The sequence below is a fragment of the Microtus oregoni genome, unplaced genomic scaffold (assembly GCF_018167655.1).
Source record: "Microtus oregoni isolate MIOR12 unplaced genomic scaffold, Mior012 000004F_ref0000308, whole genome shotgun sequence".
Lineage (NCBI taxonomy): Eukaryota > Metazoa > Chordata > Mammalia > Rodentia > Cricetidae > Microtus > Microtus oregoni.
Window position 1 is genome coordinate 49,002,796 of NW_024543063.1, and position 71,729 is coordinate 49,074,524.

The 71,729-nt window shown below is 48.1% G+C and overlaps 1 protein-coding gene across 1 annotated transcript; it reads right to left on the reverse strand.

The window, feature by feature from the left end:
- Positions 1 to 15,239: 15,239 nt before the first annotated feature.
- On the reverse strand, positions 15,240 to 53,376 carry Cdh5 (cadherin 5). The gene is made up of 12 exons (XM_041650828.1): positions 53,309 to 53,376; positions 42,506 to 42,728; positions 30,545 to 30,833; positions 29,692 to 29,808; positions 28,158 to 28,322; positions 26,713 to 26,900; positions 25,030 to 25,280; positions 23,297 to 23,439; positions 21,618 to 21,742; positions 21,191 to 21,299; positions 18,873 to 19,118; positions 15,240 to 17,285 (listed from the first exon to the last, which is right to left on the reverse strand). The coding sequence occupies exons 2-12, from the start codon at positions 42,707 to 42,709 to the stop codon at positions 16,768 to 16,770; spliced, it is 2,355 nt and encodes a 784-aa protein (XP_041506762.1). The 5' UTR covers positions 42,710 to 42,728; positions 53,309 to 53,376; the 3' UTR covers positions 15,240 to 16,767.
- Positions 53,377 to 71,729: the final 18,353 nt, after the last annotated feature.

A 71,729-nucleotide genomic window follows, 5' to 3' on the forward strand; every position in this document is an offset into this window, starting at 1 on the left:
AGGCGTGCGCCACCATCACCCGGCTTTGAATGTATGTTCTTAAAGGACTGTTATTTTATTGTTATTGTGAGTGTGTGTGCACTGTGTGTGCGCCCACACACGTGTGTGTGTGTGTGTGTGTGTTTATGTGTGTGTGTGTTTCCATTCCTTTGACTTTGCTCATCTGGGATTCTTTTTTCCCCTGTGTGTTCTTGGATGTAGTAAATGTAATAAGGTTGGAGTTCACCTTGTAATACCTTCTGTAGAGCTGCATTTGTAGATAGATACTACTTAAATTTGGTTTTAGCATTTAATATTTTATTTTCTTCATCTAAGGTAATTATAAATCTGGACTGGCATTTGCAGTCTCTTAGAGTCGATAGCACATCTGTCTAGGCCCCTCTGACTTCTCAAGTTTCCTTTAAGAAGTCAGATGTAATTCTAATAGGTCTGCCTTTATATGTTATTTGGATTTTTTTCCCTTGAACCTTTTAATATTCTTTCTTTGTTCCATATGTTTAGTGTTTTGATCAGTATGTACTGAGGGGACTTTCTTTTCTGCTCCAGTCTGTATTGGTGTTCTGTATGCTTTTTGTACTTTGATAGTCATCTCTTTCTTTAGATTAGAAAAATTTTCTTCTATGACTTTGCTGAAAATATTTTCTGTGCCTTTGACCTGGATTTCTTCTCTTTCTCTTTCTATTGTTTTTATATTTGGTCTCTTCATAGTGTTCCAGATTCCCTGAATGTTTTGTGCCAGGAGTATTTTAGATTTACCATTTTCTTTGACTGATGTATCCATTTCTTCTATTGTGTTTTAAATACCTGAGATTCTCCCTTCTGTCTTTTGTATTCTGTTGGTAAAGCTTGCCTCTGTGGTTTCTGCTTGAGTTCCTAAAATTTTCAGTTCTGGATTTCCTTTAGTTTGGATTTTCTTTATTGATCATATTTCCACTTTCAGGTCTTGAACAATTTTATTCATTTCCTTCCACTGTTTATGTTTTCATAGAGTTCTTTAAGGGATTTATTCATTTCCCCTTTAAGGACCTTTATCATATTTATAAAGGCTCTTTTAAGGTATTTTTCTCATGCTTCAGCTATGTTTGAATATCCCAGGCCTGCTGTGGTAGGGTTGCTGGGCTCTAGCGGAAATACGGTCCAGCTGTTAGTACGCTGATATCTAGGCATCTGGGGTTGGAAGGATTGTAATTCTAGATGCTGGTGTATTGTCTTTATCAGTTGGGTGTTTTGTTCCTTGCTTTCTGTTTCCTCTCTGGTTTTTAGGAGAGTGGGGTGGCTGTGGGTTGCCTGGCAGGAACATATTCTGGAGTCTTCTTAGATGTGAACACTGGGGTTTCAGGTAAATGTGTTTCTGGGTCCTGAGATTTAGGAATAAGCTAGGGGCAGTCGTGTCTCACATGTTACTTCACAAATTGAGTCACGTGATCAAGGTGGGCATTGGGGTGTCAGGGATATGTAATCTTGCTACAGAAAACAGAAGTGAGTGACTATTTGGACCAAAAACACAGCCTACCTTATGTTTGAGGGAGGCAGAGAGCTTACTACAGCTGGAATATGTGTCATGAGGGTAGACACAACAGTAGAGACAAAATGTTAAGGAGCAGTGGAGATATGTGAATCTTGGTTACTGGGCTGAGGGTTTGGGCTCCATTGATTGGTAGTATTTGTTGAGTTTTCAGAGAATGAGCCCAAGGTATCATTTTCACATTGGAAGATGCATCAGAGTAGCAGCATGACTTGGAAGGGGTAGTGCCCAGGGAGAGGGAAAGGATTGGGAAGTTTGGGGAATACCGTAGTTTGGATATGGTTTGAGTTTGTGTTCTAAATGTTCGTTTACTGGAAACTAGGTTCCCAGTATGGAACTTTCAATAGGTGGTGTGACTGGAAGATGATTAAGTCACTACAGGTAACCTTCAGGAATGATTAGTGGAGACTCCTGGTCAGGTCTTAGGAGGGTGGTTACTGGTAAAGCACCACCACCCCCATATACTCAGCCCCTTGGGCTCGCAGCTCCTTCCCATTCTGCTTCTTTGTTGCGTTGTGACACAGCAGCAGGTCCCCTACATGAGGCCAAGACATGGCTACTTAATTTTGAACTTACAGCCTTCTAAACTTTGGACCTAAAATAAAACATCAAAAATCGCATTACCCAGCCCTAGGTGTTTTGTTATAACAATAGATAATGGGGTAAAACACCACAGAAGAGATGAGGAAGAGGGCTGACCTAAAGCTGGGCCAGTAGGGAAGAAGAGGGAGCAGGATCAAAGGGATTGGCTAGCTTGTCATTCAACGGGTGTTTTAGAAAGAATAGACAAATAAGTCAGTATGCCCAAACCTTGTGCACCGCTGAAGTAACCAGGGTCACCTCGACAAGAAGACAGGTCCTGGACAAATCTCTTTCTGCTCTTAAAACGTTTGTTGATTTTTAAAGTGTGTTTTGTTACTGACATAGAATCTAGAAATCCTGATCTGATCCCTATAGCTCAGTGGTCCTCAACCTTCCTAAAGCTGCGACCCTTTAATACAGTTCCTCATGTTGTGGTGACCTCCAGCCACAAAATTATTCCATTGCTACAAAATTACAACTGTAGTTTTGCTATTGTTATGAGTCATAATGTAAATATCTAATATGCAAGATATCTGATACGCGACCCCTGTGGGGTCATAACCACCTTTGTCCTTTCAGAGTGTTGTAGAAACAGAATCAGGCAGGATGTGGGCTCCTGACCCTCTGTTCTTTCCTATAGCATAATGCATTGGAGATTCGCTTAAACTGTTATATCACTGTGTCTTCCTTTCTATTGTTTGACAGTGCTTCTTCCTATGGAGAGGCCGGATGTCATTCATTAGCTTGTTTTTTCCCTGTGGGCTCTATAATAAGATACTGCAGAGTGGATAGCGTATAAACAATAGGGTTTTGTTTCTCCCAGATCTGTCTGTAGGCTAGGAGGTCCAGGATCAGTGTGTCAGCAGATTTGGTGTCAGCTAAGATACTGCTTCCTGGCCCTTTTACTAAGCATGACAAGACATGCATAGAATCCCAGTGTTCAGGAGCTTGAGGCAGGAGGATCAGGAGAGTTCAAGGCTAGATGAGCTACCCAGACCCCGTCTAAACAGAGTGAAAGGGATTGCTAATCCACTCGAGTGCTTATTGGGATTCCCGGGTCTTAAGTATCTGTCTGCTTTATGAGAACTGCCAACTTGTTTTCTAAAATGACCGTCAGCAATGAGTCAGAGTTCCAGGGCTCTGTATCTTCAACAAGACTAGACATCATCACGTTCTTTTTCCTCCCCGTCTTAACAGGTACACAGTGGCGTCTTTAGTGTGCACTTCCGTGATGACTAACGGTCCTCAGTAACTTCCGGGGTCTCATTTGCCCCATCAAGCTCCTTCTGTGTCTGTTTAATTATTTCCTGCTGCTAAAGTGGCCTTTTCTTTTTCTTACTGTTGAGTTCAGGCGCTGCTCCATAGATTCTGGATATATTCGACAGATCCCCGTCAGTCAGTGGCTTGCTTCCTAGTCTTTTGTAAAACAAACTTCTATTTTTTTTTATTTTAATGAAGTTCCTCTTAATTCATTTTTTTTTCTTTAAGGATTGAGTCCTGTGGTTTCTGAGAACTCTGCCTCACCTTGATCATAAAGATTTCACCCACATTATCTTCTAAAAGTTTTTAAGGCTTTTTTATACTTCACATGTCGGGTTCCGATTCTCTTTTCTTTTGAATCAATTTCTGTATCAAATAGAGCACAGCAGCTAAAAGCGTTTCCTGTACAGGGGTGCCCAGTTGTTCCGGCAACCATTCACTGAAAGACTGTTCATTCTCTCTTATTTTCTTCACTTTTGCCAACATCCCATTGAGCAGGTTTGTGTGACTCTGTTATTTCTGAACTCTCTGTTATGTTACACACAGATACGTAGGAGTTGATGATTACAGCTTTTTAAAATTACATTTATTTATTTATTTATTGGTGTGTGTGTATGAGAATGTGCGTGCATGGCACACATATGGAGATCAGAAGATAACTTTGGGAGATAGTTCTCCCCTTCCACCCAGTAGTAGCCAGAGAGAAAAGTCAGGCCATCTGGCTTAGTGGTGAGTGCCTTGACCCATTGAGCCACCTGCCAACCCTGATGAGAACCAGATAATTCAAGTCCATCAACTTTTCTTTTCAAAGTCATTTGCCTTTCCCAGGTTCTTTACATTTCCAAATGTGAATGTTAGAATCAACCAAGAAGCCGGGCGGTGGTGGCGCACGCCTTTAATCCCAGCACTTGGGAGGCAGAGGCAGGAGGATCTCTGTGAGTTCGAGACCAGCCTGGTCTACAAGAGCTAGTTCCAGGACAGGCTCCAAAACCACAGAGAAACCCTGTCTCAAAAAAACCAAAAAAAAAAAAAAAAAAAAGAATCAACCTAGAAACATTAAAGATGTCTCTATTTCTTTTTTGTGCATATGTCTACTTGTATATAGGTTGTAGGTGCCCGTAGAGGCCAGAAGAGAGTGTCAGGTCCCCTGGGGCTGGAGTTACAGGCAGCTGTGAGCCACCTGGTGTGGGTGCTAGGAACCAAACTCTGGTCTTTTGGCAGAACAGCACCCATTCTTAATTCCTAAGCCATTTCTCCAGTCCCAGCCTGGCAATGTCAGAAGTCTGTTAGAATTCTGACAGGGATTTGATTGAATCTGTACATCAACTTGGAGTTAATTTGCATTTTAATTATTTTGGGCCTTCCTTATTTATGAACATGGTATACTATTGTTCATTTATTTGTGTCCTGTTTCATTCTTTCATTGTTACTTTATAATTTCGAGCAGATAGATTTTGCGTATATCTTCTGTTTGTAAATCTCTAGAATTCCACTTTATAAAATATGTCCTTTCATTCTTAACACACCATCTCTTCTGGCCCAGCACCTGTCTCTTTCTCTTGGGGAGTCTCACTCACTGCAGAGCACGTTCTTTAGAATGCTTACTGCAAAGGGAAATAGCAATGTTTGCACAGATGTAGGAGCTTGTGACATTGATGGCTGCTATTTGGGAGAATTACTTCAGTTTGCAGAGTCACAGGTGTAGGGCAGTTCGAAAGTCAGCAACAGAGATGAGAACCAGGGAGGTGGTTTCCCTGTAATCCCGGCAACTGGGAGGCCGAAGCAGGAAGACCATGAGTTTGAGATTAGATGGGGCTACACCGAGCATTCAGGTCAGTTTGGGATATAGAATGAGAGCTTGTTAAGAGACAGAGATGAGCTAAGGGAAGGGGAGGGAGGAAGAGAACAGTTACAGGAAAAAAAAAAACTATCTTAAATAAGATGGGGAAAATTTTTACTTAATTTTGTTTCCTGCCCTCCTCCCTTCTGGTCAATGCTGAGTGTCTTAGCTGTTGTTCTGCTGCTGTGAAGACGCACCATGATCAAGGTAACTTACAAAGAAAAGCAGTTAATTGAGGGCTTGCTTAGTTTTAGACAGCAAGTCCATACTGTCATGGTGGGAACATGGTGACAGGCAGGCAAGCATGTTACTAAAGCAGTAGCTGATACCCAAGCATGTGGCACACACACACACACACACACACACACACACACACAGAGAGAGAGAGAGAGAGAGAGAGAGAGAGAGAGAGAGAGAGAGAGAGAGAGACCTGGCCTGGTATGGGCTCTTGAAACCTCAAAGCCCACCCCTAGTGACAAGCCTACACCCCTAGTGACAAGCCTACACCCCTACCAACAAGGCCACACATCCTAACCTTTCCCAAACAGTTCAACTAACTGTGTACCGTGCATTTAAATATATGAGCCTATGGGAGCCTATGGGGTCCATTCCTGTTCAAACCACCACATTCCACTCCCTGGCCCTCAGAGGCTTGTAGCCATATCATGTGATAGGCGTCCATTCTAGCTTCAAAATCCTCATGAGTCTTTGATTCTCAAGACTGTAGAAGTCCAAAGTCTCTTCTGCCTCTCAAAGCAATCTCTTAATTGTACCCCCTCTGGAAGCAAAAGCCAATCACATGCCTCCAACCTCCGACGGTGCAGAACATACAGTATCACCCCCAAAAGGAGGAAAGGGGGCCTTAGGAGGGAAGACTGAACTTCAGCAGGTTCGCGGCCTGGATATCCAGGCCGATGTTAAGGACTGAGATGGCTCTTCAGATCCCACACTCCCTCCAGCTGTGTTGACTGGAACATGTTTCTCTCTTGGGCTGGTTCCATGCCCATTTGCTGCTCTCGTCAGCAGACATCATGGCTCTGTCACGTCCAACGCTGGCTGCCCTCCAACACAATCCAGGCTTCACTTACACAGCTCGAGGCGATGGCCTCTCTGGGCCTCCATGCAGGGACTCCCCTGCCATATTCCTGGCCTCAGCTGCTTTCCTTGGTTGGAAGGGTCCACAACTCAATCCATTTACAAAGGCAGAACGACGTGGGCAAAACCGCCAAGTTCTGCTGCCTGCTGGGGCTGGATGCCTTTTTTTTTTTTAAAAAAAAAATTGAAAATAGATTTTTTTTTTCATACAACATATTCTGGCTATAGTTTCCTCTTCCTTACTCCTCCCAGATTCTCTTACCCATCCAACTCTGTGACTTCTTTCTCTCTCTCTTTAGGAAAAAAAAAAAAAACCCTAAACCAAACCAAAACAAACACCAAGCAAGCCAGAATAGAACAAAACAGAGGAAAAACCTAAAGTAAAAACAAGGAAAAAGCATAAGAAGCCTGTGTGTGCACACACACATATACACATGCACACATACACACTCACACTCACACATATACACATGGACACACCCACTCACACATATACTCAGGCACACACTCACACATATACACATGCACACACACATATACACATGCACACACACATATACACACTCACACATATACACAGGCACACACTCACACATATACACAGGCACACACACCCTCACACGTACACACATATACACAGGCACACTCACACACATGCAACCCCAATAAAAACACAAAGTTGGAAACCATAATTTATAAGTGAAGGATTGTAAAGTAGAATATGCCCAGACAGAGCATTGGGATGTTGCGGGAGGTCCTCATTACTACATTGGGAGACAAAAAAAAATCTTCAAAAATACCACTGAGTTCATTTTGAGTTGGTCATCTACTGCCAGGCATGAGGCCTGCCCTTAAATGTCGTTTATATACCAAATGAGACTTCATTGGAGATAGCTTCTTGGTTAGGGATGGGGGCTCATGTCTACTCGCTCCCCGCACTGTGCTGGGACCCTGTCTGGCTTGGACCTGTGCATGCTGTCACAGTCTCTCTGAGTTCATATGTGCACCAGTCCTATCATGTCTAGAAGATCTTGTTTCTTGGTGTCCTACGTTCCTACTTGCTCTTCTAATCCTTTTGCCTCTACTTCCACAAAGTTCCTTGAGCCCTGGGGGAGAGGTTTGATGATGACATCCCATTTAGAACTGAGGACTCTCATTCTCTGCACATTGGCTGGTTGCGGGTTTCTGTATTTGTTCCCATACACTCCTGGTGGAAGATTCTCTGATGATGGCTGAAAAAAAAAAACTACTGATCTACTGGTATAGCAGAATGTCATTAGTAGTCATTATTGCCAGATCCCTTTAGCAGAACAATAGTGTTTGCTTTTTCCCTAGATCAATGACCTATCTAGCCCTAGGTTCTTGGCTACCCAAGAGTAATGTCAGAATGGGTTCATCTCGTGGAGTGAGTCTTAAATCCAATCAGATACTGATTGATTACTCCTAGAAATTTTGTGCTACCATTGCAACAGCAAATCATATAGGCAGGTCACCACAGAGACGGAAGGGTTTACAGCTGGGTTGGCATTTATGTTTCTCCTCCAGTAGATGCAGACTGCCTTCGGGTACCATAAACACTATTCAGTAAGAGTGCAGGCTCTAGTTGGGCACCAGATCAGCTTCTCTGCATTCAGTGGGATTTATAGGTCTTGTCTTCAGCAATGGGACATTACCATCAGCTTATGGAGGGCAACTTAAAGCCTTGGGAATAGCCTGAGTTGTTTGAGGGTTTCCATGGGGTCTTTTTGGCCAACAACTCAATGAGATGTAATGCCTTCCTGGCTCTGGAGGTTTTACTTGGTGGCAAGAGATACCGAGTTGGGGCTTAGTCTCCTCATTGTTTGGTGACTCCATTTATATTGTTTTCACTTATGAATACACACACTCACACGCACACACACACACACACAGCTACAACATACTCTCACACACTACACACACTCACACACACACTTGTTTTTCTGAGCTAGGGTTTCTCTGTCTAACAGTCCTGGCTGTCCTGGAACTCAATCTGTAGACCAGGCTGGCCTTGAACTCACAGAGATCCGCCTGCCTCTGCCTCCTTAGTTTTGGGATTAAAGGTGTGTGCCACCACCGCCCGACCCATTTATGAATATATTTTAAGAAGTGTCTACTGGAGAAGATTTCCATATGGCCCCTCAGATGACCCTTAGTCTTAGCTGCCCCTCCTCATATTCCCTCCCTCAGCTCCCCCTTTCCTCTCCTTCTCTGTTTAATCCTCCCAATCTAGTCTCCTCGATCCATCTCTCTATAACTATGTATTTTATTTCTCTTCCTCAGGAAATTATCCCCCCATTCCCTTACTTTATACCCAACTTCTGTAATTATATAGACTGTGGTATGCCTACCAAAGGCTTAACAGCCAACACCCACATATTAGTGAATATATAACATATTTCTTATCTCCTTGGGTCTGGGTTACTTCACTCAGGATATTTTTTTTTTCTAGCTTCAACCATTTACTTGCGAATTTCATTGTTTTTTTAAACAGCTGAGTAATACTCCATTGTGTGAATGTACCACATTCTCTTTATTCATTAATTCACTGACAGATTCTAGACTATTTCCAGTTTCTGACTACTGTGAACAGAGCAGCAATAAAAATGGATGAGCAAGTGTCTCTATAGTAGGGTGCAGCGTCTTTTGTGTATGTGTCCTTCACTTGCTTGGTTAGAGTCACCCCAAGATTTTCTGAAGCTGTTGTGAAAGGCATTGCTTCCCTGATTTCTTTCTCAGTCCACTTGTTATTTCTATGCAGAAAGGCTACTTTTGCGTGTGTAATCTTTGTATCCTAATGTTTTGCAGGAAGTATTTAACAGGCGTTGAAGTTTCTGGGGCGTATTTAGAGTCTCTTATGCATACTATCATATTATAGAAGATACTTTGACTTCTTCCTTTCCAATTTGTATGCCCTTGATCTCCTTGTGTTGTCTGATTGCTCTAGTTACGACTTCAAGCATAGGAATGGAGAGAGGGGACATCTTGGTCTTTTTCCTGATTTTAGTGGAAATACTTTGAATTTCTCTCTGTTTAGGTTGCTGTTGGCTGTGGACTTGCTGTAAGTCACCTTTGCTGTGTTGAGGTATGTCCCTTGTACCCCTAGTCTCTCCAGGACTTTTATCATGAAGGGGTGTTGGGTTTTTGTCAATGGCCTTTTTGTGTCTCATGAGATGATCATGTGATTTTGTCTTTCAGCCCGTTCATACGGTGGATCACATGTACTGATTTCCATGTTTGGAACAGCCCAGGATCTCTGGGATAAAGCCTCCTTGATCTTGGTCGATTATCTTTTTGGTGAGTTTTTGGATTCCATTTTGTTGAGATTTTTGCATCTATGTTCATAAGGCAATTTGTCTATATTTTTCTTTTTTTGTTGGGTCTTTATATGGTTTAGGCATCAGGGTAATTGTGGCATGGCCTTGTAAAAAGAATTGGTAACGTTTTTTTCTGTTTCTGTTTTGTGGGATAATTGGGGAAGTATTGGTATTAATATTGGTATTAATTCTTCTTTGAAGGTCTGGTAGAATTCCTCACTGAATCCATCTATCCCTGGGCTTGCTTTTTTTTTTTTGTTTTGGTTGAGAGACTTTTAATTAGTGCTTTTACTTCACTAGGGATTTTGGGTCTGTTTATGTCATTTATCTGGTCATTGAAACTGTATGAAAGTCCCCAACTAAATGTCTTTTTTATATAAAAAATAAATTTCTTAAAAATATTATATAACTGAAAACAATTTTTTTTTTTTTTTCAATAAGAGTTGTCTTGGTCGTGCCTTGCTCCTCATAGCAACAGGATGGTGACTAAGGAAGTTGCTTTCAGGGACTGGAGTATTGTTGTGACTGGCCCGCCCCTTCTGTTTGTTGGAGGAGTGGAGACTTTGGGACTTTGGACTACAAAAGCTGTTGGGCACTGTAAACAGGGATCAGTGGGCCATCCAAGTAGGTGCTTGGAAGACAGCAGGGAGGTGGTTTGAACTGTGGGGGCCTAGCTCGAGAGTTGAAAACTCAGCTACCTGGAAGAGACATAAAATCAGAATCTCAGGTGTTGAAGACAACGTGGAAGATATGGATACCTTGGTTGAGGAAAACGTTAAATCTAAAACATTCAGTCATAAAACATCCACAACATCTGGGGCATAATAGGGATCTCATTCCCAGATGAGGAAATTTGAGTGACTTAGAGGGATTGGAAGCACCTCTGCTGGAGAGGGATTCACTGAGTCACACTCAGAGCTTCTGACTTCTGACGCTCACCAGCTCACCTGGCCTGGGGCCAAGGCCTTTTCCAGACACAGGCTCCTGGAGCTAAAAAGAAAAAAAAAAAAAAGGCCCTGTCAAACCAGGAAGAGTTTGTCACCTCACTAAGCTGTATCCTGCTGGGCCACAGAATGGGCTCTGCTGGCCTAGCTAGATATGACCCGAGCTGTGGTGTGTGGTACCCTAGGCGGCACATTGCCTAATTACCGCCCGGAGCTATGTACCTATAGGTTAGATACACTGTTCAGAGGCCCTTCCTTCCTTAAGTTCTGCAGTTGTATCTGTTTTCTTTGTATAGACTCATATCCTGTGCAGTGCCTCACACGGAAACAAACCCCGTGTTCAGCACAGCTTCCAGGGTAATGTGTTAACCATCACCCCCCCACCCCCACATCTTGACTCATACACATTGTAAGTGAGCTGCACCAGAGTGCGGGTTACACATGAGCATTGCAAAAAAGGCTGGTGCACACACGGGTTTCCCAGACAACGCAGGTGTCTGAGGGAGACTCACCCCAATTGTTTCTTTTATATCCCTGGACAAAGGGGGAACATTAGGCATTTTATCCATCACAGAATTATTTGGGGTGAAGGGTATTGCCTCCTTGGAAAGCCAGCTTTTTCCTCCCATTGGCCCTGAAAATTGCTGGGAATTCAGGGGTAAAGAACTCCAGACAGGAAGAGATTGAAGCCCCACAGATAAAGTTCAAAGAAATTTTCGGAAGTGAACAAGAAGTTGACCCTCCAGAAACAGTTTGTCTGGGGTCCAAAGTATTGACTTCAAAAGCAGTTCAGTAGCAGAGAATAGGGGCTGGCCTGTGATACCAGCACTCAGGAGGGAGGTAGAGGCTGGAGGGTCTGAAATTTGTACCTGGGCTCCTTGGTGAGATCTTGTCTCAAAATAGAATCAAACAGGCAAGGAAAGTTCAGGCATATTCTTTGGGACCAAGATGTCTGTCCATCTGCAGGAAAGAGCCCACTTCTTTGCTGAATGCAAATGGTGTTGAATGGACTCTATCCTTCCAAAACAAAAACAAAGCCCACACAACTTAGTTTACTTTAAAAAATTCCGTTGCATCAGTAGCAAAGTCAGAAAAAATTGCTTTGAAACAAAGTCTTTCAATATTTAAAAACAATGGAGAAAAACTGATCAATTCACGGCTTTGCAGTTACTCGATGAACTAACATGAAAATGTTTCTCTGGTTCTAAGAATGCATGTTGATAATAGAAAACTCAGAAATTGCTTGGAATGCTTGAAATGTCCTAACCTGGGGGTGGATGCTCACCAGGAAAACCATGGGGCCTGAGTATACTTCATTTTGAATTCAATTTAAGTCCACCTCATTGTTTGTAACGGCTGCTGTTTTTCTGTTTTGTTAGATATATTAATTTTATCTTATGTGTATATATATATATATATGCAACATGGTATGTGCCTGATGCTCACGGAGATCAGAAGAAGATGTCAGATCTCCTGGAATTGGAGTGACAGACAGTGGTGAGCTGCCAGGTGGGACCCAAAGCCGGGTCCTCTGAAAGGGCGACGGGTACTTTGAAATGCTGAGCCGTCTCACCAACCTCTGCTCACATGGCTCTAGGCTCCTCTACAGCCTACCTAACCAACCTCTTAGCGCTGAACATCGACTCTGTTTCCAATTTTGCTTTGTAAATGGTGCTGCATGTAGTATCAATACAATATCGATACATTCGGTACATGTCTCTTGGGGCAATCCTCAGAAGGGACATTTGCTGGATGGCTTGGGACTTTGGTTTTGGGAGTCAGAGGCTCCATGAGCCACCTGGAGGACAGCAGGATTTGTAAGGAATTTTGATCTGCAAGGTCATAGAACAAGGACCTGCAAGAACTTGACTATTTCTGGGCCCAGTGAAATCCTCCAGACTCACTTGGAGCGTGTGTATGTGTGTGTGTGTGTGTGTGTGTGTGTGTGTGGCACACTGACACACATTCCCCAAGGGTGGGGGAGGGATGATAGGGTAGATTAGGGTGATGGGGTGCACTGAGAAACACATAAACTCAAGCACATTGGGTTGCTGGAAACTGCAGGAATCCTAACTCTAGGTAGAGCATGGAACCTTTCCAGATGAGAGCCTATCGAGGTTGTTCTGCTAGACCTGGAGTTCATTCTTTTAAATACATCTTCTCTGTCAAAGCAAGGAACTCCCAGGGCCTACCATCTGCACGAGGGTGGCTGAAGTTGGGAATCCTGGTTAGGACCCAGCATTTGTAAATGCAGCGCGCCCCCTAGTGGTAATTTCCTGATTTCCCAATGGCCAGAGCAGCGGTGCTTCCTGGCACAGCCTCCAGCTCCCCGGTAGGAAAGAAGCCAGGACGTAGGCTCTAGCCCCAACTTCTGGCCTCATCGCACTGCCCTTTGGGCCTCACCTTGGTCTTCTGTGAAATGAAGGTCGCGGGGCCATCATGATTTGGTCCCGGAGAGTAGCTAGGCTGAGATGTGGCTCCTCTATACTCAGACTGGAAGTCCAGGGTTGCCTGAGGAGGCAGTTAGCCGACTCCAGAGAGCACTGGGTTTGGATCCTACCATGGCATCCAACAAATCTCGGGCCTCATAGTGGGCCTTTGGCCTTCATAACGGTCACTTGTGACTCAGGGTGAATAGGAACCAAGCAGAGGAGTTGGCTGGAATGGCCAAGAGAGTCGGATCCTGGTGGAGGACTTCAGCCAGAGGAGACTGGGGACTAGGGTGACTTTAGGGAGAGTAGTTCTCCTCCTCCTCTTCATCTTACTCCTCCTCCTTCCTTCTCCTCCTTCTCCTCACTTCTTCCCCTTCTCCCCCCTCCTCCTTCTTTTTCTCTGGGTAACACAGAGATCTGCCTGCCTCTACCTCCCAAGCGCTGGGATTAAAGGTGTGTGCCACCACTGCCTGGCTGGGAGAACTTCTTGGAAAAGAAGGTAGGGACCGATCTCATGGAAGACTGGTTTGGAGCAAAGGCACTATCCTGACAAGTAGGAACACTGCGCCAGAAGAGGTGACATCCACGGGGGCAGCAGAACACAGAGCACCTCTCCTGCGGAAGGAATGAGGTCACCGGCAATCCTGGAAGTAAATGCCAACCTCATAGCAACCAGGAACTAGCTAGTCAAGAGGGACAGATAAAAAGGCTGAATTTTGCTAAGGACGGTGAGCGTTGTGGCGTTGTAACTTGGCTCCCTGAACCTCGGAGCACTGCTTCTGACAGCACCACCTCTGGGAGAATACTGGAAGCTACAGAGAGAACAGCATGGGGGCCATGCCTCTCCAAAGCCTGTTCCCTGGGGACTCACCGAGCTCTCGGGGGGGAGGGGGGGTTCTCTGGACAGTCTCTCTTTCAAAGCCTTGCTCATCTGACATGATTTGAAGAAACTCACGAACAGCTTTCTGCCCTTTGAGCTTGTTAGAGACAGTTCACACCAGCTGTAGCTGTTTAACATGAAAGGTGTCTTGGCCAAAGCCCGCATGGAGCTGACCAATCCTGCACAAGTTGAGGAGGAAATTTTTCTGTAGCAGGTTTTGACAAGCGCAGGCATATTCTTTGGAACTGAGATGCCCCATGTGCTCAGGGCTGTCCATCTGCCCAGGGAAGAGCCTGGTTCTTTGTGGAATGCAAATGGTGTTGAAGCCCCCTGCCCCTAGCCAAGCAGCAGCCCTGACTGCTGCAGACGGGAGGTATGGGGTAGGGCATGCACAGAGCATGGGGGTGGGGCGGGGCTGAGTGACAGAAAGCCAAACTGGATCTCCCTCACCTTCTGTCACAGTTAAATTTCTTTTTAAAAGAGCAGACTTACTTTAATTTTGTGTGCACAGGCACACACACACTTGAGGACAGGTGCTCTCCAAGACCAGAAGAGGGTATCAGGTGCCCTGGAGCTAGAGTAGTTGTGAGCTGCCCAGCATGGATGCTGGAAACAGAATTTGGGTCTTGTGCAAGAATAGTATACCCCTTTAACCAATAAGCCACTTATTTGGGCCCATAATTCACTTTCTTTATGACTCACAGGTCCCCTTGCCCTCTGAGGTCCTCTGATGAGTCTGGTAGCAGGTATATATGTGTATATATGTGTGTGCATGTGACCATGTATGTGTGCATGTGACCATGTGTGTGCATGTGACCATGTATGCGTGCATGTGACCATGTATGCGTGCATGTGACCATGTATGTGTGCATGTGACCATGTGTGTGTGCATGTGACCATGTGTATGCATGTGACCATGTATGTGTGCATGTGACCATGTGTGTGCATGTGACCATGTGTGTGTGCATGTGACCATGTATGTGTGCATGTGACCATGTGTGTGCGCATGTGACCATGTGTGTGCATGTGACCATGTGTGTGCGCATGTGACCATGTGTGTGCATGTGACCATGTATGTGTGCATGTGACCATGTGTGTGTGCATGTGACCATGTATGTGTGCATGTGACCATGTGTGTGTGCATGTGACCATGTATGTGTGCATGTGACCATGTGTGTGCATGTGACCATGTGTGTGTGCATGTGACCATGTGTGTGTGCATGTGACCATGTGTGTGTGCATGTGACCATGTATGTGTGCATGTGACCATGTATGTGTGCATGTGACCACGTGTGTGTGTGCATTTGCATGTATTTTATATGTGCTCGCTCGGCTCTAGACATGGAAGAGTTTCAAGATGTCTTTATTTAGTTATAAAAAGATACAGTACATCTCGTGCACCGGGGTGACTAGTACATACTCACTATCCCTCCTTACAGCAATGACTACAACAGGAAATACAAACTTACAGGAATTGTTTATCCAACTAAAAAAAAAAATACCTGAATTAAAATTGCTAACCTAAATAGCAACTTGCTTATTATGCAAAAACTTTAGTCTACATTTGTGAGAACTAGAAACTAGTAAGTATTATTAGTAAAAAAAAAAATTAAGAAAAACGAATTATTGGTTAAACAAACATTGTGCTATCTACAACCCCCTGCAGAGAGGCCTTGTTGGTGAAGGGATCCACAGTGGAGGATGAGCTGAAGGTACACTTCTCCCTTGCCTGGACCTCTTTGTGTCTGGACGCCCCCTCCTCCAGCTGTGACTTCAGTGGAAAGTTGCTCAAACCCCTCCAAGGGAGAGATGCAGAGATACCACTGGTCCTGGGCAAGCCAGGAGCCTTGCATTCTGCAGGGTGTGCTCGGGCGTCGTTCCCTGAGATGTGGCGACTCGAGGAAAAGGCAAATGGCATGGTGGCTTGTGACACGGTTGTGTTTGAGTCGGGGCACTAGCCAAGCTGTATCTTGGATGCCTTGGAGAGAAAAGCTGATAGCAAGAGAAAAGGGGGTGTAGGCAAGCTGGGCAGGGTTGACTCTCAGGCGGGTGCCTCAGCTTTTCCAGGATCCTTCTGGTGAGTGGGCTGGAGACTCTCCTTGCTCTATGACCTGCCACCCTTGGTCTCCACAGTCCTTCCTGGGTGAATTCACAGTTGCTTCAAATTAAACAAGCCGTTTCCCTGAAGTTGACCGAGTGTATCATTGCTCAGTAAAGCAGTTAATGGGGTTGCAAGCCTGCTGGAACACCTCAGTACCCAAGGTCAGGAGCTGCCAACAGTCTCCTTCCTCCCTGGACGGGCCTGAGAGGGACTGGGGGGGGTGTATTTAGGCACTAGGGAGGTGTCAGGGAGACACACAGTGCTAGGACTCCTGAGAACAGGCATGACGGGTGAGTCACAGCCTCCCTCAGGACCAGGTTTCAGAATTCTGTCCCATAGCTCATGCAATCCAGTCTTCTGCCTTGAGACAGACAGCCCAACCAAGGGCTCAGGGGCCCTTGGGGAAGACTCCTCAAAGGTCAGCATAGGCAGCTTTGCTTGGCGGTTTTGAAGGGACAGGAGAAATCTAGAATAGATTGGAAGTGTGTATTGGGGTTGGGAGGAGGGACAGGACAGAGTGGGAGCCCAGACAGAACCCTGGTCTCATTTTCCCAATATTTGGAGTGGCCATCAACAAAATAAATCTCTGTCGCTGGCTATTTATGGGACCTGGAATTTGCTACTCTGGGGATGGAAAGATCTTTTGTATCCAGCGGCAAGAGATGCTGGGCTGGAGAGTCTGTGCCACTCCTTGGAAATCAGGGAAGGTGATGGCAGGTGTGCCTGATCTAGGCTGCAGTGACTTTGGTCCCCTGGCCCAGAGACTGGCAACCTTAGATAATCATCTCATCGTGGGGATCGGAGCCATACAGCTCTGCCAGCATCTTGAACCTGGGTCCCCAGTCGTTGAGGAAGTCATAGTCGATGTCAGAATCAGAGGAGTTGGTGGTCAAGGAGCTGAGCGACTCTGCGATGGACTCGGAGCCCTCGTAGCCATAGATGTGCAACGTGTCGTAAGGGGGGCCACCGCCGTCATTGTCTGCTTCGTCTTTCTTCACCTCGATCATGGTGGCCATCTCTGAGGGCCCGCCGTGTACTGGGGGCACCATCCGCGGTGGTTTCTGCACCTGAGAGTACACTGCTGGCCGGGCATCCATTGTGGACCGCAGGGGCTTGGTGGCGCCACCGCGCACAGAGTTGAGCACGGACACATCGTAGCTGGTGGTGTCCATCTCACCGCCGCCCTCCTCGTCGTAGGTGACCAGCTGCTCATGAATCTCAAGCGCGCTCTTGCTATGTGCACGCGCCTGCTTCCGGAGCTGCCGCCTCAGGAAGATGAGTAGGGTGATCACTGCCAGTCAGGGAGCCAGAGCAACAGATGTGGGTCAGACAGCGTTCGCGGGTGGGGTGCCCCTTTCCCCCCTTCCCTACAAATTCCTGGGGCCAGCCCAGACTCCCAGGACCACCACCATGATAATCTGTTACATACATAAAGAGAGGATGGCCTGATGAAGTCCTTCCCCATGCCTCAGTTTCCCTGACTGCAAAGTGGATACAATGACTGCTCTGTGACACTAGTTTTAGGGGAAGATGATAATGGGATTCCCGGGGTGACGTCATTTTTTTTAAATTATATTTTTATTTATTTATTATGTATACAATATTCTGTCTGTGTGTATGCCTGCAGACCAGAAGAGGGCACCAGATCCCATTACAGATGGTTGTGAGCCACCATGTGGTTGCTGGGAATTGAACTCAGGACCTTTGGAAGAGCAGGCAATGCTCTTAACCTCTGAGCCATCTCTCCAGCCCCCGACGTCAATTCTTTTATCATCATCATTAATTCTTATGAAAGGGAAGTCTGTCTGTAATGTTTCTGGCACAGAGGGTCCAGGAAATAAATGGACACACACAGTGGGAAGCTCAGAGGCCTGGGACAGTTGCTGTCTGTGCCTCTCAGCATCCTAGTTCGCCAGTATACGCAAGGGCCGGTGCAGCCAGAGAAAGAACTTTCTGGCACGAGCCTTCACCCCTGAACTGAATGTGCTGGAGGAGCCCCACTCGAGGATGGAACTTCCTGGTGCCTCAGGGTGGTGAGGTTAGCTAACAAGGTCAAATCCTTTTCCTGTGCTTCATAAATCCTTGTCTGAGGTCTGGCTCCTGGTAATGCAAAATCTAGGTGAAGCCTACAGTGCCCTGAAAGTGGCAAGTCTCAAAAAACAAAGGGAAAATAAAAGCCAAAAAATCCAAAGCTAGAAGAAGTCTACAAAAACAATGAAATTTCTTGGTGAGATTCCAAGCTAGAAGTCTAAATTATTAAGGAGTTTTAGAAACAGTCAAAGCTGGGAGTGGTGGTACACACCTTTAATCCCAGCATCTGGAAGCAAATGTGAGTGAATTCCAGGCCAGCCTGCTCTCTGTAGAGAATTCCAGGCCAGTCAGGGCTATTCAGTGAGACCTTGTCTCAAAATAAATGAATAAAATAAATAAATAATAGTTTTAATGTAAATCAATGGCCCCAAATGATACCTGGAATATAGTATGCACTCAAAATACATGAATATAGGTAGTGAATAAATGAATGTCAAGTGTATGCTTCCTCCCTCCCTCCCTCCCTCCCTCCCTCCCTCCCTCCCTCTCTCCCTTCTTTGTTTGAAATGGTGGAGATGGAACCTCCTGCTTGACACATGCCCTACCACTGAGCTACACCCCTGTCCCCGGGTTATTTTGAAATGGAGTTAGCTTGATGAACGGTCTTGGGTCTCCTCTCTCCTACCCGCTTAAGCTTAAGCACCAGGTTGTTAGAGTTCTACATCTGTATCTCTGTATCCTTTACAAGGAAGCATAGGGTCCAGGGAGGACTGGCCTGGGACCCTGCCTCTTCTGTGAAGCCTTCTCAGAGTCTCCCCCCCCCCCCCCCGTCCCATGAGACACTGACCTGTGATGGTAAGGATGCAGAGAAAGATGGCTACCAGAGCCTGGATGCTGACGCCCGCCTGGGCAGCCATCTCCTCACAGAAGGTGAACTCGCCGTGTTCATTGCATTTGCACACAGCCACTGTTAGTGTGCTGGTTCCCGTCAGGCTGGGCACCCCGTTGTCTGAGATGAGCACAGGGAGGTAGTGGAACTTGGTGTGCTCCCGATCAAACTGCCCATACTTGACCGTGATATTGGCGGTGTTATCTGGAAACATCAAGACCACAAAGTGAGGTTCTGCCGGGAGCATCGGCCCTCTTGCACCATGGGGAGGGGAAGGGAAAATTGCCTCTTCCTGGGTGATTTCTCCGCCCTCTTGCTCCCAGCCTCATGTGTCAGTCCCTTGAGCATAGGCCTGTCTCTTTGCAGAGGATGCGGTGTGAGCAACTGGAAGAATGGCTTAGTCAGAATATAAAACCCCAAAGGTCTGTTTCTGTGGCCAATGGATGCACCTATCCCCTTCTCCAATCTCATCCTGGTAACGACCTTTTCTCCTGTGCTCAGCTCGTTACTGCATGATTTCAAGCTTCCACACACAATAGGGAGAAGAACGCTTTTTCTTTAGCACTGGGCTAACATCTTTATGCTACCTTGGAATCATTGGGAAGGAGGTTTATGACCATAAACACTAGCCTTGGTTCCCAGTGGCACTAAGTGGCACTGACACTTGCCATTGGGAGAGGGTGGCCCTGGGCATTCTGCAACCAAGAGCCCACTTCCGTGACAAAAGCCCCCAGCCCCAGCGCACAAGAACATCCTCTGGGGAGCTTTTTGAACTTCCTGACTTTCAGATCCCACCTTCCCCTTAAATGTCCATTCCTTGTGCACACACACGTCTGTGCACATGCATGCGTACATATATGCACACACACATGTACATGTGTGCACGCATGCATACACCGCTTCTGCTGTTCAGTGGCTGTGGGCAAAGGACAGACGGTCTGCCTTTTGTAGGTTTCTGGGAGGTTGTAACACCAGTGGACTTACTTAGCCATGCAGGGTGGGCACACACAAGACCAGCCAAAAGCCAAGAATTGAAAATGAAAGCCAATTTCATCTCATTATTCATAATTTACATTACATTTCAGTTTTAAGGCTATTATAACTGTGAGCAATTGACAGGCCACTGACATGTGATGGGATTGAAATGAGAAACTCTGATATGCAGGACATTTATATACAAATGACTCTGAGACCAAGAAGCTTGCCTTCTGTGGTAAATAGGATGTGTGTTTAGGGTGGCTTCTAAATTTTCTATTCTCTTGTAGGACCCCTGTTCTACTTAGTTCATTTGAGGTATATATATTTGGAATGGGGTAACAGGTATCTTTGAAGTGCTACTTTCTGAATGTTGGATTGTGTCCTTAAGTGTCAATGAGCGTCAGCATAGCATGGCTGCCTTCATCTTAGGTCGGCTGTGCTATTCACCTTGCTTGATCCCTTGTACCTGCCCCTTGCTCCCAGGGACCCTCTTCCCTAGTCTTCCCCAAAGATGACGATGGGCTGTTTTAGTTAGGGGCTCTCATGGTATCATCAGCCAAGGACAGGAAGATTTCCTCCCATGTTTGGGCGAACAGTTGGTATATTCACACCCAAGGGTGTCTATCTTTCTTAGGGTGTTGCAGAGGCTGTAGAAACTCAGGCCCTGTCAGATGGAATTAAATCATCTCAGGATCATCACTCTAATACATACATTTTCACCAGAGCTTGGACTGGGCACTACTGACCTCACAAGACTCTCTGGGCTTTGATTGGCTGAACAGATGTGCAATGATATGCTGTGATTGGTAAACCAGATCCAGTTCAGGGACTGCTTTATGGTAGCTACCCAGGCTGACTGAACTGCAACAAAACCCATTGCATTGTTGGGGTTCATGACTTCCAAAATTTCAGATTGGACTCTTTGGAATGAGATGGAAATTTGTAGTGTTGTTGTAGCTAAGATCCCAGAGTTAGAAGGGGCCTTTTGATACTTGGACTGGGCTGGCTGCCTGCATCCCTGGATCCATCTTGTGTTCCTTTACAGTGAAGCCTCTTCAGGATAATGTTAACCCTACAGACTCTGTTCCTATGAAGCCTGGCCAGCTGGCTTTGACCATAGCATTGACCAACTGTACAATACATATGGTAAGAGTCATATAAAATAACCCATAACTTGAAAGACCCTATGGAGACCTGTCACCCCATGTTGGTTGGTCTAGTCCTCGATCCTAGTGCTTCAACACTCTTAACTGACACTCCTGACCTTCTAAGAGCCAACTGATTGTTCCAATGCTCACCATGGTTGTTTATAAGAGTGAAGTTGCTGTCCTCGGTCTTCAGGGCGAACTTGAACTTGGTGTTTGGTGGCGTCACATCCTTGTCTGTTGCGGAGATCTGTACCACCAGCTGGATGTGAGAGATGGGCAATGACATGATCAGTGTGGTTTGGGGGTGGCTCAAGGATGGATTTAGACATGACCATGGCTGCCTGCCACCTGCAGCACCATCTTGAATGGTCTTCCCAAAGCCACTTTGTCTACTACCATCCTCTACCCACTTATCCCTGAGGCTTCCAGGGGTTTCATTTCTCTGCCTGTAAAATGTGAATAGCATTTTATTCAGGCTGTTGAGGGAACTCTAGGTGGGCAGGAAGGTTTGCTCCTCAGCCCTCTGACTAAAAAACGTACTTCCCTCCCCCGCCTCACCAACTTGAGGCTAACTCACCTTTCCCTGGGCAGCATTCTCACACACTTTAGGTTCATAGGGTTCGGCAAATTCCGGGGGGTTGTCATTCTCATCCAAAACTTCAATGTGGACCTGCACAATGGATTCTTTACCTATGGGGTTACCTGCAGGAGAGAGAGCTTGTCACCACAGTGGGCCCAGCTGATGCTGGCCGCTGGAGCTGGAAGATGTTTAGATGAATACCCCTGAGGCTCTGTGTGGGGGAGGCCACTATTTTTTGCAGAAGGAAAACCCAAGGATTGTATCACAGATGGAGGGGTGTAGAGGAGAACAAGGGGGTAGACCTTCATATGTGAACAAGTTTGCTTGTAAGAATTCAAGAGCTAAACACCCTCAGTGCACCTTAAGAGGTTGTAAATAAATCAGTAAGTAAATCAAGCAAACAAATACAAGTGATTAAAATAATAAATTAAACAAATAATCATGCACTCATTTAAATAATGCTATCTCCTTTCAGGAGCCCCCTTGGGACCTGGGTACAGTGGGAAAGTGAACACTTCTTTGCTGGGTGATTGTCACAGCTCCTCTGGCATCTGTCAGAATTTATACAAGTTGTTGCAGGCTCTAACAATCTCTAGTTGAGGAAGCAGGATGAGCAATACAGAGTAAGGGTGAACGAGCCATGTAGTGGATGAAAAGATATGGGTTAATCTAAGTTATAAGAACTAGTTAGAAACAAGCCCAGTCCCACAGTTCCATGAATCTAAGTAGCAAAATTTGGAAATTTGACTATATATATATAGTCAAATTTCCAAATTTATATATATATATAGTCAAATTTCCAAATTTATATATATATAGTCAAATTTCCAAATTTATATATATATATATATATATAGTCAAATTTCCAAATATATATATATAGAGGGAGAGAGAGAGAGAGAGAAATATACAAGTTAGTGCTTAGAGAAGGTGGATCTGGGAGAAGTTTAGGGAGGGGTGAATATTGTCAGAATTCATTGTACGAAATTAACAAAGAACTAATAAAAATGGCATCTCCTTGTATTGTGTAACCTAAAGTCAAGAAAGAAAAAGAAACAAGCCTAAGCTAAAGCTGAGCTTTCATAATTAACGGTAAGTCTCCATGTCGTTGTGTGTGTGTGTGTGTGTGTGTGTGTGTGTGTGTGTGTGTGTGTGCTGATGGCTCAAAGAAAAATCTGTCTACAGCTTCTTGTTCTGAAACTGGCTCTTCAACTGGTGCAGATATAACTGTCCACACACTAAGGAGTGTTTGCTAAATGCATTTAACACTACGAACCATGCAGCATTTGGTCCAGGTACAGCCTTTGCCCGATCACTGTTCACTGGACCAAACCCTCAGAAACTGTGTTGTGTGTGCCTTTGGTGAGCCTCATCACAGAGGCACCTGAGCAGCATGCTTTTAGCATGGTACTTCTTAAACTATGATGTACATGGGGTTCTTGTTCTGTCTATGATGCTACCCTATTATTCTGTATGCCCAACAAGGTTGTGGGTGTTCTGTATGATGCTGGTCCAAGCAGCTCTTTCTGAAATGGAAATTTAACATACCTCAGACAGAGAATGCTTCCCTGGGGACTTGTAATACCTTCAGAGGTTCAAGATGATAAATCATGTCAGTTTTGAAAGGATGAGGGAAAAGAAGAACCCAGGTGGCCTTATAAGATGAAGGCACTCACCGCTAGAATCCAGTTCATTGGCCTCCACAGTCAGGTTGTACCAGGCGTGGGTTTCTCTATCCAGTTCTTTCTCATTATGGATGTTCCCCTGTTTGGATATTTGGAAGAATTGCCCTCTGTCACTGGTCTTGCGGATGGAGTATCTGTCCAGGAGAAAGAGATTCATGTTAGAAGGAGAAGCTGAATTGACTTCTCTAAGTTATCTCTGGCCTCCATATTTGTGCTGTGGTGTGCACCACCCCAACACATGGAATAAATAAATAAAAGTGCAATAAAATAAAAAGATCTCATTAGAATATACACATTTTAAGAAACCATATTAAAACTCATGTGAAGCCAGGTGTGGTGGAATGTACCCTGTAGTCCAGTGCTCAGGAGGTGGAGATGGGAGGATTACTGCAGTTCAAGGGCAGCCTGGGCTACGTAAGAGAAGCAAGAAAATGTTCCTGTGTAAGAATGGTCATTTCAGATTAGATAGAAAACAGGTTAGAGAAGGGCTTGTGTTAGGCTAAAGTTCAGCAGAGAGTTGTTCCACTAGAGCAGAATGCCGCAGAGCTGGTAGAGTGGGCTGTTCCGAAGTAGAGCCAAGTCTATGTGAGAACGTAAATGTATAACACGCGGCGGGGAAATCGTGATGCTTGATCAACAAGGCTAACACAACTGGCTACATGCGTTCGGTAAAATAAGACTGGATTAAATTCATGCTTACGACCAAGTAAGTGACTCCAAGAAGTCTGAGTAGATCTATCTATTCCTTTTGTCCCAGAGAGTAGAGGATGGACATCTAGTTAGGGTAGATAAGCAAGGACACTAATTTGAATGTGTCATTCCATACACCTCAAAGGCCATGTGTTAGAAACTGTATCCACAAATCTATATAATCATGGTATTTGGAGATAAAGTTTTTGGGAGGTAATCATGATTAGATTAGGTCATGAGAGTGGGGCCCGCAGGGTGGATCTGTGGCTTTATGAGAAGACAAAGCGAGACATACGCTGGCAAGCTCGTTGCGTGTCACCGTGCCACAGCAAGAGAGACCCTGCTAAACGGCAATCGCATCCTGGCACTATGCTCTTGGATTTCCAAGCCTGTGGATCCTTAAAATAAAGAGATCACTGCTATTCATAAATTATCCAGCCCATGGTGTGAAGTTCTAGCCATGGAAAATGAACAAGGAACAAGTATTGATAAAATGTGAAGGACATGATCCAAAACAAATGACAACAAAAATCCAACACAAACGCAACATCCGAGTATCGGTGTGTGATTGTGTGGTCATGAAGGAGTGCGTACCGAGACCACCCATGAACTCGGTGAGTACAGGAGCAACCCACAGATTTCTTGATAGGCCACGTGAAAGCAACACTTCTGACTTTGTGTTTTGGGAGACTAATTTCTAAACTATTTTTGGTGATGGAGCTTCAGATACACCATCGCTGATGGCTGATTGCTCTCTTGACTCTCAGGCCTCATCAGATGGTACCTATGTGAGTCACGGTCTTAAGTCCTTCAAAGAGCCGAGGATGACCTTGACCAGACAAGATGGACATACTAGGAACTGGTAAGACAGGAGTGTTAGTGAAAAGAGCCGGGGCCAGCCTCTGCATTTTTCCATGAAGATGCTGGGAGAAGCTAGTATCCTTCTCTGATCTTTGGTCTCAGACCACTAGCCATAAGAATGCCCATGCCAGGGCCATCGTACCATTAGCACTTCATGCCCACCCCCTCTTTACCCAATTTTGTGCTGAGCCTTGTCAGGGTCTTTAGCCACCACAGTGCCTATCAGAGGTTTCTTCTGGTTTTCCGGCAGCTGGAAGTGGTAGAAGCGTTGCTGGAAGACAGGCGGCTCATCTACGTCCAGGACATTGATGGTGATCTTGGCTTTGTTTTTGCCTGCTGTGCTGCTCAGGTATCCGAGTCTGATAGTGGGGTCCGTGGCCTCAATGTAGAATGTGTACTGCTGGATGAGTTCATAGTCCAGGGGCTGCATGGGTAGCAAGGATGGGGACTGTTTGTAGCCCATTTTATTTTACTGCCCCATCTCTGTACCCCACCCTTTTCTAAGTGATAAGGGCACACATGGCCCCAGTCCTCGCAGGATTGTAGCCTAGTGGTTCCGTTCAAAGGAACACCTTTCACGGTTTTGCTTAGGAGGCTTCTCCTTGGTCTGCCTAGTAACTTCCTTCCTATTTGTCTTGAGGAATGAATAGGAGTTTGCTAGTAAGAGACAACCTCTCAGAAGCTGCTCTGGACAGAGGCGACAGCTTCCTGACTGGCACTGTTGCGAAGTCCTGAACAGACCAGCTACATTTTTTTTCTGTCATTTGTCTGTCTATCTTTCCCACCATCTGAGAGCTTTGTGGCTTCTGGTGGCTATGTGTGTGTTCCCGGTCCTCTCCCTGAACATTCTGAAAATATGAAAGCTCCTTCCTCTCCTTTCTGGATGCAGCCAGTCTGATTTTGTTTGCTGCCAGCAGCAACCACTATCCATGGCCACTTGTGCCCTCTGGTACACATTCTTTACATATATGCTGGGGGCTTTCTACTGGCTGGGATGCAGGGAGCTAATGCTGATAGGGGTGGGGACGCTGTGCTGGTGAGTATTAAATAGCAATTTTCCATCTATCCTAAAATCATTGAGATTTGGGAACCTCAGGTGAGGAATCACCTAGATCAGGTTGTCTGTGGTCTTTTCTGTTGGGATTGTCTTGACTGTTAATTAGTGTAGAAAGACTCAGCCCATTGTGGGCAGCGCCACTCCCTAGGCTTGGTCCTGAACTGTATAGGAAGAAAAGGCTAGCAGAGAGCTGAAGCTGCAGACAGGAAGTAGAGGTGCATTCATTTTCCTCTGCTTTGAACTGTTGATGTGATGTGACCAGCCAGCTCAAGATCCTTTGCCACTCTGACTGCCCCTTAACAATGGACTCAACTTGGAACTGTAAGCCCAATACACCCTGTTCCAAAGTTGCCTTCGGCCAGGGTTATTTCATCCTCACAGCAGAAATGCTAGATACTAGAACAAGTGCTCCCTGCCAGCATGGCAGGGTTTGTGGCTGCTTATGCCAGCACCTGACCTTCAGGCTGCAACTCTGAGTTGTGCTCTATGTTACCCCCATGGGACTGGGCCCCCACTTGTATCTGCTCATCAGTGATCTCTACCTTCTTGCCACTTGTCACTGCTCTTGAGGCTTCCAGGAATTACTTCCCAAATAAATATTTAACACCCAAAGCCTTGCCCCTCGAACAACTTAGCCTGAGACGGTGAATCGGTCTGTATGAGCACATGGCCAGCTCTGAGCTGCACAGGAATGTTCTCATTAAATGGCCTATGGCTCAGAAGCAGTCCCCAAGTGTGTCCTTTGGATGCTGTAAACTCCACAGCCTGTGAAGGGGTTCAGTACTGCAGATCTACGTACCTTTGTGGGCTTGATGATACCCTCATTGCGGTTGGGGTCTGTCTCGATGGTGAAGGTGTCCCTGTACTCGCCCTGTATGATGCTGTACTTGGTCATCCGGTTCTGAGGCTCGTCTGGGTCCTCAACAGACAGAAAGCCCAAGGGGTTGCCCACACGGATGTCTTCAGGCACCGTAAATGTGTATGAGGCTGATATGCATAGAGAACCACAAAGAGTTAATGATGGATAAGATAATTGTCCCTTCATATTATAACAGATGTAGACCATAGACTCACACAGGCACACACAGATATACACACACACAGGCACACACACACAGGCACACACACAGACACACACACAGGCGCACACACAGACACACACACAGGTGCACACACAGGCACAAACACAGACACACACACACAGGCACACACACAGGCACACACACAGACACACACACAGGCACACACACAGGCACACACATAGGCACACACACAGGCACACAGGCACACACACAGACACGCAGGAACACACACACAGGCACACACACAGACACACAGGAACACACACACAGGCACACACACAGGCACACATACAGACACACAGGCACACACACAGGCACACACACAGACACACAGGCACACACACAGACACACAGGCACACACACACACAGGCATACACACACAGGCACACACAGAGGCACACACACAGGCACACACACAGACACACAGACACACACATACAGGCACACACACAGGCACACAAACACAGGCACAGACACACAGGCACACATACAGACACACACACAAACACACACAAACACACAGGAACACACACACAGGCACACAGGCACACACACAAACACACAGACACACACAGGCACACACAGGCACACACAGGCACACACACAGACACAGGGGCACACACACACAGACACACAGGCACACACTCACAGGCACACACACAGACACACACACAGGCACACACACAGACACACAGGCACACACACAGACACACAGGCACACACACAGGCACACACACATAGGCACACACACAGGCGCACACACAGACACACAGACACACACATACAGGCACACACACAGGCACACACACAGGCACACAGGCACACACACAGACACACAGGCACACACACAGGCACACACACAGACACACAGGCACACACACAGGCACACAGGCACACACACAAACACACAGACACACACAGGCACACACACACAGACACACAGGCACACACAGACACCCAGATACACAGGCACACACACACAGAGGCACACACACAGGCACACAGATTAAGGATGGTAGTGGGTCTCCATAGTTTGGCTTCAGAAGCACCCTGGGACATGGGGAGATATAGAGAGGTTTTTGGGTACTTTTTTGAGAGCCCCCAAATCACGTCCAGATTGTCCCAGCCCCTGTCTACTAAGGCTCGATGGGAGGGACTTACACTGAGTAAAGATGGGGAAGTTGTCGTTGATGTCTTCCAGTGTGATCAGCACAGTGGTTGTGCCTGACTCTCCCCGAAGGCCCTGGGCATCTCGAGCCTCCACCACGATCTTGTACTCAGCCGTTGTCTCTCTGTCCAAGTTTTTATCCTTTGTGAAAATAAGTCCTGAAAAAAGAATTGTCCCAACAGGTGACTCCACAGTATATCTGAGATTGAAAACCTCAGGATGATAGCCCACTACCTCCATACCTTGTCCTGTGTGACTAAAAGTTGGCCGAATGTATGGCCCAGCGTTGTTCCTAGCCAGAGAGAGCCTTATGTTGAGAAATACCATAAGGCCAGTTTCAGGCTCAGAGTGAGCATGCCTTGATGGATTAGTGATGTCTGCCTTGCCATGGTTTAGTACTGAGAGTGCTGTACTTGATTAATAATGTCTGTCTTGACATATACAGAAGTGACTACAAATTTTAGTGCCAAGAGAGCTTGTGATGGTTTAGTGACATCTATCTTGGTTGCCCTGTGTCTTTGCTCGTCTTCTGGAAGACAGTGTGCCTAGCTTGACTAACTGGCCTTCTTTTTTGCTTCCAAGGCTCAATACTTGCAGTTTTCCAAATGTGTTAAACTGAACCTAATTTGGCCTGAGAAACCTTCTGTACTTTGCAGACTTGAACCGTTCTGTGAAGAACGGCAACCTAGCAGGGTGTAAATACACCAAACCCCTAACTTAGGCGTATGCTCAGCCAATCACAGCGGCTGTGCTTTAGTTAATCATAGGTGGCCACCTGTTCAAAACTGTTCAAATAAGGCAGACACCCCAGCTGTACCCAACCGAGCTGTTTCTAGACTACAGGGTGTTTTTTTTTTTTTCTTTCCTACACTATAAATACCACCCAACAATGTGGCAGCCCTGGGGTTTCTCTGAACTTGTTTGGCTTCTGGGGTGTCCCAATTTGTGAATTGTTCTTTGCAAAATTAAACTTGATAAAATTTAATTGGTCTAAAGTTTTTCTCTTAACAAGGCACACACACACACACACACACACACACACACACACACACACACACACAAACCTATGTGGCGTGGCTGTGTCTGTGCATAATCGAATTCAAATTTCACAGCTATGGCCCAAAGGACTAGGCGCATTTCTATTTTCTGGACAAAGGAGGTGAGGCTCATAGATATGAATTGACTTGGCCAAGGACTGTAGAGCTGAGTAGCCATGTAGGGTTCGAATGTGATGTCCCTGAATATGTACAAAGACCTTCCAACCAGCATTTTTTGTTGAGTACTGGTCTTCTCTTGGGTGAAAAGACCCTGATTTTCTTTCTGGACTTGAGTGCATGCCTTGGGTAGCTGTCTGCTTCCTCCCCTAACCTGTCCCAATATGTCTTTGTGTGTATTATGTATTCCTTCCCTGGACCAATGGCTGGTGACATCTGTCAGGTTAGACTTCCCTCTGCATTGGCACCTGCAATATTCATGCCCCCAAATCCCTCCAATGGGTACCCTCCCAAGAGGGTTAGTCATACAGACCATAATTATCAATGGCGAAGTACTCATTTCCGTTTACGATTTGGTACATGACAGTGGCGTGGCCAGCCACAGTGGGGTCATCTGCGTCTACTGCAGTCACACGGATGACAGAGGTCCCTGTGGAGAGAGAGTTCTGGTGTGTCTGCTCACAGGTGGCCCTCACCGCACTCCCTAGTGGGAGTGGATGGGATTCTGCTGTTCCTACCACCCAGGTTAAGGGAAGAAAAGTTGCTTTGTGCCAGAGAGGCCATCACAAGGGTGAAGTGGCAGCAATGGTAGGTCTAGCCAGATCAGCCACAAAGGCTACAAAGAGAACAGGTAGTTTGTACCTTGTGGGAGAAAGGAAGGGTGGAAGATGTTTGGGCTTGAGAGAGAAACTTTGGAGAGTTCTGGATGATTTTGCCTCTTCCGAAGGTGAGAGATTGAGGGACTGGAAATGGTATTGGAAAGCCTCCAGATGGGTGGGGATCACATTTCTCATCCTTTAGAGTTCTAGGGGTTCCTTCAAAAAAGTCTGGCAGCAGGGCCCTAAGCAGTTTTCCTATTCCTTCTGGAAACAGGATGAATACAGGCTAGTCTACAAGCCAGAGTGTGATGACACCCTCTGGAGTGAGGGTCAGGGCCCAGACTATAAGAAATGTCAGTGCTTAACACGTTACGAGGATCAGAACCCATCTGTGACTAGGGACAAGGTTTAGTGTGGGACTAGGTCAGAGGTTAACCTTTAGGGACAAGTTTTGAAATCCTGTGGTATCACACCACTCCCTTGAACTTGCTGGAGCCTGACCCTGAGCAGTGAGGTGGCTGATGTGAGGAGAGGAGGAGAGAGAGGGCAGACTAGGTACATACATACCCACAGCCGACATCTCTGGCACAGACGCGTTGAATACCCGGTGTTCAAACACAGGCCAGTTGTCGTTCACGTCATGAACCTTGACGGTGAAGTTGGAAGGTTGCTCCAGGTTGACGTTAGTCTCCTTGTCCACAATGAGGGCAGTAAGGAAGTACTCAACCTTCTTTTCCCGGTCTAATCTCTCAAAGGCAAACACATCTCCTGTGTCGGCGTCGACCCGGAAGATCGTGCCGGCATACTTTCCCTGGAGCACATACTTGGCATTCTTACGGTTCACGCTGGACTTGATCTGGGAAAGAATAGACAACAGGAGTTGGGAATGGGAAGCATAGCTGCCTGCACTTGTGTGCGCACACATGATTATGGATGTTTGTGGATGTGCATATATGTGGGGATGTCTGTATGCTTCTTTTGTTGTCCCATGCAAAAACGGGATACATGCCAGTGAAATAGTGGAGCTGGCTGATATCAATATGGCTTTGAAGACTTGGCTAGGATTGGGGAATATCTGCAATCTGGCTATTAAATGTGACCATATTAACAATCGAATTATCTGAACATACAACGAAATAAATCATTGTTATGAATGGTTTGTCAACCTAGGAGACATGGGTCTGCTATGGCTTTTCTAGAGAGCATAACAGAAAAAGGAAGGTCCACGTGAATGTGGGTGCCATCACCCTATGGACTAGGGTACTGAACTGTATAAGAAGGTGACAGTAAGTGAAGCAGCTGCATCCTTCTCTGCTTCCTGACTGTGGGTGCTGCTTCTGTCCCCACCCCTTGCGGTGATGGGCTGTACCTTCAAACCATGAGCCCAGGAAGTCCTCCATTCCAGAAGTTGCTTTTGTGACAGCAACAGAAATGTGAAGACACATTAGAAGCAAAGATTGCAGATACTCAGAATTCGTGTTTCTAACTATGTTACTACATGTAACCACTGCCTTGAGGTTCCTGTGTCTTCTGTGTGAGCATGGGGCGATACTAAATGGCGAATGGCCTTGTGCCTCTTGCACTAACTCTGCCTGCAGCGGTGCACATCATCAGCTGGAAGGCTGAGTATTTACACTACAGAAATTGGTGAGTTCTACACATCCGCACTTTTCCTGCAAAAGCCAGTTGTCAGACATTTATCAACACGGCAAGCATTGGTCCCAGGAAATTTGCTTCTGGAATATGATGCGTAAAATACTCTATTCTTGGCGGTTTACAGTGTCTAATCTGCAGAATAGAACCCCAGTGAGCTTTGTTTAACTCAGGGTGTCCTGTGCTCTGAGACTACTGAGCCAGTTTTCTAGATAACACATGCTATTAGTAGCTTAAGAGAGGCCAATGTATGCTCAGCCCCTTGCTCTGGACAGTACTGAAGTGAGCGACAGTGATTGTGAATGATAGACCCGCAAACCAAAAAATATTAGAGAGTTCCAGTGCTGGGTAGTCCAGTTTTACAACTAGAGGATATGAGGAGAGAGGATACAGATCTCACAGGCTCTCAGAACTGGGGCTTACAGTGAGGGACGACATCTTAGGAGGGCAGCGCTTGGGGGACAGATGGAGCAAGGCCTTTGTGTGCAGGTGTCCAGTAAAGATCTGTTAAGTTGGAGGAGAATGGAGAGTGGCCAGGAGGTCAAGAACGTTAGCCTCAGGGGAGAAGGAGATTCCAGAAGGGTATGGACCAATCCCATGAGCTCTAGGGCTCAGCAGTTGTTCAATAATTGGAGCACTTAGTGCGGGGGGGGGGGGGGGGGGAGGACAGCTGGGTGGAAGGCCGTGAAGCCAGATGGTGGAGCCCAGAGAAGATCCTGGAAGGTGAAAGGGTAGAGGCACAGAGGGATGACTCCTTCCCTCCAGCAGGCACTGGAGGAGGGAGGCCGGCAGCAGCGAGGACTAGCAGAGATCCTGGGGCAGGGACGGAGGCGCGCAGGGGCCAGGTGGGCCCAATGAGCAGGACAGAATGAACAGCTAGACAGGGGCGAAAAGCCATGTTCCAGCTCTGTAACCTGTGGCATGTGGGGACAGTAGGGAAGAAGGAGAGGGACAGTTTGACACCTCGGGCAGGGCCCAGGTTAAGCTGAGACACTGGTCTTAATGGGAACCTGTGAATCTTCACAAAGCAGAGTAGAAGCAAATCAACTTGGAAACGGACTGGAACAGTGCAGATTTTTCTCCAATCTATATTTTACTCCTTTACCTCTCTCCCCATCTTCCTTTCTTTCTTCCTTCCTTCCTTCCTTCCTTCCTTCTCTTCCCCTCCCTCCTTCTCTCCTTCCCTCCTTTCCTCCATCTCATATTCCTGGCTATATAACCCAGGCTGGCATTGACCTCTCCATCTTCTTGCCTTGGTCTTCAGAGCAGCGGAATTATAGCCTGCACCCCCATGCTTGACCTATTTTGTTTAAACAAACATGAGTTTTACAACTCTTCTTAAAGAAAACGAGACACCAGTACCCTGAGTTCCTGGGCACCTGCTCCCCTTCTCCTCAGTACCGCATCTTATATTAGCGTGGCCCTTGTTACAAAGGGAGCCAAAACAGAAGAAGCATTATTGATTAACATAGATAGCTTATACACATCCCCTTGTTTTTACCTAATATCTATGTCCGTCCATCACTCTCCTCCCTGCCCTCAGCCTCCCCAAGATGCCTTTCAGGACACCACACAGCATTTTGTTACCATGTTTCCACAGCTTATTTTGGTTGTGACCGTCTCTGAGAATTTTATTGTTTTTGATGAACTTGACAGTTTGGGGGCGCGCCGGTTAGGTGTCTCAATGGCCACCCTTCCATTTGAATTTCTCTGTTTTTCTCACCGCTCAACTGGGGTTGTGGATTTTGCTCCTCCCCCTTTTCTAATATCATTGTGTTTGGATGGAACAATGCCAATGGCTGCCCTGCTCTGGCAGGCTGCTCCCAGCTGGTGTCCATTGTTCATCGAGGTTTACAAACCAAAGCTCCAGACTCTGACCTCCATAAACACACACTTCCTTCAGATTGTGTCTTCAGAGTCACAGGAGGACCCTTGAGGTCCTGTGTTTGTGTCTCCTACAGACTCTTGTCTCAATGAGGGTGGGGATCACATGTGGTTCCTCTGCTCCTCTATCCCTGTGCTGGGTACCAGGTCGGTTCCATCATCACAAGACACAGACCATCAGTCACCCCATGTCCCCAAGCCTTGTGCTGTTTGGCATTGGCCTCCACCTTCTGATAGCCTTCCCTGAGTCATCCTTCCGACTCCGCTCAGCACTCGCCATTCTCCTTGGAGGGTGAATCATGGCCAGTTATCCCACTGGGAAAGTCATAATTGGGTTACGGCATTTCCCTCAATGACACAGGACTCACTGTGTAACTCTTGACGTGCGTGCGTCTTTCCTTCTGGTCAGGTGGCAGTATTTACATCACCCGGGGGGAAGAAAGCCCTTTTTGGAAGCTTGACCAGCCAGGTGCCCAGTCAGCTGCTGTGGGTGGAGCCGTTAGCAGATACTTCCTATATGACTCCAGCTATTTCCTTTAGCTGGAGTCACGGAGGCAATTCTGGTGCCCTGTCCAGACTTGTGCCTCACATTAAAAGGTCCTCTTTGGTCTGTCTCTCTCTTGCCAGAACACCCCCCCATCCCCATCATTTATGGGGTTCTCTGTCTGATACCTGCTGTTGCTCTATATCTCAGTTTTTTAAACCGTGGTCTTCAACTTCCTGTGAGGTCTTATACCTAAACGTGGGAGGTATGAAAAACCGGCAACACTGAATGACTTCTTGAGGCACAATGACCAAAGAGTAATCCACCATCCAGAGCATGATGGCTTTTCTAGCAGCGCTTGCCTGTGTTACATCATGATTTTCACTGCCTCCTTGGTTCTCAATGCACTGCATGTGCACCGGGCATTGTGCATTGTGCACGTCATCTGTCACACAACAACAGTGAGTGACATCTGGAGAATGTGGCTCAGATTTGAGGCTATTGTATAGGCCACAGTGGTTATACTATGACACAAAGTTTATTGCTTTCACAGAAATGACGATAAAAAGGAGACCTTTATATCCTTATATGATATGATTATATGTATGTATATAAAATAGGACTTTCAGATCTCTATATATGGGTATATAGCCTTAAAAAATAAATTATTTTTATTTTATCTTTGAGACATGGTATCAAAGTGTAGCCTTGGCTGTCCTAAACCTCATTATGTAGACCAGGTTGCCCCGAACTCACAGAGATTCACTTACTTCTGCCTCCTGAGCACTAGGATTAAGAATGTGTGCCATCAGGCCTTGAAAAATAGACGAACATTTTCCTGCCATCACTCCTCAGCTTGTGAGAGTCATATTAGTGTGTATTTTAATTAGGTTGTGTCAGAATCGTTGATTTTAAAGTTTCTTTTTGAGCTGTTGGTTTTGAGCTTTGTTAAAAAGTAGTTAAATTAATTTTATCTTTGAATTAAAACAGAATTTCCAAAATGGTCCCAAACATACTTCTGCCTTTTTGTGCTATGTTTTTATGCAAAGCAGTGCTCTTACACTGACTATAATAGAATCAAAATGTTGAGCCAGGGTAGCTCACACCTTTAACATCAGCTCTCCAGAGACAAAGGCAGGCAGATGTCTGTGAGGTTGAGGCCATCCTGATCTACATAGTGAGTTCCAGGCCAGTCTGGGCTAAAAGTGAGACCCTGTTACAGACAGATAGAGAGACAATAGACCACACATCTGTTCTAAAAAACACCAAATCTAATATGCTTTATGACTAGAGGATTAAATATTAAGCATCAATATTATTATTTTTTTTAATTTTTTAAAATATTCATTTATTTATTTATTATGTATACAATAGTCTATCTGTTTGCCTGAAGGCCAGAAGAGGGCGCCAGACCTCTTTACAGATGGTTGTGAGCCACCATGTGGTTGCTGGGAATTGAACTCAGGACCTTTGGAAGAGCAGGCAATGCTCTTAACCACTGAGCCATCTCTCCAGCCCCCCAGCATCAATATTATTATGCAATTTTTATTTTTTATTTTTTTGGTTTTTCGAGACACGGTTTCTCTGTGGCTTTGGAGCCTGTCCTGGAACTAGCTCTGTAGACCAGGCTGGTCTTGAACTCACAGAGATCCGCCTGCCTCTGCCTCCCGAGTGCTGGGATTAAAGGCGTGTGCCACCATCACCCGGCTATTATGCAATTTTTAAATACCTCATAAAGTTATACTTATATCAAAGAATTGTCTAAAAATTAATTTCTTTATGATTTATTATCAGTAAATGTTTGATTTTTATTCCTATTTTATATATCTTTATAACTCGTTGGAGAAAAGTTCTTTAGGCACAGAGAGAGTGGAGAGAGTGACCTGCTCTAGACCCCGATAGAGGGTGGTAAGTGAATTCTGTAAAAAGCCAGAGAGAAAACATTTTTGGCTCTCTGGATTGTATAGTCTTGGTCACAGCTACTCCATGCTGCCATGGACAATTAGTAAATTAATGAATGGGACTGTGTTCCAATAAAACTTTATTTATAAGACCAGACAGAGGGCCATATTTGGTCTGTGGGCAGATATTTGTATAGCCCTACTATCCATGAGAGTGGTGAGCATATTTTTGCCCAGTGCTGTTTTACTAGCACCCAGTCTAGGACGTGGAGCTGTTTATTCTCCCTCCAGTGCATTTGTTTGGTCCATCTCAGAGCTGGTGTGTGGATTCAAAGAGGTTGACGTGGTGAGATTTCATGTCAGAGTTTTCTTCTCACAGACAGCTCTTAAAATGCTTAAGTCATTGACATCGCATTGCATGTGAAATCCCACAATGAGGGTCAATCATTTGAATCAAAGTGGGTGAGTTTGATGCCTATGACGACTTGACATTATGAGAACTGTCATCATTCATTTAGATTGCCTTCAAGCTCTCGGAGGGTGAGCTTGTGTAGGACAGTGAAATTACAGGCCTTGACACTGGCCTCCCCCGAGGATAGTCCTGGGTCAAACGCCTCATCATAGGGAATTAGTTCAGGCTGGTCTTGAACCCTTGATCTTTCTGCTTTGGCCTCCTGAATGCTGGGATTACAGGTTTATACAATATGCTTGATGGAAAGTTGTTGTTTTTTTTGGTTTTTTTTTGTTTGGTTTTTTTTTGTTTTTTTTCTTTTTTGAGGAGACTCAGAGCCCAAGACCAGGGTTGGCAAACTGTGGCCTGGATGATCAGCATTGTCACCTGTGTGATGTTGTAGACAGCTGCTCAAACCTTTCCTGATTCCCCAAGTGGGAACACTGAATGTAGCTTTTTGGTTGATTGTTCCCTTAGCTCTGAACCCTCAGGACAGGCTGATCTCCTCAGCCTTGGCACAGGGTGGCCTTCTTACTGATCTCTACTCTGCAGGGAGCAATATGAGAGAAAATGAGCCATGATGCTCACTGCTGCTTCTACCACAGATACACCCTTCACCACAACCATCATTTTTATTCTCCTTCATCCAGGCCACCCACCACCATCACTATCACCACGTTTCCATAACCACCACTATTACCACCTTCCTCATCTCCTTCACTGTTGCCAGCACCACCATCATTACCACAATCACCACCTCTACCACCTACTCCTTTACCAATCATCACATCCACCTCTACCACTGAATCAACATGACCACTGCCATCTCTGTAACGGCCTCCACTCTTGTGGGGGTTTGAATAGGAACAGCCCCAAGAAGCTCATCTATCTGACTACTTAGAGCAACTTTAGGAAGTGTGGCATTCTTGGAGTAGCTGTGGCCTCGTTATAGGATGTATGTCATTGGGGTGGTCTTTGGGGTTTCAGATGGTCAAGCTGGGCCCAGTCTCTCTCTCTCTCTCTCTCTCTCTCTCTCTCTCTCTCTCTCTCTCTCTCCCTCTCTCTCCCTGCTGTCTGCAGATCCAGATGTAGAACTCTCAGCTACCTCTCCAGCGCCATGTCTGTCTGTGAGCTGCCATGCTTCCCGCCATGACAATAGTGGCAGAAATGGTAAGCCCCAATCAAAGGTTTTCTTTTATAAGAGTTGCTGTGGTTATGGTGTCTCTTCACAGCAATAGAACATTAAACAGGACAGCTCTCATCTCTCCTCATTCCCTTCACTAATAGTGCGGCTTGAAAATGAAGTGATTCCCATAGGCTCATGGATTTGGACCCTTACTTCTCAGCTGAGCATTGTTTTAGAAGACTGTAAAATCTTTAGGAATTTCCTTGCTGGAGGAAGTGGATGGCCCTTGAGGTTTTACAGCGGGTCCCTACATCCTGTCCTTTTCTGCTTTCTGACTTGAGAACACATTGAAGACGTCTTCCTCACACTTGAGCCGCATGCCTTCCCTGATGTGACGGACTGTATCCCTGCTTATTCTGTGAGCCAGACTAAATCCTTCCTCCTTTGAGACGCTCCACGTGGGGTGTGTTAAGGAAAGGATACTCACACTACAATCCACCAGCCCTGCGAAGTTAGATAAAGAGGAGAGGTCTATGGGGGATGCTTGGATCTCTCTGGGAAGGAGAAATAGAATAGATTTGATGCGTGGACTGGGGGCAAGTGTGTGGGGACCCATACATGTGAGTATAGGAACAGGAGGGATTAGGCTGGGGAGGGAAGGATGGAGGAAGGGAGTACTGTGAGAGAGGGCTGTGTAAATCTCCTGGAGGCTATGAGGGTGACCCTAGCAAGGACTCCTAGTTATGAAGGATATGGAACCTGAACTGGCCATGTTTTGTAACCAGGCTAGGTTCCCAGTGGGACGTTTACACCCACACAGCCACAAAACCCATGACCCTAAACCTGTCCTGCCTACAAGATGCACTGAGGCAATGGTGGCCCGGAGCTTGTGGGAGTGGCCAACCAATGACTGGTCAAAGGCCCAAGCCACAAGAGGGAGCCCATGCCTGACATACTGCTTGGAAGCTGGATGGCTCAGAGACAATAGGGTAAAATCAAACAAGACTGACAAAATAAAATAAAATGAATAAAAAAATCAATGAAATGATTCCTAATGATATTTTGTTATGCTCATAGTTCAGGGCTTATCCTGATAGACAGCAGAGAAGTATCATCCATCAACTGATGAGAGCATATAATACAGAGACCCAAAGCCAAATACTAGGCGGAGCTCAGGGAACCCCATTGAAGATGGAGAGGAAGGACTGTAGAAGCCAGAGGGTTGAGGACACCAGGAGAACAAGGTTCACAGAATCCACTAAGCGGGGCTCCCAGGGGCTCCCGGAGACTGAAGGGGCAATCATGGAACCTGCATGGCTCTGCACTAGGCCTCTGCGTACATGCTGCGGTTGTGTAGCTTGGTGTTCTCGTGGGGCTCCTAACAGTGGGAGTGGAGGCATGTCTGACTATTTGCCTGCTTGTGGGACCTATTCTGTCGTCCTCAGTTGCCTCATCCAGCCTTGATACGAAGGCTTATGCCCAGTCTTATTGCGTCTTGTTATGCCATGTTTGGTTGATATCCCTGGGAGGCCTGCTCTTTTCGGAAGGGCAATGGAGGAGCAGTGGATCTGGGGAAGAGAGAGTGGGGAGAGAAGGGTGTCATCAGGATGTATTGTATGAGAGAGGAATAAAGGAAAAGAAGAAAAGGAGAAAGAAATGTGAAAGTGATACAATTGTCATAGCCACTGCCACAGCGACCCCACCCATGACCACTGCCACAGCGACCCCACCCATGACCACTGCCACAGCGACTCCACCCATGACCACTGCCACAGCGACCCCACCCATGACCACTGCCACCACCTGGGGTCGTGCAGACGCTGCACCTATTCTGGAGAAGTATGCGGCAGGGGAGTTGGTTCACCAATGACATTTACGAAGAAAAGGAAGAGAAGAGAGGCCAGGGTGCTCCTATTTCCTTCTAAGGAATATCCCTAATGACCTAACTTTCTTCTCCTAGGTTTCTCTTTGAAATATTTCACCATCCTCACTGGGGCCACAACCATTAGCACATGACCTTAAACTATAACACTCTGTTTTAATTAATCAGTTAATTGCACGCGCGTGTGTGTGTGTGTGTGTGAGAGAGAGAGAGAGAGAGAGAGAGAGAGAGAGAGAGAGAGAGAGGGAGAGGGAGAGAGAGAGAGAGAGAGAGAGAGAGAGAGAGCGAGCGAGCACATGTGTGCCCATGCATCAACCTCAGAGGCAATTGTGAGAGTTGTTTCTTTCTCTCATTCTTCCCCATGGGTTCTGGGGACTGGGTTCAGGTGGTCAGACTTGATAACCCACTGAGTCATCTTTCTGGGCAAACAAAACAAGCAAATAAATTTTGTGTGTAAGTATGGAAGAGTAGATGTGTGTGTGTGTGTGTGTGTATGTGTGTGTGTGTGTGTGTGTGTGTGTGTGCGCGCACGCGCGTGCGCGCGTTCTCTCCTGCCACCTTTGAGCTCAAGTTGTCAGGCTCATATAGAAGTACCCTCATCTGTTGAATCATCTTGCTAGCCCTGAATTCTGGCCCTCACTACCCAGGGCTTACGTTTGTCTCAAAACACTACGGATTTAACCCAACTGCAAGAGTCCCTCTGCAGTAGCTGCAGTTCCTGTGGTGTTCACAAGAGTGTCTTCTGAGACTCAAGGAAGCTTCTGAGCCATTGTAAAAGAAAAGCCATGCTACATACTACAAGATACAATGGTACAGGACAAACATTCCTGTCTCACAGGGGAGAAAGTGTGATGTGTTTATTGCCAACTTGTTTGTATCTACAATCCCTCATGAGACAAACCCCTGGACTCACTTGCTAGGGACTGTCCGTGTCAGGAGAGCCTTTGGACTTGCCTTTGAAGGATTTTCTTGTTTTTAACTGATAGGGGACTACCAGCCCATTGTGCCTGGTACAGTCCCTGGGCAGAGGTCCAGGATTGTATACAGAAGAGAAAGTGAACGGAATAAGCATCCACTGCTCAGTTCTTGATGGTGAATGTGATATAACCAGCTGCTTTAGCCTCCCGCTGCCTGGACTTCCCCTCCATGATGGACTGCATCCTTGAACTGCGAGCCAGAATAAACCCTTTCTCCCTGACGTTGCTTTTGCCAGGATATTTTATCACAGAACATATAAAATAAACTAAGAGAAAAAAAAGGAAAGACAAGAATGATAGAAATCTAGCATAGAGCCGGGCGGTGGTGGCGCACGCCTTTAATCCCAGCACTCGGGAGGCAGAGGCAGGCGGATCTCTGTGAGTTCGAGGCCAGCCTGGTCTACAAGAGCTAGTTCCAGGACAGGAACCAAAAAGCTACGGAGAAACCCTGTCTCGAAAAATCAAAAAAAAATCTAGCATAGAAAAAAATTGAATCTTATAGCTTCATTTCTAGCATCTAGGGTACAAGGCGTAATGATGTGAGATCCGAAGGGCTTAGGCAGTCTGTCCCCTGTGTCTATCTCTTTGCAGCCTCTATGGCTTCTCCCTTGACCTGGCTGTCCTTCTGTGTTGCTGGCATATCTTACATTTTGGAATCTCTGTTAGAGATTCACCTTCATTCTCCCAGATTCACAGACCATTTTCTCGGGGGATGTTTTCACAGACTCCAAACCTACCACGCTATCTGACGTTCCAGGTTTTCCTTTGAAACTTTTGTAGAAGTCTCTCTGACTCCACAACTGTTTCATCTGTATACCTACACACCAACTAACGAGAGTGATACCCAGGCACAACTCTGGATCCAAAAATAGACAGGCCATCTTAGATCATGATCACAGTGGCCTCTGAGTGCCTAATGGGTTAAACACGGAGGCAGGGGGTTGAGAGGAGCATCCCAATCCCAGGGAAATGACTTCATAGTCAGTCCTGGGAGTGTAGGGCGTCCTGGAGCTCTCTTCTCAAGCTAGTCTTTGGACCACAGGCTGACAACAAATGTAGCAGACCTTTGGGAGACTCCTGAGGATCCGAATCATAAACTCTATCACCTCCTCATTCAGATCATAGCCATCACAGCCACCACTTTTATTACCTTCTTCTCCCCTATCATCACGATGGTCATTATTACCGCCACCACCGCCACCATCATTACCACTATTCCTACCACCATTAACTTCCTCACCTTCCCCTTTACTATGGTGGCTATGGTCGCCGTATGATGTCATCATGGCCATCATCACCATTACAACTCTCATTGCCACCATAGCCTCCCTCAGCTTCCCTTTTACTATAACCACGATAGCTATCATTACGGCCACCACCACCTTCACCCACCGTCATCCCTGCTACCACCATTACCACCAGCAGCAGCATGAACTCCCTCACTTTCCCCTTCACTATTACCATGACGATTACCATTACTGTCTCACCATCACTATCTTTATTATCTCTTCCTTTATTATCGCTGACGTTACCATCACAATTGTTATTGCTATGAAAGACATCCTCTCCATTATTACCATCACCACTGCCATCACCATCACCAACACAGTCAATAACTCCCTCACCTTCTTTGCCATCACTATTACCTCTACCATCACCACCACCACCATTGGTACCACTGCCACCACCAGCACCATCACCACCTGGACCATCATCATCATCATCATCACCATCATCACCACCACCATCGTCACCACCATCACCACCATCATCATCACCATCATCACCACCACCATCGTCACCATCATCACCACCATCACCATCGCCACCACCATCGTCACCATCATCACCACCATCATCATCACCACCACCGCCACCCCATTAGCCTCCTCACCTTCCCCTTGACCCACCACCACCATCATCATTCTCACCACCACCACCATGACCATCACTATCACCGTCATTGCCATCACCTTCCTCTTTCCTATCAGAAGTATCAGCATGGCTTCGCCATTATTAGCATTATGGTCCCCACCTCCACCACATCTGTCTTTGCTGTTGTCATTTTTCAGTGACAACCACTCCTGTATTCATCACCATCTTTGCTACAAAGGCCATGACTAGGGTCCAGTTGCTGACAACTTCCAGCACCCTGGAGCCCAAGGCTTACCTTTCCCACATAGTGGGGCAGTGACATATTTTTCTCTTCATCTATATGCATTTGATTCCAAATCCAGTCTCTCTTCTGGCGCTGGAGGACAGGCAGCCTGTTGTGGGTGTCCAGCTGGGGAATGTTAGGGCCTGCCATTGCTGCCGCTGCCAGCAGGCCTAAGAAGGTGCCCAAAGCAGCGGCCAGCTCTGTTAGCCTCTGCATCCTTCCAGGAGGAACTGATCTGGGGAAAGAGGATAGATAACATCAGGGTACAGTGGCCACTGCCCCAGGGTGTGAGCGACTCACTCTAGGAACCAAAGCTTCTTTGCCTCCCCTCTCCTTTATCTGTAGCTCAGCTGAGCCAGACTCTGGACTAAGTGGGGAAGGCAAGCCCCAAAATGATTTCCCCTCATACCCACATAGGCTGGCATGAAAGTGGGCTCAGGGGAATGAGATCCTCCAGAAGTTTGGGAGGGCACCTGGAATACTGGTGCTCATGCTCCCAAAGCACCATGGGGACACTCGGATTATTGCCATTTTACAGATGAGGGAATCAAGGCACAGAGAGGTCAACTTTGCCTTTGATTAGGAGGTGCAGCTGAGCATGAGCCCAGACACCGACCACAATCAGTCACCTTCATTGAGAGCGCACCATTTGCCTGGCTCCTCTCTGAGCGCTTTAGACACACTGTCTCATTTTCTCTTCCTCCCAACTTCCAAGGTTGGTGTCATTGTGACCCTCGTTTTACAACTGAACTGTGACACAGAGACACTTAGTAACCGTCCCCAAATCACCCAAACTATAAGGATCAAAGCCAATACTTAGACTAAATCTGTGTGGCCCCAAATTCCAATTTTTTTCCTGATGCCTTCTGTGCCCCACCAGCTGCTCTGGGGTAGAGTTAAAGGCTCCTCCAAACACCCCTCCAGCTCACTCCAGTCTGAAAGCCCCTCTGGTACTGATGCTGCCTTCAGTAGGCCCCTAGGAAACCCCAGACATCTTCATCTGGGGGTTAGCCCTTCGCTCTAGAGCTCACCGATGCTGGCCACTTTAGAGGGTGACTGGGGCGGGAGTTGAGAGACTCTGTACGCAGGCTGCTTTCATAGCTTGTGGGTCCAGTGTAAAAAAGAGCTGTAGGTTATTTATATATAAATAAGGAAATTTGTGATAGAGATGGAAGATGCGCTCTGGAAGGTCACCTGTAGACTCGGAAGGTGGCTCCCCCAGAGATCAATTCCTGCTTCTCTTTTAAGTTTCAAGAATGGAAGCTTCTTGATGGCGGAGGCCGTGTCCATGACCATCACCATGGCTTCTCAGCCCTGACCTCCCCTGCCACCCATCCCGGGTCCCAGTGTCACTGACCTGCAGTTCCTAGAAGAGTATGAGAAACGAAAGTGTGTGTCTGGAGAGAGCTGAGAGCCTTCAGGGAGCTGGGAGGCGTGGCCTTTTCCCCTGCATTAAGGGAAGGGGTGGAGCCTGTGCATCGCAGGAGGTTCATAAACTCTAGTAACATCATCTCTGGACCATTGGCGCCAGGCTGGCCTCAGCGAGGCCTGGGCTGTCTGTGCTGACCTTAACACCCATGCTTCCTGCCCCTCAGCTCTTCCAAGTCTCTGGTAGAAGGAGGTGGAGTCCAGCGTCCCAGAATGAGGCCCCCAAATACAGGTGCTATGTGCTTAGGGTAGGCTCGCTCTCCCCAGATCTCGACTTCTTTAGCCATCAACAAAGGGGTGTGCCTAGAACATTCTGGGGGCCCTTGGAGTAAGAGGCGGGCAGCGGACAAAGGGGTGGAGGAGGGTTGTGGGAGCAGAAGTCCTGCCCGGACTCTGGGCCTGACTCAGGGGGTTGGCAGTGTGATCCTCTGCCTCTACCTTGCAGGCACGGCTTTGTGAGTCATTTCCTTCTCTTGCCGGGGAAGAACTGCCAGGCCTGGGGTTTTCTGTTCCCCTCAAGTAAGAAGTGACTAGGAAATGGAAGAGTCATATAGTAGGAAGTGAAACAGAGAAGGAGGGGAAGAGTTCTCAGGCCTGGGGTAAGCCGAGGGCGAGAGCCTCAACTCTGCACTGCTGTGCGTGAGCTCCTCCTGGATGCTGGACTCTATCAGGCCGTGCAGCACCGCTGCCCTGGAGCTGTTCGCCACACTGGGGCCAACAGGAAGATAAGGCAGTGGGAATCCCATTGGGAGATGCAGCTCTGAGAAGGAAGTGACCCTTACAGACTAGGAGGCTATGGGTGCCCTTTCAGAGATGGCCTTCTTGTGTTTTGTGACACTGGGGTGTACCACTGAACTATGCTCCCAGCCCTTAGAGAAAATTATTTAAGGCCATGCCTGAGTGTCAGTTCTAAAATGGCCAGGCGAGAAAGAGGATTTCAGGACGCAGCATCAGCAGGAATGAAGCCCAGATTTAGAAGAGCAGCTACCATGTCTGAGGAACCAGTGATGTCCCCTGGGTAGGAAGGAGATGAGCAGCAAGGGCTAAGGCACCAGAGACCGGCTCTGTAGGTATGGTAGGTGAATGAAATCTTCCAAACACCCATGCCCTATACACGGGTACCTGAAATGTTACCTTACATGGCCAAAGGAACTCTGGGCAGATATGCTGAAACGGAGGATCTTGCTTGAGGCTTGGGATGGGGAGTTGACCCTGGACTACCCAGGATAATTCCAGGGTCTTTTGAAGATAGAGGCAGGAGGGTCAGATTCAAAAGTAAGATGTAGTTAGGCTTGTTGGGACAAGCCTGTAATCCCAGCTGCTTTGGTGGCGGTGGCAGGAGGGTCTCAAGATCAAGGTCTTTCACATCTGCAGGGTGAGTTCAAGGTCAGCCCGGGCAGCCTAGAGAGACCCTGTGTCACAAATAAGGATGTAGTTCAGTTGGTAGACTGCTTGCCCAGTAGGCACAGAACCTGGGTTTTATTTCCAGCACCCTGCAAATGAGGTATGGTGGCACATGCCCATAATCCCAGCATTTGGAAGGTGGAGGATCACAAGTTCAAAGGTCACCCTCAGTTGCATAGGAAGCCAGAGGAGACCTAGGACACATGAGACCTTGCCTCAAAAATAAAGTGAAATGAAACAAAATGTAAAGAGAGAGCTCGGGATGTGGTTTAACAGTGGGGCGCTTGTCTCGAATATGTGGAGGCCTGGAGTCCATCACCACAGAGAGAGACAGTAAGGCTCACCTGAGGTGCCGAGAGACTACCAGCTATGGGAGACAAATGGCCCTCAGAGCTGGAAGAGGTCTGGGCAGGAGTTCCTTCCAAGGCTCGGAGTGGGGTCACATCTCTGACTTCAGCCCTCTGATCTCCATTTCAGATTCCTGACTTTCTGAACCATAAAGCGATACATAAACATGTGGCTTTAAGCCCTCAGATTCAGGGTAGCTTGTCGCTGTCATCGGAGGATTGTAGCCTGCTTATAGAGCTTGCTCCTGAACACACACTCCTTGAGTGGCACATGCCTGTAATCCTGGGACTTGGGAGGCAGAACCGGAATGACTGCCGGAAACTTGAGACGAGCAGTAGCAATAATACCCAACCCAATCATTTTCTGAGAGTTTGTGTGGATCATGTTGCCTCTTAGATCCCCCTCCCTGCCCTTCCTGACCCCTGTTCTGGACCATAGTTTCCTCTGGGAAAAACTCCTAGCCTTGGCCTTGGCCTCCGGCTGTGTTTGGCCAAGAGGTGTCCAGCGGGTGCTCTCTGGCTATGGGAGGAGAGAAGTAATTAGTCCACTCCTTCCCCATCCCTATGTGGTCGCATTCTCCACCATCCCAGCTCCCAGTGGGCAGCATCTGTGGGGTTTTGTCTCTGGGCTCTGCATGTCTTCCCTTCAGCTTCCCTCCATTGCTGGTCTCTGGGTGCTTCGGCATGCAGTGTGGCCCCTGTGCTCCCCCTCCCCCACCCTGTAGCCCTTGCTGGCAGTCCCTTTATAGGGCCTATATTGGACACTGAGTTTCCTGTGGGGACGTTGTATGACACAGTGAGCAAACATAGTTTCTTTCCTAGGACCTGTTGGGATGAGTGAAGGGTTCTGAGGGTTGACAACAGCCGCCGGCTATAGGAAGACATTATTATATTGGACTTCCATGAAGCAGAGTTCACTGACTCACAGGGGACAGTAGCCTGTTGGTGGGCTTTGGCTGGTCACCTAGAGTTCTCAGCTGACTTCAATTCTGTGTCCAACAGAGGCCTTGTTTTGAGTCCTTGAAAAAAAGCCACTGGCCCACAAGGTCACCTGTAAGTTCTCTAGTAGGAATGGTCTCTGCTCTCTTTGGCGTCCCTTACATCAGGGGACAGGCAGGTCCGCTCATTCAGCACTCTTTGTCAGTCAGACATTGGTGAGGAGGCGGGGCCATGGGCACTTGGGAGGTGGAATATCGTACGGATGTCTCCTTCCCAAAGCTGGAGCCTGGGGTATGGAATGATCTGGCCTTCTTGAGCATGTTATCTGATTTAAACCTTGTCCCAATCCTTGAAGGCAATTACCAATAGTCCCCTTCGCCAATGAGGAAGGGAAGGCTCCATGAACTCAGACTGGAATGGCCCTTCTCAAATCAGCTCTATCTGCAGCAGCACTTATCACGATAGCAGTTCTCAGTGCTTGGCTCTCAGGGAGACCTCTTCCTTTAAGTTCTACACTCTCTGCAACATGTCCAGGACACAGACATTCCCATTCCCATTTTGCACATGAGGAAATCAAAGTCTAGAGACTGCCCAGTGCGCAATCGGCCTTCTTCTAAGTTTTGACCTTCATATGATCTCAGAGGGACCCAGGGGACTTTCTAGTCCGGGAGCCACACTTATTTGAGTCTATTGTCTTTAGTGTTAGAAATTTAGCAGAGGGGAAGGGTTTTGTAGGACAGTCATGTTTCCCCCTTCTGTCTAGGCATGGGAGCTATGATGACTGTGGTCTCATCAGGAACAAAATCTCCTGAAGGTTTAGCCCAGGTGACCTTCTCTTTATGCCCCTTGCTTTCGTCCCGGAGAGTCTCATCTCTCAGCCCTTCTTACCAGCTTCAGAAAGTCTTCAGGCTGTCTTTGGTTGGGATCAGGGTCCCAATGAGATCTGGAAGGTTTGAGGACTGGGCTGAGCATCCCGGTTGGACAGCTGGAAACTTGTGTGAACACAATGGCCAGGGGACAGGAAGTGCTTAGTGGCTCAGCTGTGGGTGTGGGACATTTAGGAGTTGCCCATACTCCCTGCCATCCAGGAGCTGTGACGATGCCTAACTCTGGGGTCAGATAAATTCCAGAAGGATGACAGTGCCTGCTGTGCCTTCCGTCAGACTAAGAAGATCCCAAATTAGAAAACAGAGAATGCGCCAACGTTGAGCACACCCAGAGCCCAGGACAGGCGATGACCGAGTCTCTGAGAACCCGAGTATGGCTGAACTCAACTATGCCCCGATAGGTAAGGATCTTGGAGGCTCTTGGAGTCTGTGTCCAGAGTGCCCATGGTTCAAGATGTCAGAGACAAGATAACCAAGCCAGAGTCTGGGGATCCAGAGGTAGCTCTGAAGGCCAAGATGTCTGGGCATCCGAGTGGCTCTGTCTGCTGTTCTCTGGGTTCCCTTTGAGACTCCAAGCATAGTCCTAGCTATGAGACCTTACCTCAGGACCTCCTATTCCCACCAGCTTGATGCTTCTTCCCATCCATGTCACACTACATCCCTTCCCTACAGGAATCTCAGAGGGTACAGATTACACAGTCACTCCCATGCTAGCACCTACCCTATACAGGCTCTATGTCTGTGGACCGGTGAGAAGGTGGACTCAAACCACACCATACACAAACATGAGAAGTGTGCTGGGAGGGAAGGATTTGAGAAGGGGGTCGAGGGCAGAACTGGCATGCAGCCAAAGTCCTAGGAGAGAGCCCCCCTTTTTCTCATTCATCTGCTATGGGAGATCAGAGAGAGCTTCCCTTTCCCTTTGTCTTTATAGCCCATCTGTCCCTAGGATCTGGCCTCAAAGGGTCTGTGAGATAGGCTCAGCCTGAGTTCTGCAGATGACAGGCAGAGGACAGTTTGGGCGCAGCTGAAGAGGGGCTGTGGAGGTCCTGGAGTGACACTGGGGCTCCCTGGGACTAGACTCTGGCTTTGTAGCTGAACAGATGTAGGAAATTTGGCTCCAGCTTGAGCTCCTCAGCAGGGCGTAAGGCCAGTGTCTTGGGTTTGCTCTTCCCTGGCCACAGACATCCAATCAGAGCCTCCCTTCAGCCTTAGCAGATTCTAGCTGCAAGGTTCTGGCTTTGGGAGGCTGTTCACTCTCCTGGAGGGTTCTGGGGGTGAGGAAAATGAACTAACTGATTGACTAACTCTCCACCCTCTCCTCTCCCCACTCCTCTCTCTCTCTTTGGAGCCTCATATCCTTCAAGGATCCTAAGTCCCCAATGGCCCTGCATACAGGTTTGTTCCCACAGCCACTCTAAAAAGGGAATTCCTGTACAGGCCTTCCCCTCTATCTGGCCCATGGCCTTCCGTGAGGACAGGGGCTGGATCTGGCAGCCAAGTGGAGCCCCAGGGAGAGCCTCTGAGGATGGAATGCTCAGCCCCACCCCAGCCCCCTACAGACTGTGGCCTCCAGCCTGGAGGCCTGGGTCAGGGATGAGGGGCAGGGCGGTGGGCGGAGATGGCTCAGAACATGTAGGGGGTGTGCCTGTGTTCAGTGGCTTTGGAGCCTGAGCTCTGTGTGTGGCCATGGGCAGGTCTTGCCTGCCTACCCCATACTTGGAGCCTCAGCTAGCACAGGGGTGGAATCTCAAGGTACATGCGCGGCCACACCCTTCTTCAGCGATTCCTATATTGTTTTCTTGAGGACCCATGTTTACAGCTGGGGTTTGTCAGTGTGGACATTGGGAGGATGGGGGGGGGGGGAGGTCGGCACCAATCAGCTATGCCCGGGCCTCTTGGGGCATAGTCCTCCTTTGTAGCTCAGTTCCTATAGGTCCCAGACCTGCTGGTTCCCTGGGACTGTCCCCTGGCTCAGCTGGTGGCTTCGCTCCCTTCTGAGTCTCCCGTGTCTAAGCTTTTCTTTGAGTTCCTGAGCCAGTTAGCAGAGCATGTCCCCTGCCAGCCCCGCCAACTCTTCTTTTACCTTCCACCCTCCTACCCCTTCCAGCCACAAGGCATCCTGAAGGCTTCTAGAATGTGCAATGCTTGTCCTATCCTGGGTCATTCCTAGCTTTGTTCCCTGGGTGAATGCAGCCCCAGGCCACCTCCTCCATGCAGCCTTTGGATTGCCACCAGCTCCCAGCCCGACCTCTGCTTCTTACCCTGAGCATCCTCTGCCCAGAAACATTCTAGGTTCAACTCTGTGGAATCTCCCTGGGGCCCAGTCTCCCATTCTGCTTCTGATTTAAAAACCACACAGTACCATGGTTGGTCAGAGCAAACATAACCGGTGGTTTAACTGAAAAAGTTCCTGCTTCTTCCCCAAAATCCCCTCTAACAGTGGTCACATTGCTAGCGCCCATACGATTTGATTCTTTAGGACAACAAGATCATCTTTCATACAGGTCCCCAGAGAGAACACACATATCCCTTCGCAGTGAGCCTCTTCAGGCCTGGCTGCCACATGAGAGCTCACAGGCTGTTGCTACTCACCTCTTCCCACACCCGTGCCAGACATCACTAGTCAATCACCATTTTCATGCCTCTGAATATTTAACACAACTTTCAAGATAAAGGTTTCCAATAGGGCCAGATCTTGTTTGCAATTTGAAACTGCTTAATGCTGAGTCTTTGAGAACTAGGGCATTCAGAAACATCGCTCTGACTCGTATGGAGAGGCTCAAGCATCAGGAAGAGGATTCCCACCCTGGGGAGCCTTTTAGCCTCCTCTGAGTTTCCTGACTTTGGCCGTGGAGCAATGGCTGGGCATCAGGACCATATGTTTTTGTCTGTTTGAACCTGTCCTGCTGCTCGTGGGGTTTGTGGTCTTGGGTCTGAGTTTTGTTGCATCTGGGCTTCGGCAGCTGTACCTGTAGTAAAGGCAGCAAAAGCTGCGTCCCTGGACAGGCGGACTCAAAGAGGCGAAGCCCAGCACAAGTGTTCTGGTGTCTTGCTTGACCTCCTCCTGTCTTCTCTAGTCTAGAGCTGTGCCTTCCCCTGGCTGCCTCATACCTGACCTCATTTCCTGGTGTTGCCTTAGGCTCATCTCCTGGTCCCCTGTTTTATCCTCAGGGGATAATGTTGTTCACCATTGTCCAGTCCTGAGCCCCATTTTTCCCTACCAGCCTGTGTATCTGCTGGCCGGGGTGGGGGGGGGCGGTCTTAAGAACCAGCCTGGCGTGGTGGCGCATGCCTTTAATCCCAGCAGTCGGGAGGCAGAGGCAAGCAGATCTCTGTGAGTTTGAGGCCAACCTGATCTACAAGAGCTAGTTCCAGGACAGGCACCAAAGCTACAGAGGAACCCTGTCTTGAAAAAAACCAAATAAATAAATCAATAAACAACCATCCCCTGACACAGAGCGAGGGGAGGCTGAGTTCCTGCGAGCTGTGCTAGTCTTCCCAGAATGCCAAGCTTCCACTCTTCCTTCAAGAAGCGCTCTGTAATTTCTCCTGTCAATGCCAGCTTAGAACAGGGTTATGATGGGATTTTTGTATTTTCCCAATAGCAGTAGAATCAGTCCTTGAGGGCAGTCCCCGGGTCCCCTTGGCTCCTGGTTTGTCCTTATGCAGGCTACTTTACTGTAGTCTAAGTCATCTGATGGTCTCTGAACTACGCGATAGGGGTATGGCTACGGACTCAGAAGGCAATGCTCTCTCTCCTCCTTCCACTCAGAATGTCTCTTTAGCCTCTCTGGACCTCAGAGGTCCCATCAGTCACATGGGAATTATTCATGTCAACTGAGGGATACAAAAGAGGTGAGGAAAGCAAACTGGGCCACGGGCTTGAGTTTTTGCGGGGATGCTGGCTCCCGTCTGCAGTCTCTGAGGTAGCCGTGCAACCGTGAGTCATCTAACTTCGGGAGAAAATAAGTGTGCCCTTCTGGCTTCCTGCCCCATGTCCGGCCCTTGTTTGGCTGCACAATGGTTCAGCTGAGACTACAGAGTGGGCAGGTTAACCCCTTCAGGGTACTGGGAACGTCTCCCAGCTCCTAGCTCTGAAAGTTAGAGTTGGCAGGGCTCCCCTAAGGCTCGGGTGCTCCCAGGCCCCTTGGGGTCACCTGGTATTCTCCAGGCAGTAGATGACTGGGCTCAGGGCAGATGCAGAGAGTTTTGTGACTCCCTGGCCCAAGTGAGGGCAGCTAATTGTTCTGGGCTGTCACAAACCTTCCTAGTACTCAGCCCCCGCGCCCTGCTCTGAAGAGTCAGGAGTCCACCAGCCTGCCAGATCCTCCAAGCTTTCCGTGTGTCCCTGTCACCTGCTCTTGGAGCCTTGCCTGCCTATCTCTTCCCTCCAGGGGTCGGTAACAAGCACAGATGCCTGAAGAAGCTTGTGGTGTGGGTAGCTGGAGTATATGGCCTCTCTCTTCAGCTCTTCCCTGATAGGAGGTGAGAAGGGGGCTTGTGCCTGTGCTTTGAGATTCTCAGTCATTATAGGATTCACAGGTACCTTCTGCTCTGGGGCAGTGGGGAAATCCACAAGATTCCCAGGCAATCTGCCTGTCACTACGAGCCATTTCCACAGCCAAGGGTGTAAACCACACGCTCGGACTTTGAAGATGTTTTCTCTAATTTAAGTGCTAGAAGCCAGAGACCCAGGGTTAATCACAGGCACCAGAATGAGCCTGGGCTGTGGAGGACGAGCTCTAGGTTCAAATCTTCATCCCGACTTATTTCCAAAGCTCAGTTGCTCTGAGTACAGAGAGACTCTATCTACCTGCTTAGGACAGGATAGCGAATCTAGTGGCCATGGTTCTGGATTGTTTTTCTGCATGGACCATCTCCACTGCTCCCCACAGATTGTGGCTGAAATTGCACCCCCAAATGGCCTCTCCTAATGAAGGTTTGGAGACCTTAGGTAACCTTCCCAAGGCTACACGAAAACGAGGAGGCTGGATCAGTGCCGAGGGTCACTGTCTCTAAGCCTGGCTTTTGGTTCAGAAGTCCTTGTCTTCAGGGCTTTTCAGCGACTTTGCTGAGCTGCACAGCCACAGGGGCTCTTGAGCTCCAGGCCCTGAGTATCTGGTGTTGGGGGAGAAACGGCAGGCTGCCTTCCTGCCTGAAGTTACCAAAACACCAATCGGCCCCGTGAGTCTACGGGATATGAGGGAAGAGATTTCATAAAGAGGACCCCCAAGTGAACCTCAGAATGCCCATCTTAAAAGTGGGAGACACCGACAGAGGGAACGAGAGGCCCTTTCAAGCCTTCCAAATCCCACCCGTCCCTTGAGGGACGATAGGGGGCAAGTCAGATCTTGGCAAATCTATCCCTTTAGCTCCGTCCTTTGGGCAGAAGGCAGAGCTACTCTTGGTAGACAGGGAAGGGCAGAGCTATTGTTTGCCCGTTCAGCACAAAGCAGATCCCACTCAATTCCAGGGCACAGGCCAGTCCTCAGCTCTAGTGTGCTGAGTGACACTGAGAATCCTGCCCTCTCTGAACCCTATTATCCATAGACGCTTCAGGTCACCACTGGAGTCTCACTGACTTGTAAGACTGCCGAGTCGTTCTCCCGCCTGGCTCTGAGATCCATGGGTGTTCTTGCGCACTAAGAGTTATACGCCCCTTAGCCCTACTCTGGTCCTAGAGGAGACTCAGGCTGTTGTCCCCTGGGAGGTCCTACCCTGCTCATCCTCCATACGTACAAGTCAGGACCCTCCTCGTTTGGACTCAATGGGGCAGGAGAAGAGGGATCTTTGGGAGCCTCACTTACCGGAGCTGAAGACTCTCCTCCACTCCTCAGACAGTCTGTCCAGGGCTGAGCTTTGTGTAGAGCTCCGCTGATTGCCTCAGGAGGGGAGAGGGGAGCCACACCCAGCCTGGGAGGGAGGCAGGTTTTCCAACTGGCCCTGGCCCACTTCCCCTTGGGATGGTTTCCTGTTATTGTTCCTTTGTGAGCTGCCTGCAGATAGGCAAGCCCTATGGTGGGCGGCCTCAGCCTGGCCAGCCTGGCCCTGTGGAGGCTGTGGACCTGCCCTGGGTATTCAACTCATACCTCAATTCCAGGTCTCACCCCTGGGGTTCTGAGACGAGCACTGGCTGCAGGAGCCCTGGTCTTTTTCCGGAGCCTTCAGCCATACCCTGAAGGCAGGTGTCATATCCCACCCTTTACAGTGCAGACAGCTGGGGCTTAGTGGGTCTGAGGTACTCCCAGCCAGACAGAGTAACCAAGACAGAAATCCAGCTACCTCAGCCTCTCCACAGAGCTGGCTTTCTACAGTGATTCCATGGTATGGTAGGATGGAAAGGGGGCTGTGGAGGCCTCAGGGCTGGCGTGGCTTAGAAATGGGACAATCACTTTAATCACTGGAGTGTCTGTTGGCTTCTTCTGAGCAGGGTGGTGTGGGTTTCAGTTCCAAGGCACCAGCCTGAATACTTCAGTGGGCATCATCTCCCTTTACGGATATTGGGTGAGGTCAAAGAGATGTCGCTTTACCTCTGATGCGACTGTGGGCCAGTCAGGGTTCCATGCCTCAGTTTACTCATTTGTAAAATGGATGCAGTCATGGGCTTGAATCAGCAGAAGAGGAACTTAGAAGACGATGGAGCAGAAGGTGGTCCAGAATTCCTGGAAATCAAGAAGTTGGGGAGATGACGTTAAGGTTCTGTTTATTCATTATGGAGAGGGCAGTAAAAGTTTCAAGGTGCTGGCCCAGACGAGCTGACTTGCAAGCGTCACAAGGCAGGCTGCCAGTTGTCCAAGTTTCTTCACGGGTAAAACTTTGGGAAGTCACCGACTTGTCCTGTTATTCAGTGAGGTAAAGGGGGACCATAGGAGAGCAGGCCTTTGCCGGGCATCAGCCCAGAAGGGGTCGGGGAGGAGAAGGTTGTCTGTTTGGGGCAGGTGGTTTTGGAGATGCCCATTAGACACCAAGTACAGACACAGGTTTGGTAAGCAGAGGTGGGTGACATCCGAAGAGGAGCCAAGCTGGTCCATGGGAGTAGGGCCAGTTTGTGGGGAGGTGGTGCTCATCCTCTGAAGTCTGTGGATCCATTGTGGGATGGGACGCTAGTGAGGCCAGTAGGCGGATGGCTGAGCCGCCTCACCCTTGGTAACGCTGGAACTAGGACAGCTCCAGCCACTGGATTTGAAAAAAGAGGTCAGAGATTTGACCACAGCAGGTTGAACAAAACTCATTGGATGTTGGGATATTCGGGGTGGGGGTGGGGGACAAGGAGGCCAAGTCAGTGTAGCCAGTCGTTCCCTCCAGGTTCCCCGAGAATTGAACCAGAGCAGAGGCGCAGAAATGGCATCTAAACCCTGATGGAATATTTGGGTTCCGAAGCTGTGTGAAAACAGATGGTGACCTAAGAGTTAAGGAGGGCAGCCTGCTGCCAGGGGAGCTGTCCCAGGAGCTGAGCAGGATCCATAGTGTTCAACCATTGTGGATGTGCATGCATGTGTGTGTGTGTATGTGTGTGCATGTGAGTGTATGTATGTGTGCATGTGTGTATATGTGTGTATATGTGTGTGTGCATGTGAGTGTATGTATGTGTGTGTATATGTATGTGTGCATGTGTGTATATGTGTGTATTTATGTGTGTGAGTGTGTATATGTGTGTGCATGTGTGAGTGTGTATGTGTGTGTATATGTGTGTGCATGTGCGTGTGTGTGTATGTGTGTTTGTATGTATGAATGTATGTGTGTGTATATGTGTGTATGTGCGTGTATGTGTGCATGTGTGAGTGTGTGTACGTGTGAGTGTGTGTGTATATGTGTGTGCATGGGCGTATATGTGTATGTGTGTATGTATGTGTTGCATGTGTGTGTATATGTGTGTGTGCAAGTGCATGTGTGTATGTGTGTGTGTGTGTAATGAACAAACATTAGCTCCACATTTCCTCTTTGCCAGGATCCATTCTGTCCCCTGCTCTCAGGGTGGGCTGGCACAGCACAGCCTGCTCTCCTGTGAGAGTTGCCTGTCCTGGGGGCTGCATGCTCAAGGCAGCACTTCCTGCTGGGTCTCATGCTCAGCGCTGACAGCCACGAGGGACAGGGCCTGTCCTGCCACCACCCTTGTCCTGGTGGATATGTCTGCCCTGGAAAGAGTCATCACTGTCATCTGTAAACAACGGATAGGCAAGCCTTGAATGTGCCCTCGGCTCCAGATATGGCCGTGGAGGTCTCCGTAGCAGAGGAAGCTCAGACCCCAAAAGGCCAGGCTAATGCTCCTGGGCGTCTTACGCCTGATTTCACCAACTTCCTGACCCCTGCTCCAAGGCTATAGGAGGCAAAGAGAGTAACGGGGGGTGGGGGGGTGGGCACAGTGCAGAAAGTGGCACTGGAGGCTGCAGGGAAGGCAGAAAATGCAGTGGTCTACTGGAGCAGATTAGGAGCAAGCTAGAGGAGGAAGGGGTGTGAGGGCAGGCTGGGAGGGCCCAGGGATGCCCACCTAGCCTGATCAGGAAGAGAGAGTCCTGTGTGAGGAGCTGCAGGCTGTGAGGCTGGCAGACCTGGGGCCAGATCCTGTCTGTGTGTCCTAGAGGCATTCATTGGCTTTTCACCTGGGGAGTGGCCTTCAGGTCATACTTTGCAGGACTGCAAGGAGGGTCAAATGAACAATGGAAATCATAAACCCTAGAAGACGTACTGAACACATGATTCCTGTGAGTGTGGTCACTGGGGTAGGGATGATGGCTCCGTGGTCAAGAGTACTTGTTGCTCCTGCAGAGGACCTGGGTTCTGGTCCCAGCACCCCTAGGGCCTCTAATGACTTTCTCTAACTCTAGTTCCACAGGATCCGATGACATCTTCTGGTTCCCTCCTACACTGCATGCCTATGGTGCAGAGACATCTGTAGGGGCAAAATCTCCAGACACACACATAAAATAAAATAAATGCATCTTTAAAAAACGAGTGTGGTCTTCAAGGATGCTATGGTCCTCGAATCACGAGGATGGGTAGAGGGGTTGGAAATGCAGATTCCTTGACCTCACCTGAGGTGGGTGGAGTCAATGCCTGGAGATGGAGCTGCAGTGTCTACAGGCTGGCAGAACCCTAGACCTGTAGCCGAGCACTCAGGTTCGAGGACCACAGCACCTCTGGGTGTTGCTGATACCTGGAGCTCCGCCCAGGACCAGCCTGGGGGTTGGTTGTTGTTGGCCTTGCTACACAGATGGGGAAACTGAGTCTGAGAGTTAAGAGCTGTCTGAGGTCTGAGAGCTTGTTTTGGTACAGTGCCAGTTCTGAAACAGACCTTCATCTCCACAGGGAAGCTCTTTACCCAGCAGGCTTTCCTGCCTTGTGTCAACAGAACTCTCCCGGGGTTTTTCTGTCAATAAAAATTTCCATAGTCCTGAGCATCAACATTGGGGCAGGAAGATGGTGCCCTTGGCTTCATCACAGGTGGTTGTTGTAGAGCCACGTGACCTCCACCTTCTAGGACCTGCCCGTGATCGCAGTGATCGCATGTCTCCTGCACTCCTTTCCCTTCTGCTCGCCACAGCCCCTTGATCTGGCTGATCTCATCTCCTCTGTGGGGGCTTTAGGATTCATGACCTCACTCACTGGCTCATCTCTCTGTGTCTCCTACCCACATGTGCGTGTTTGGAGCATAGATGGGCTTCTCCTTAAATGAGGACTTGGAGCTGTGCATGCATCAGAACCCTGTTGGGGCATGGAGGGCAGAGTTACAGCTTCCCCAGGAGCCTCCCCCATTCTGCCTCTGAGCACTCATAAGGGCTCACAGTCCCCCTCCCATCCCTTTTCAGCCCAGGGCTGCCTTGCCTGGGAGTCAAGGGATCAGCTGGGTCTTGCCATGTCCAGCATAACTGTGAGTTTTTCTTTCCTTCTTGGTCTTCTTTTTCTTCTTTTCTCTTTTCTTTCTTTCTTTCTTTCCTTCCTTCCTTCCTTCTTTTTTTTTTTTTCCAGGCAGGGTCTTGTCCTGTAACCCAGGCTGGGCACAAACTCATGATCTTCCTGGCTCAGCCCCTTCCTCCAATACTGAGCTCACCAATACTGAGCTCACCGGTTTGCACTAGTCATCCCTGGCTCTTGATTCCTTTGGGTTTTGTCTTGTTTTAGACTACTTGGTACTCCTATTGGAGCTGAGTGTCGCTAGGAACAGGGAGCAGATCCTCTTTGGAGAAGTCATGTGATGTCAAACCACCCCATGGTCTGTCTGCAGCCAGATTTGGTTGCTGAACAAATTTCCTATTTTTTCCCTTTTCTTCATATAGATGGTATTGATACCAGAGGCAACTCTGAGGCTCCCACTGCAAGTCCTACTGTGTACCATCCTAGTCCCAGGCATTATATTTCATCTCTGACATGTTGGCTGTGACAGCAGGGGGTGGGGCTAATCTTTTTCCAACTCTGAGGGACTGCCCCTGTGCAACTGTGCCTAGCTCCAGCTGAACTCCTTTCTGTATGTCCGCTCGGCCTTGCTGAACAGTGTAGCTCAGTCCAGCCCAGCCTCTCCTGCTTCCTGCCTCTGAGCCTTCACCCAGGCTGTCCTTCTCTTCTAGAATGCTCTTCCTTTCCCCTTGTGCTACCCCAGGCCCTCCCAACCCGTCAATGCCCAGCTCAGATGCCCCACCTTTCATGCAGCCTACCAGATCCTGCCCCCCTCCACATACAGACACAGACACACAGACACACACAGACACACACAGACACACACAGACACACACACACACACACACACACAGACACAGACACAGACACTAGTTGCTACATCTCTTCGGCTGCCAAGCCTGCCGTCAGTGCTCTGTGCTAGTTAATCTTCATCTGCGACTTGACTAGATTTGAATCGCCTAAGAAACACACCTCTGGGTGGGACCATAAGAGGGTTTCCAGAGAAGTCTCACTGAGGAAGGCCCACCTTTGGGTATGGGCAGTACCAGACTAAGGACTGAATAGAAAGGGGAAAAGGAAGAAACAAGCTAAGTGCCAGCATCTATCTCTCTCTGCATCTGTCAGTGTTTTCATCAAAACAAAACTACCTAATGATGCCCAAGCTTTTCTTAGCCCTGTGCCAGGCATGGGGAAGCTCACCATCTAGTGGGAGATGCCCAGATGAGCGTGAGCCTATGGAAGGGACCCAGGCTGGTGACAGGGAAGGTACTTTTGTGCTAGGCATTGTCAGATAGGTGGCCTAATGTCCCCCAAGCTGTTTTGAAACCATTGGGTAAATTCTAGGTAAGTTCCCCGTGTGTGTGTGTGTGTGTGTGTGTGTGTATGTATGTATGTGCCTGTATGTGTGTGTGCATGTATGTGCTAGTGGTGTGTGTCTGTGTATGTGTGTGTATGCAGTGTGGCTGGGGTGAGGCTTGGGGGTCATCATGGTGACAGGGAGGCCAGATGCTGTGACAGTTAAGGCTGCAGCCACAGGAGCCCTAGGAGGAAGAGGGGTGCTGGGCAGCATGTCCTAGGCCAGGAAGGACCAGAGTGAGCTACATTCCTGTCTGTGAAAACAATGCCGGTTAGAAAGCTCCTGGGAGCGGAGGGGACCAGCTCCTTGAACACTTTCCCAGCTGGCCTGCTCGCTTTCTCTCAGACATCCTATCAATGTTGTTGGGGAAATACCGCTAGGGGACCAGGGACCTTGAAGCTGGAGCAGCCAGGCTGAAAGGGCTCAGCACGAAGCCCGACAAGGACTTGCTGGGATGTCCTTATCTTCCACTTAGCTTCACCTAGCTGATCCCAGACCAGCCACGTCGCTTTTGCTGCCTTAGTTTTCTTCCTGTACAATGGGGTGGTTGTGCGCCATCCTCAAAGGATGTTGGGAGGGGTTATTGAGGTTTATGCAAGTATACAGTAGTTCTTTAGTAAACATTGGCCACGGAACGACAGAGAAGTGAACAGAAGCAACAGTGAGCATGCACAGAGATACGATTATGTGCACGGTGTTCTGAGGATGTGAAAGTGTGAGACCAAGCGTGGAGTGTGCAAGGCATTCCTGTGCATGTGTTCCTGTGTGCAGTACTTGTCGGGCACCAGTGCACTGAGTGGTAGAGCTGGGCCCAGAGAGATCTAAACCTTGGGCATCTCCTTCCTCCACCTTCTGTAATTTTTCTGCCTATGTCAGCCCACTTACAAAGCCTCCTGCACTCCGTATTCTATGAAGGCCCAGAAAGGGTGAGGCATTGCTTGGGGTGGCCCAGCAGCTGAGCAGGACTGCATGGGACCAAGGACCAGCCTTCCTGTCTGGAGGGCAGGCCTGAGTCTGGCAGACCTTGGTGCCCGGAAGCTGAACCTTCCTGTCTCTAGGCCCCGCATTCCCTTCCCTCTCTGTCAAAGCATCCTGGAGAACAATGGATAGGAGCCTTCCCCATCTGCAGGGCAGGAAGGTAGGCCTGGCCTGGCTAGCTTGATGGGGCAAACAGATTTGGGTCCTTCACCAGTTCTCATCCAAACAAGCCCTTCAGCTTTGTTTCCAGCATTCTGCAAACCCTCAATGCAGTCTACAATACCTCCCGGGCCTGGGGCCAGTCCTTTGTGCACAGTGAGCCTGGGAGAGGCAGTGTGAGCTTTTTCTGCAAGGGCAGCTGCTACCGAGAGCCCAGATTGGATGGAACCAAATCCCCAGGCCAGCATGGTTCTTGAGGACCCCTACTGATACCCACTGATACTGTCGGGGAAACAGAAATAGTTCCTCTCCTCCTATATTGCGGGCTTGGTTTCCATGAACTTGTACTAAGTTAATGAGCAGACTTCTCCAGGGCAGAAGGGCTCAGTCAAAGAAAGCAGCAGACCCGGGGTCGTCTGCATTTCAGGATCTGCCCCTGGTGCTGCATAGCATCTTTACCTCAGTCTGCTTTGTGAAATGACCAAGTCCAGACCTCACAGGCAGCTCAGTGAATAACAGTTTTCTAAGAACTCCATAAACTGTGAGGAAGGCACTCTCCTCCCTGGCCTGTCTTTCCTGTAACTGTCACCAAGGCTAGAGGAGACCGCAGACAACATGTGTGTGTGTGGCGGGGGAGGGGGGTCCTCGATACAGCATGAATGGAGAAGGCAAGGTGGACAGACAGAAATGCTGTGGGGACCCGGCTTCCTTAGGGGATAGTCAGGCAAGCTGAAAAGGAAGCAGGGGTCTTTGGTCTGGGGCAGATGCTCCTCAGGGTGGTATTATTGCTGTTCCCTTCCTCTACTCCCTATCTGAGATCTGGCTTCCTCTGGGATTCCCCTGCCTGGGTAAGAGACATTATCTCTTACAGTAGTGCTTCCCAAAAAGTACAATGCTCTTAGGTCACAGGGCGTTTGCGCAGGCCATTTCCACTGCCCACTGCCTGGAATTCCACTCCTAGCCTCTCCAATTCTCTCCCTCCCTCCCTCCCTCCTTCCCTCCCTCCCTCCCTCCCATGTGTGTGTGTGTGCATGCACGCGTGTGCACTCTCAAACCATATACTGATCCCCAGTACTTAACTCAAGAGTATTGGCATCACTTCCTGAAGAAAACCCTTAGCACTGGCTCCCATTTTCACCCCCTTACCCCAGCCCCGGTGATAATCTTTCTGTCACAATGGGTTTTTACACAATGGAGTCATGTTTATGAGGTGACTTTTTAAAATATAATTTATTTAACTTTATTTTATTTGAATTGGTATGAAGGTATCAGACCCCCTGGAACTGGATTTATAGACAGTTGTGAGCTGCCATGTGGGTGCTGGGAATTGAACCCAGGTCCTCTGGATGAGCACTCAGTGCTCTTAACCACTGAGCCATCTCTCCAGCCCTATGAGGTGACTTTTTGCGACTGACTTCTTCCACTCCGTACAGTGTTTTCAAGAACCATGCATGATGTAACATGCATCAGATTCCCGACATGTTTATGGCTGACACATGTTCACTGCATGGTCTACCATGTTTGGTCGACCTATTCATCAACTGATGGACATCTGGGTCCTGGCTGCCCTTTCACCATTATTAATCTGGCTGCAGTGAACATTTCTGTACAGCGTTTTATGTGGCCGTTTTTAATTCTCCCAGGAGTATAGATCTAAGAATGGGGCTACCGAATCACAGAACTAACGACCCTATCTTGGATCTCTGTAGGATTTGTCAAGCCTTTTCTCCAAAGGAGAGGGAGTGTTCCACGGCTTCTCTGTCTCTTCGCTAATGTATGTTGCTACCTGTGTTTTGGATTGGACTATTTCTGGTGGGTGTGGAGTCTTGCTTCGTTGTGCTTTCGATTTGCATCTCCACAGGGGCTGTCCATATGTGTGGGCCACAAGTATAGCTTCCCTGGGGAAAAGTCTGCTCAAGTCATTAGTCATTCAGAATTTTAGTTGGGTTGTTTGTCTTCTTGGTACTGGAGGTTAAGGGCTCTTAGGGGCTGGGAAGGTAACTCTGTGGTAGAGTGCTTGCCTGGCTAGCATGCGTGAAGCCTTAATTCAATTACTAGCACTGGGGAAAAGAGTTTTGCTTTTGTTTTTAAGTGTCCTGGGTGGAAGTCTATCATCTAATATATGATTACAAATACTTTCAACCAAACTCCAAGCTTTTTGTTTTTATTGATGGTGTCTCTGAATACAAAGGCTTTGACTTTTACTAAAATCCAATTTATCTATTTTGGCTGTATTTTGATATTAAGAGGAAAAATAAGTATTTTTTATTTCAAATTATTTAAAATTTTGAAATTATTTCCATTTTAGGTTTGTGGCTGAGTTTCTATAACAGCAACAACAAAGAGATGAACAGATACGTTTATTTACTGTGATTTTTACATTATTACAAACGAGAAGAATCAAAGACATAGGGGAACTAGAGTATTTTACGCTGCTATTTGCCAGGGTGTGGGTAGCTGTGGGAACTGGGATGGATGAAGGAGTTGTAAGCCAAGGGTGATGAACTAAGAGGGCCTACAGGGCCTGTGCCTTCAGATTCCTTCCTGTGTCTCTACAGCTCCTGAGACAATGGTCTCTTTTACTCCACACGTAAGGAGAATATTTCTTCTTGTCTGAGGCAGGATTTCCCTATGTAGCCCAGGCTGGTTTTAATTCTTGATACTTCCTCCTCTACCTCCCAAGTCTTGGGATTATAGCCATGTATCATCAGGCTGCGGGTTGCATGGCCACTCAGGGAGAAGATTGGAGAGACCTTGTCATCTCTCAAACGCCAAGATTCCATATTTTAGGTTATAGTATTAGACCTAAGAAACCATTAGTCCAAGGAAACGAGGGAAGGCTGTAGGAGGAGGTCTGTTCTCAGTGGGAATCACCTGAGCTGCCATGATTTTGTTTCTCCAGGTTTAGAGCTGGAGCTGATTTGACGGCCGACCTGTAACTTGCCCTAAATGCCTGGTTACCATCAGAATTCGCTTGAACTGTTGCGACATGCAGGAGCTGCAATAGAAAAAAAGTAGAAATAAAACCACACAGCCCCCATCCCCCACCCTTGGGGCAGCCCAGCACCTGGAATGCTGTCTTCAAGAACTTTCCCTCTCACTAAGGCGGTTCTTGAAGGCCGGTTTGGACGGCAACCTTAGTAAATCGTGCAGGCCCTGTAGGCTTGGGCACCAGGGTTCCAGGAACTTAGTGACTCACCTTGGGCTGCAGTGGAATTGTCAGGGGACACCTGCTCTCAGCACTAGGAAGGGGGAAGCTTATCTAGACGGTCTGACCTAATTGGCCTGGGAGAGCTGGACTTCATTAGTTTTAAGGCTTCTGGAAGTCTGAGTGTCCACCCTCAGGTGGATCAGTGTGTAGGAGGAGAAGGCTCCAGGGTCTTGCCTTAGTGGAGAACATCGCTTAGTGAAGTAAGGCACGATAGAGGAAGGAGAGACAGTCCTAAATGCTGACCTTCCCCGTCTTGCTATCCTTTTTTTTTTTTTTTTTTTTTTTTGCCGCGAAACCCTGTGAGATCCCGCAGGAGTTCGTGGAGAGGAAAAGTATTTGACGTCGCCACCTAGCGGCCAGTGTTGAGATGAACGTTTCCAAGGGGCGTTTAGTGTACAAAAGGCGTCCTTTGAGAAAGAGTGAACAGGTTTAAAGACTGGTGATGGGAATGGTGTTCTTAGTCGGTAGAATACTTGCTTAGAACGCAGGAAGCCCTAAGTTGATCCCCACTGCGCACTGTGTAAACCTAACTTTGGTGGTGCTCGTCTAAAACCCTGTCACTGGTGAGGTAGGGACAGGGGGATTTGAAGTGCAAGGCCATTCTTGGCCACGTAGGGAGTTGTACAGGTTAGTGTGGTCCGCCTATTTGAGACCCTGTCTCAGAAAATCTAAACTGAACTGGAAATGGAGCCCCCCCCCCCCCCCCAGAAGAGACGCAAACAGGAGAGGCTGGGTTCCAGGCAGAACAGCTCTGCGCACCCATGTGGCTAACAGACAAACAACTTGAGGAAGGAGCTGCCTTTCACACATCTGGGGAGGTGCGTGGATTATTCCAGGTGTTTAGTGCCCCAAGGATCAGCAACCTGTTCTGATCAGAAAGGGCTTCTGCGTGGGCCAGCAGCAGTAGGAGCAGTGGTTTGGCCATGGAAGGAACCACCTCCTAAGGCCCAGGGTCTTAACAGGGGCTCTTGGTGATGAATCAGAGTTAGTGGCTGCTTCTCATACCAATAGTCTCTGCTTAGGCCAGATAAGAACCCAGAAAGGACTTCAGGGCTGGGCTGCTCCAGGGTCTCACTAGCAGGACAGGGAAGAAGGCCGGTTCAGGAAAAAGGATGTGTTGTGAGCTTGGGGAGGGGCAAGGGTAGAGGTGATTCTTTCATTAAAATAGCTCTGCGTGGATAGACCAGATTTGAGAGTCCGTGTTGCTGAAGGGAAGGCCTGGAAGTCCCTATTAGAATTATGCCTTTGTTTGCTTATATGAATGTTATTTCAGCCGCTCATCTCTGGTCCTTTAGCCCCAGACACACCCACCACTTCAAGGAAGGCAAAAATTCCAAAGAACACAATTTGGGAAACATTGACCAGGAAGAAAGTCCCCAGTGCTGTTCCACACGGCTCTGTCAAGAGTCCTTTTAGGTAGACTGAGAAAATCCCTCCTGTCCACCAATCCAGTTGATAGGCCATGTGGACCCAGGCAGAATGAGAATAGATTTAGTGATGAACCCAAAGGCAAAAAAAAAAAAAAATAGTTCAAAGAATTATGTACATCACAAATGTGAACTGAAGACCCCAAACTTGGTCTTAAATTGCAAAGTCAAGAGCAGAGCTGGGTACTCTTTACTTGAATATTTTCTTGCACCATGGAGACTGAGTTCTGGGCCTTGCGCTTGCTAGGCAAGTGCTCCACGATTGAGCTCCAACTCCAGTCCTTAGTGTTACCATCGCGCGTCATTCAACAATGGGGGCATAGACTCTCCTACAGGTTTCAGAGCTTGCCTAAGATCATCAAGGTGACAGAGCATAAATGGGGACAAGACCTCTTTAGGGTCTGCTAACTGTGACCCAGGCAGAGCCTGACCTAGAGCACTGAGCTAGCAGGGAGTGCATGGGGCATGGCTGTAGGAAGCTTCATTTAAGGTGGAATAGGGACGGTAGTGGCTCCGTCATCTCAGGGACAGCTCAAGGTGTGGCTGGAAGACCCTGCTGGCATCAGAGATGGGTCCTGGGAAAATAGCTAAGGTCACTTATCCTCTGCAGTTCGGTAGTACTACCAGAACTGCCCACACCGCTGTGTATGCTCCGTGTATGCGCGGTTATTATTTGGTACACATGTACTTGGGAGCCGGAGGCTAATGTTGGGTGTCTTCCTCATTCTTCCCTGTATTTTTTGAGACAGGGTTTCTCGTTCATCCTGGAGCTCACGGATTAGGTTAGATCGGCTGGGCAGTGAGATCTAGGGTTGGATTGTTCTGTCTCTCCTGCCCAGGATGGGATGACAGGCACACTCTACTGTATCTTATGTGTGGTTTGAGGATCCCGTCTCAGGACTTCAGGCTTGCAAGGCAAGCTCTTTACTGCCTAAACTGTTTCCCCAGCCCCTTGGGCAGTTTTCAAAGTCCTTGGGAGAACAAGAAGTGTGACAGAAGGAAAGAGTATATCAGCTATGCTCCTTTGGATTTCTCCTATGATACAAATTTACTCCTGAGTTCTGGGTCTAGGTCAGATGTCACACAAATATTTAGGGTTTACTCTGCAGCTGATCATCATGGCTTTGGCATTATTGTTCATTTGTGTTTATGATGTAGGGATTGGGCCTTTCACCTGACCTGGATGTTCAGTTGCTCATAGTAAGACTGAAGACCCCATGCTGTTCTAAATGGGGTCACATGCCCTGACCCACGGTTCACTTTGGGATATGGTTTCAGATCTGGAAGGATTTACCTTGGGGTTAGAGAACCGTAACCAGTAGATGCAGAGAAGTCTCCTCTACATAGAGGAAGACCAACCCAAGCTATCAAGTTAGCCTTTCTGTGCCTCAGTTTTCTCATTTAGTAAGGAGGGGGTGGGCTGGAGACAACTTGCTCGGGCAGTGTCCAGTGCTACCTTCTGCATATGGGAAATTCTCAGTGGCCATGGTCCTTCTTGGCACAGATGGCGCCAATTCCCAGGCCCCAGATTTGAAGGCCAAGGCCATTTGCTTCCCAGGGCTCCGGTTTTGGAAGGCTTCCCAGGAATCCTTGAGCTAAGCATTCTCTTGTCAGCCAGGGTGAGACTTTTGCTCCGGGCTTCCAAAGTAAACGAGTTTCATCTTAAACACAAGAAATCAATCTTTGCAGCCTAGCTGTTATTCCAACATCGATTTGGCATAAACTTGGTGAGGAAATGGGCTAATAAATACTTGCAAAGGTGATAAACACTAGGGAGAATTGTCTTGGAGTGGCTGGACAGGTGGCTGCTGGGGCGGCTGAAGTCGGACAGTCAATTCCATCTTCCCACCTGAGCCTCGGCTCCCACCCCGAGCCTCTTATTAGCTGCCGGATAGGCTATGGGTGCAGAGAGCTCACAGGGCTACTTGGTCTGTGGTGGGTTTGGGGAACAAGAGGAGGCTCCAAAGTCTTCCTGGAACTCTCTGTTGCCGACACCACCAGGGCAGCATATGGGAGGCCCGGTCCTCTTCAGGCCTTGCTTCTCGCCACCAGCTTTAGTGTGAGTCCAGGCTTGGGTGTTTATGGGCAGGTAAATTAAGCTTTATGCCTCTGTTTGAGCACCTGGAACAAAATACCCTTCCCTTAGGTACTCATTGTACAAGATTCTGGGATGGTGTGGTCCATGGTCACTGCCCTGGCACGTGGTAGCTCTGAGAACGACCACATGTCAGAGTTAAAGTAGAAACTGTCCTCAAGGCTTTCAGAACATAGAGGTCACTGAATAAGGGTTGCTGCTATTCTGGGGCTGCATCAAGGGGTTTGGGAGTTACCCACAAGACCTGCGGTTTGCCTTTCCTTAGTATACCGTGTTCTATGACCAACTCTGTCATCACTGAGGATCCATTGTTATCCCTGAATCCCTGGATCCCCTGACTTGTACCCGCTCCTGATCCCTAGTCTCAGAAGTCCCTCCCCTGCCAAGGTGACAGACCAGGAAGCAGAAAGCAGGCTTAGAACTGGGCCTGGGTTGTCACCTTCAAGGGTCTGTTTCTAGTGATGTTCTTCTCAAACCAGCACCCACCTTTTAAAGGTTCCAAAGCCCCTGAAGTAAGACCGTACTCTGGGGAACAAGTGCGCAAAACGTAGTCCTCAGTTTCAAATAGCGCCATGCCCATTCCCGAGCGTAGGTGCTGCATCAGCTAATTTTCTCATTGCTGTGGCAAATACCCAATAAAGGGATCTTAAGGAGGAGAGGGCTTATTCTGTCTCAGAATTTTGAGGGTGCAACCCATCACGATGTGGAAGGCACAGCTGCCTGAGTGGGAGGCAGGAGCTGGTCACCACTGCAGGCGTCAGGAGGCAGAGAGTCAAATGCTGGTGCACACCGCATTCTCTTCTTTTTCTTCAGTCTGGGACCCCAGCCCATGGAATAGTGCCACATTCATGTAGGATGGAACTTTCTACTTCAATTAACCCAAATCAAGACCCTCCCAAACAAACATGTCTAGACATTTGTCCTCTGGGTAATTCTAGACCATGTGAAGTTGGCCATTAGCCGTCACATAAGCTATCTGCATTCCTTGCCTTTTGGTTCCTTCCATCTTCAAAGCTGGCAGCTACATGCCTCCCCGCTTCGCTTCTTGTGCCTAGCATCTCCTTCCTTGACTCTAACTGCCCTGTCTCCCTCTTCCAAATTGTGTGTGTGTGTGTGTGTGTGTGTGTTGGGGGGGGGTCTTAGTTTCTTTTCCTTTTGCTATGATAAAATGCCCTGACTAAAAGCTCTAGAACTGTGTGTTAGCTAGGATAAGTCCCATTAGCGGCCATAACACTCAGTCCCCAAAGCATAGTCACTGAAGAAAAGAGGGGTTTGTAAGATGAGCCAGTAAGAAGTCTCTGTTTTCTTAAGTGACTAAGCTTTTGGGGGCTGGGAGTGATTGCAGCTAACACTACTTAACCTAGCTAACACATAGTTCTAGCTCCTTTCCCAACACTCACACTAGTCAGGTTTGGCTGCCAGTGATAATTATTTTGCCTCAGTTTTTCTGTATTTTAATTGATACTCAGAAATCAAATTGAGTTTTTTCTTTTTCAATTTTAGGCCCATTTAGTTCATAGCATCCCCCATAGTTCCAAAATGGGCCCTCCATTCACAGACCAAATCTGTTTCCTGGTCCATGTTCTCAGGGTTCGGTACCTGGTGCGTTCCACCGTTCAGCTTCTGCTTTCCAACCGCCACCTTCTGCTAAGCATCTTCAGGCCTCCTTCTCCACTTCCAGCCTCCACCTCCCTCACGGGGTTTCTTTATAGCTGTGGTCGGTCATCCTCACCTACTTAGACCATGACACCCAATACGGACAAGTTCGGCAGAGCCACCATATATGGGCTGTCCATGCATGCTTCAGCATTGCCAGAGCATAAATTTCCTTTCATTTTTCATTCCACTCTTGAAGCTAAGCTCAGCTGCCCTATAACTCCCCAGAGTCCAGTCTGGTTGCCGTAGTGATCTGTCCCCTGTGCAAATCTCGGAGCTTGCAGATCTAACACCCTTCTACCCATGAAAATGTTTTCCCAGGACCCCCAGAACCAAGGGATCCCTACCTCCATGGGAGCTCAGCAATTGGAGATGGTGCATTAGGATTTGGGGGGATGGTAGCCTTCAAGGGGCTTTACAGCAGATTCTACTTGCATATTCTTGTGTGAACAGAGGAGTGGTTTGGAAGGGCCAGGGGGTGCACCCTGCCTTGCCTGAATTGCCTCCCTGCATCCCTTTAGTGGGGCTCTCTGGTGGCCTTGAGACATGGATAGGGTTGCGGTACAAGAGACTAAGAGCTCTAGCTAGCAGGGTGAGGTTTTTCTTGTCTTGGAACTTTTCCTACAAGCTCAACTTTGTGAGGCCTACTCGGGCAGTTTTGCAGCTTCTTGGGGGAAAGATTGCAGCAGGGTGAGGTGGGGTGGGGGTGGAGAATAGGATGGGACCACACAGTTGAAAAGGCGCCCCCTTCAGGCCAAGATCAGTAGGTGCGCTCCAGCGGCGCAGCCTCTGACACTCAAATAGCTAACACTTGGTTCAGATAGTTAACCTGCTCCCTCTCTTTTAAAAAGACATCGTTGCAGAATGACACGTACACTGTGAATTCACGCAACTTAAATACATGGTTCAATGGAAAAGAAAATACGTTTCTAGTCACCCAGAAGTTGCCTGATGTCCCTGTCAAGTTCATATCCGCACTTAGGCTGCCAGAGGTGAGCATTGAGAGACTGGTCATACGGATTCCTCGAACAAGTTTTGGAGCTGTTTATAAGCAGTCCCCAGGCGCATGTCCTCTGAATACAGGTTCTTTTGCTCAACATTACGCCTGCGAGATTCATTTGCAGTTATTGTATGGATTTTCAACTTGCTGGGAAACACTCTATTGTGTACTGTATACAGTGCAATCTGTTACCTTCTGTTTACCCATCTTTCTGTTTGTACTTGTTTTTTCTCCCCTGTTTGGGACAATTATAGACAGAGCAATTTCTCCACACAGGGCTTCTGTTCTGTGCCTGCTGTGTCCTATTGTGCTGCGGTCCTGGCCATCTGTCCTGCTCCCCTCTTTCTGTGGGCACCTGTTTGGCTGCTGTGGCATGGGGTATTTGACCTGGGTTTGTGATAGTGCTAGGGGGGGGGGTCTCACACTACCTTGGAAGACGCCAGGTAACTCTGGCAGCTTTAGCCTGGGTACAACCCTGGGAGTGTGGTGTGCTTGCTTCTCCGGTTTTACTGCTGCTGATGTGTGTTGGCCACCTTTTAGCACTGGGTGTTCCTGTCTCGCTTTCTCTCCACCTGCATCCCTTGGCTGTCAGTCAGTTATGAGGCTGCTTCTCTGTCTCCATCTGGGAGAGTTGTCAAGAGACGAATCTGAAAAGCCAGAACCTTAAGATAGGAGCTCTATGGGAGCATGTTGGGGGACACATTCTCAGCTGTCTTCCTGAGAAGGTCTGAGTGTAGTACTGTCTGTCAGTATCAACAAGCATGGTGTCCTTAAATGCTTTTATCTTCATGTGTGTGTGCTCTAGTATGTGCATTCAAGAATATAAGCATGCATTTAATTTGTATGTTGTCATAAAACATTCTTTCCTAGCTGGCCATGATGGCACATGTCTATAGTCTCGGAACCCAGGAGACTGAGGTAGGCAAGTCGAAGGCGAGCCTGGGCTATATAACAAGAGCCAGTCTCAAGGAAACAAACCAAAACATCAACCAGAGTGAGGATTCTCCTAAACTGCATCTACATCCTATAGGCATCTGCTGGGCTCCATCTCCGTCCACTCCAGGATCTTGGCTAACAAAAGACAGCTAGGCGGAGAAATGATGGAAGAGAAAGAGCACAGGTCATACCTCCATGTTTATTCTGCCTTTGACCATGGCGTAGTCATAGGCAACAGACACCTTAGCTCCTGTTTGGATAGGGTCTGGGCGCCCGCTCAATGCTGTAGGGGGATAAAGACCTTGAGATGGATGGGGAATGTCTGTTGACCATGCATGGAAACAAATATGAGTTGTAACATTTTATTTTTAGCTGTGTTGATCTTGAGAACACGTCTCTCCATGCTCCAGTGTTTCGGAGAAGCAGTCTCAAGTTGCGATGGCCAATATGGCAACCACTGTGGCCACGGAGTGCTTGGAATATGAGACCAACTTTCGTTTCATTTTATTATTTAACATGTAAATTCAAATTGCCATGTGACAAATGGCTGTGATATAAAATCCACCACTGGAGGACAGCACTGGCTGGCTTTAAGCCTCACACACAGAGAAAATCTTGGTACAATACAATTTAGTGTAAAAAAAAAATTAAAGCTTTGGTTGGTCTTTCTTTGTTCCCCACATCTATTTTCTTTTTTCTATTGGACCATGGATGCCAAGCCTGGGAGAGGCTGACCTTCTTAATAGGGAACACTGGAGGGCAGCAATGGGCATTTCCTAAATGCTCAATTGCAAGAGATTTCCCAAGTCCCCTGGCAGTGTTTTGCTTGTGGCTGAGGGCCAGCAGCCTCGGGGGAAATGCCAGAAAGCTGTGTTTGCTGAGCTCAGTCCTTTCCCCTGAGCTTGGCAGCAGGGTGGGGAGGTATTAAAAGGTGGGGCTTGGATGTTTTACAAACAAGTTCAAGTTCCCTTGTCTGGTGGCCTCTGTCGCAGTTGGGCTGCCAGCTGCTCAACCTGGTTTGAAAGAGATGGAGGGAGGAATAAGTAGCCCCGAACACGGAGTCGGGAGACCTGAGTGTGAAGTCCAGCTTGTGTGCCTGCCGGCTGTGAGACCTTGTACAAACTGCATGGCAGCCCTAGGTCCCTGGGCTTCTCTGCGGCGGATCATGACTTGGTGCAAGGAGCTGCAAAACATGAAGCCATCTTCTTTTGGTTATTCATTGAGATTGTGTTAGTCAGTTGTTCATCTCCTTAAAGAAAACCGTAGCATAATCAACTTAAAAAGAGTAAAAGACTTCCTTAGACTCGTGGTTTTGGAAAGTCTAGCCCATGGAAAGTCCAGCCATGGGGTCAATTGCTTTGGTCCCACGGTGAGGCAGCCCATCATGACAGGAGCATGTGACAAAGTCAGCATACTTCCCTCATCAGCCAGAAAACAAAAAGAGAATGGGGGTGGGGTGGGGATGAATTGAGCAGTCTCCTCCAGAGGCCCACTCATCCCCAAGGGCCTAGAGACCTC

Bases quoted from the DNA above. Each gene is read 5' to 3' on its own strand.
- Cdh5 (XM_041650828.1), bottom strand. From the start codon at position 42,709: ATGCAGAGGCTAACAGAGCTGGCCGCTGCTTTGGGCACCTTCTTAGGC. The intron at 23,440-25,029 runs GTAAAGAGGGGG...TCTCCTGGACAG, and splicing joins AAGGCTCAGCACAAAATTGG to ATACTCCATCCGCAAGACCA. The intron at 17,286-18,872 runs GTCAGTGTCTCA...CCTGACTGGCAG, and splicing joins CTGCATCCTTACCATCACAG to TGATCACCCTACTCATCTTC.